We start from the raw sequence: 72,089 nt of genomic DNA on the forward strand, positions 1-72,089 counted from the left end.
GTGTGTGTGCGCGTCAGGACACTGGGAGGTGAGGGGGTGCGTGCGTCAGGACACTGGGAGGTGAGGGTGTGCGTCAGGACACTGGGAGGTGAGGGTGTGCGTGTGCGTCAGGACACTGGGAGGTGAAGGTGTGTGTGCGTCAGGACACTGGGAGGTGAGGGGGTGCGTGCGTCAGGACACTGGGAGGTGAGGGGGTGCGTGCGTCAGGACACTGGGAGGTGAGGGTGTGTGTCAGGACACTGGGAGGTGAGGGGGTGCGTGCGTCAGGACACTGGGAGGTGAGGGTGTGTGTGCGTCAGGATACTGGGAGGTGAGGGGGTGCGTGTGCGTCAGGACACTGGGAGGTGAGGGGGTGCGTGTGCGTCAGGACACTGGGAGGTGAGGGGGTGCGTGTGCGTCAGGACACTGGGAGGTGAGGGTGTGCGTCAGGACACTGGGAGGTGAGGGGGTGCGTGTGCGTCAGGACACTGGGAGGGAGGTGAGGGTGTGCGTGTGCGTCAGGACACTGGGAGGTGAAGGTGTGTGTGCGTCAGGACACTGGGAGGTGAGGGTGTGTGCGCGTCAGGACACTGGGAGGTGAGGGTGTGTGTGCGCGTCAGGACACTGGGAGGTGAGGGTGTGCGTGTGCGTCAGGACACTGGGAGGTGAGGGTGTGTGTGCGCGTCAGGACACTGAGGTGAGGGGGTGCGTGCGTCAGGACACTGGGAGGTGAGGGTGTGCGTGTGTGTCAGGACACTGGGAGGTGAGGGTGTGTGTCAGGACACTGGGAGGTGAGGGTGTGTGTGCGTCAGGACACTGGGAGGTGAGGGTGTGTGTGCGTCAGGACACTGGGAGGTGAGGGTGCGTGTGCGTCAGGACACTGGGAGGTGAGGGTGTGTGTGCGTCAGGACACTGGGAGGTGAGGGTGCGTGTGCGTCAGGACACTGGGAGGTGAGGGGGTGTGCGCGTCAGGACACTGGGAGGTGAGGGTGTGTGCGCGTCAGGACACTGGGAGGTGAGGGTGTGCGTGTGCGTCAGGACACTGGGAGGTGAAGGTGTGTGTGCGTCAGGACACTGGGAGGTGAGGGTGTGTGTGCGTCAGGACACTGGGAGGTGAGGGTGTGTGTGCGTCAGGACACTGGGAGGTGAGGGTGTGTGTCAGGACACTGGGAGGTGAGGGAATGCGTGCGTCAGGACACTGGGAGGTGAGGGGGTGCGTGCGTCAGGACACTGGGAGGTGAGGGTGTGTGTCAGGACACTGGGAGGTGAGGGGGTGCGTGCGTCAGGACACTGGGAGGTGAGGGTGTGTGTGCGTCAGGATACTGGGAGGTGAGGGGGTGCGTGTGCGTCAGGACACTGGGAGGTGAGGGTGTGCGTCAGGACACTGGGAGGTGAGGGGGTGCGTGCGTCAGGACACTGGGAGGTGAGGGGGTGCGTGTGCGTCAGGACACTGGGAGGTGAGGGTGTGCGTCAGGACACTGGGAGGTGAGGGGGTGCGTGTGCGTCAGGACACTGGGAGGGAGGTGAGGGTGTGCGTGTGCGTCAGGACACTGGGAGGTGAAGGTGTGTGTGCGTCAGGACACTGGGAGGTGAGGGTGTGTGCGCGTCAGGACACTGGGAGGTGAGGGTGTGCGTGTGCGTCAGGACACTGGGAGGTGAGGGTGTGTGTGCGCGTCAGGACACTGAGGTGAGGGGGTGCGTGCGTCAGGACACTGGGAGGTGAGGGTGTGCGTGTGTGTCAGGACACTGGGAGGTGAGGGTGTGTGTCAGGACACTGGGAGGTGAGGGTGTGTGTGCGTCAGGACACTGGGAGGTGAGGGTGTGTGTGCGTCAGGACACTGGGAGGTGAGGGTGCGTGTGCGTCAGGACACTGGGAGGTGAGGGTGTGTGTGCGTCAGGACACTGGGAGGTGAGGGTGCGTGTGCGTCAGGACACTGGGAGGTGAGGGGGTGTGCGCGTCAGGACACTGGGAGGTGAGGGTGTGTGCGCGTCAGGACACTGGGAGGTGAGGGTGTGCGTGTGCGTCAGGACACTGGGAGGTGAAGGTGTGTGTGCGTCAGGACACTGGGAGGTGAGGGTGTGTGTGCGTCAGGACACTGGGAGGTGAGGGTGTGTGTGCGTCAGGACACTGGGAGGTGAGGGGGTGCGTGTGCGTCAGGACACTGGGAGGGAGGTGAGGGTGTGCGTGTGCGTCAGGACACTGGGAGGTGAAGGTGTGTGTGCGTCAGGACACTGGGAGGTGAGGGTGTGTGCGCGTCAGGACACTGGGAGGTGAGGGTGTGCGTGTGCGTCAGGACACTGGGAGGTGAGGGTGTGTGTGCGCGTCAGGACACTGAGGTGAGGGGGTGCGTGCGTCAGGACACTGGGAGGTGAGGGTGTGCGTGTGTGTCAGGACACTGGGAGGTGAGGGTGTGTGTCAGGACACTGGGAGGTGAGGGTGTGTGTGCGTCAGGACACTGGGAGGTGAGGGTGTGTGTGCGTCAGGACACTGGGAGGTGAGGGTGTGTGTGCGTCAGGACACTGGGAGGTGAGGGTGCGTGTGCGTCAGGACACTGGGAGGTGAGGGGGTGTGCGCGTCAGGACACTGGGAGGTGAGGGTGTGTGCGCGTCAGGACACTGGGAGGTGAGGGTGTGCGTGTGCGTCAGGACACTGGGAGGTGAAGGTGTGTGTGCGTCAGGACACTGGGAGGTGAGGGTGTGTGTGCGTCAGGACACTGGGAGGTGAGGGTGTGTGTGCGTCAGGACACTGGGAGGTGAGGGTGTGTGTCAGGACACTGGGAGGTGAGGGGGTGCGTGCGTCAGGACACTGGGAGGTGAGGGGGTGCGTGCGTCAGGACACTGGGAGGTGAGGGTGTGTGTCAGGACACTGGGAGGTGAGGGGGTGCGTGCGTCAGGACACTGGGAGGTGAGGGTGTGTGTGCGTCAGGATACTGGGAGGTGAGGGGGTGCGTGTGCGTCAGGACACTGGGAGGTGAGGGTGTGCGTCAGGACACTGGGAGGTGAGGGGGTGCGTGCGTCAGGACACTGGGAGGTGAGGGGGTGCGTGTGCGTCAGGACACTGGGAGGTGAGGGTGTGCGTCAGGACACTGGGAGGTGAGGGGGTGCGTGTGCGTCAGGACACTGGGAGGGAGGTGAGGGTGTGCGTGTGCGTCAGGACACTGGGAGGTGAAGGTGTGTGTGCGTCAGGACACTGGGAGGTGAGGGTGTGTGCGCGTCAGGACACTGGGAGGTGAGGGTGTGTGTGCGCGTCAGGACACTGGGAGGTGAGGGTGTGCGTGTGCGTCAGGACACTGGGAGGTGAGGGTGTGTGTGCGCGTCAGGACACTGAGGTGAGGGGGTGCGTGCGTCAGGACACTGGGAGGTGAGGGTGTGCGTGTGTGTCAGGACACTGGGAGGTGAGGGTGTGTGTCAGGACACTGGGAGGTGAGGGTGTGTGTGCGTCAGGACACTGGGAGGTGAGGGTGTGTGTGCGTCAGGACACTGGGAGGTGAGGGTGCGTGTGCGTCAGGACACTGGGAGGTGAGGGTGTGTGTGCGTCAGGACACTGGGAGGTGAGGGTGCGTGTGCGTCAGGACACTGGGAGGTGAGGGGGTGTGTGTGTGTCAGGACACTGGGAGGTGAGGGTGTGCGTGTGCGTCAGGACACTGGGAGGTGAGGGGGTGTGTGTGTGTGTGTGTCAGGACACTGGGAGGTGAGGGTGTGTGTGTCAGGACACTGGGAGGTGAGGGTGTGTGTGCGTCAGGACACTGGGAGGTGAGGGTGTGTGTCAGGACACTGGGAGGTGAGGGGGTGCGTGTGCGTCAGGACACTGGGAGGTGAGGGTGTGTGTCAGGACACTGGGAGGTGAGGGTGTGTGCGTCAGGACACTGGGAGGTGAGGGTGTGTGCGTCAGGACACTGGGAGGTGAGGGTGTGCGTGTGCGTCAGGACACTGGGAGGTGAGGGTGTGTGTGTGCGTCAGGACACTGGGAGGTGAGGGTGTGTGTGTGCGTCAGGATACTGGGAGGTGAGGGTGTGTGTGTGCGTCAGGACACTGGGAGGTGAGGGTGTGCGTCAGGACACTGGGAGGTGAGGGGGTGCGTGCGTCAGGACACTGGGAGGTGAGGGGGTGTGCGCGTCAGGACACTGGGAGGTGAGGGTGTGTGTGTGCGTCAGGACACTGGGAGGTGAGGGTGTGTGCGCGTCAGGACACTGGGAGGTGAGGGTGTGTGTGTGCGTCAGGACACTGGGAGGTGAGGGTGTGTGTGTGCGTCAGGATACTGGGAGGTGAGGGTGTGTGTGTGCGTCAGGATACTGGGAGGTGAGGGTGTGTGTGTGCGTCAGGATACTGGGAGGTGAGGGTGTGTGTGTGCGTCAGGACACTGGGAGGTGAGGGTGTGTGTCAGGACACTGGGAGGTGAGGGTGTGCGTCAGGACACTGGGAGGTGAGGGTGTGCGTCAGGACACTGGGAGGTGAGGGTGTGCGTCAGGACACTGGGAGGTGAGGGTGTGCGTGTGCGTCAGGACACTGGGAGGTGAGGGTGTGCGTGTGCGTCAGGACACTGGGAGGTGAGGGTGTGCGTGTGCGTCAGGACACTGGGAGGTGAGGGTGTGTGCGCGTCAGGACACTGGGAGGTGAGGGTGTGTGTGTGTCAGGACACTGGGAGGTGTGTGTGTGTCAGGACACTGGGAGGTGTGTGTGTGCGTCAGGACACTGGGAGGTGAAGGTGTGTGTGCGTCAGGACACTGGGAGGTGAGGGTGTGTGTGCGTCAGGACACTGGGAGGTGAGGGTGTGTGTGTGTGTGTGTCAGGACACTGGGAGGTGAGGGTGTGTGTGCGTCAGGACACTGGGAGGTGAGGGTGTGCGCGTGCGTCAGGACACTGGGAGGTGAGGGTGTGCGTCAGGACACTGGGAGGTGAGGGTGTGCGTGTGCGTCAGGACACTGGGAGGTGAGGGTGTGTGCGCGTCAGGACACTGGGAGGTGAGGGTGTGCGTGTGCGTCAGGACACTGGGAGGTGAGGGTGTGCGTGTGCGTCAGGACACTGGGAGGTGAGGGTGTGTGTGTGTCAGGACACTGGGAGGTGTGTGTGTGTGTGCGCGTCAGGACACTGGGAGGTGAAGGTGTGTGTGCGTCAGGACACTGGGAGGTGAGGGTGTGTGCGCGTCAGGACACTGGGAGGTGAGGGTGTGTGTGTGCGTCAGGACACTGGGAGGGAGCGCAGCCTTTATAATGCGGTCCGCTTGTTCCAGAGGACCACAGGTTGCTGCTCAGATGTTTCTTGACTGACTAGTTTGAACGCAGGAGAGCAAAACACAAAGTCTAGAGTTGACGGAGATGGAGGAGTTGATTCTGCAGTCTCAACATAAGGACAAACTCACCATGAGTAAAATAGCCCAGTATGAGGCTCCAGACCTGACTAGACCTACAGCAGACACCCATGGCTGACCAAAGGCAAATGTCATGTGATATATATTATTTTTAAGACGCTGGTGCACACAGTAATATATTGAAGACAACAGATAAAGACTGCTGTCCAGTACCAAGTCTAGGACAGCACTAGTCTGAAGAAGTGGTGCTGGTCCGAACCACAGCACCACGTCTGTGAAAGGTGCTGCCATGTGTGGTGGACAGGGTACAACCCTCTTACAGAACCACCAGGCAAAACATGATCCAACCACACTGAAATGAAACCAGCCATGCTGCTCCACTCAACCTTCACTACAACTCCAATTGGCTGCAGTACAGCGCCCAAACGACCAATTATCTTAATGTCCAATTACTTACCGACTGTCCTGTGTGCGCATGTGGTCACATGACAGTTCTGCACTCTCTGTGCCCCTAATTTGCCTGTGTGATGCAGTTAACACTGAAGCATAATGCATGACAAGATTTCCGGGCCTGCATGCCAATGTTCTCAGGCCCTGATACATTTTTTATGATTTACATATATATAAATTCATGGCTTTTAATTTAGCAAAAAGATTTTTGCTTTTTGCCTGGTTAGCTTCCTAGCGCAGAAAAAAATCTGAAGAGTCATGGCTTACTGTGGTCATTTCAAGACCAAAGTGAGTGAAAATAAAAGCTTGGATTTCTCTGATATGCCTTTACATTCCAGATGTGTGCACATAGTTTTATCTCTGTATAAAATTTTTTGAATTAGAGTATGAACAGGTGAGAAGAGCCCAGATCTTCAAGAAAACTTCATTTTGAGGTTTATTTACTTTGCCAGAACCAACATCTGGTCTTCCAGTGATCAATATCCAATCACATCACTCCTCTAAATCGCCACAGCCATTCACACAGTGGACAGATTGCTATTGGAAGACCGATTGTGTTTGGAAGCTGTGCTGTCACAGGCATCAATAAACAAAATAAATCTATCGACTTCCGCCCTAAGGGTGGAATGTCGTGACAAGCACTCAGACAGCAGCACAGGGTCACACAGGAAAATGCCCCATAAGGGAGTCATTCTAAGGCCACAAACATGGAAACTAGAATTACTGTAGAAACGGCTTATAAAAAGGTCATACACTTTGCTAACTGTTTTTTGCTGTTCCTTAAAGCTACTAAATCAATACCCGTGACTCAACATGAGAAGCCCAGCTGAAACATGGATGCTTAGACATGTACGTATTGAGATTATGTCCGTATTGAGATTATGTCCGTATTGAGAATAGGTACGCAAGCCCGCTCAGATCCAGGGTTCCCAGCCTGCCCATACTCGGCCCAGCAGGTTGGCGTCGGTGGCTTGGTCGATGAGACAGTCCACCTGGTCCTCCACGCTCAGGTCTTTCTCTCCGAGACGGGCTCGTACGTTGTGCTCCTCGCTGCCCCGAGCCACGGCCAACATGCCCTTAAACGCGGGACTCTTCTCGAAACCCAGACGCAACTCCTCACTGACGAGAAACACACATACAACGCAAATACACACCATGGTTTTTACTCTTACTTTAGCCCCCAACACCTTTACAGATTTTTACAGACCATTCCTAAACAGCTGCGTAATCGTGTATTTAGATGTCACTTCAGCTATTTTAATGTCTTCTGTTTCAAACCACAAAATATAATGACTGTACAATAAACCATGAAATACTTTGGAACATGAAACTAATAGATGTTAAGGGCACACCATACTGTGCCCCGTGGCCTCAGCTATATCTAGTGTACTGAGACACTCAATCGGGGTTGAAAGAAAAGGGCTCCAGGCAGGAGAAGCTGTAATCAGATCCATCACTGAGCAATAGCTGGACATACCTTGTTATAACAGAGGGATTGGTTCCCTCTAGCTTCCTCCGAGCAAAATTGACCTTTTGTAGCGGGTACCAGTTGATCTCCTTGGTGGCCACACTCTCGGTCCACGTGCCTCCCTTCTTCAACTGCTTCAGCTCAAAGTTCTGGAGGAAAACGGAGTGCCGATTTACACCCGAGACCTAATTGTTGAAGCCAGTCCTGGGACTTGAGGTAAATCGAAGACTGGATTATTCTAGAGACGTCAATAGACACACACCCTCAGCCGGTAGGGGGGGGGGGGGGGGTTGAACCTCGACCCCCTGCCCCCTACTGTTTGGGGACCAGCTGACTAAAACGGTTTGCCCACCTTCCAGTCGAGCGAGGGTTCCTTCACAAACACATCCATGGTGTTGAGCAGCAGGTCCGGGTCACGTCTGAATGCGCGGAGTGAGTGCACCATGACGCTGCGGATCAGGCCCGACTCAGCCATGGGCCGCATGAGGCCCACGAACTGCTGCGTCAGACGGAAGGGCATCAGCTCTGGCACCGGCAGGAACTGCGAACCCCAGACACCACGGTCAGCACCATCACCGCAACACCGTTGTACTGGTTCGTCATGAAGAATTACAGCAATGACGAAATTTCACCGTTTCATTTGCTAGTTGTTTTTACTGCTTAGTTTTGCAAAGGCAGTGATGAAGAGGCCTGCACAGCTGTGAGGAAGAATATTTTGGCCAGTGGGCGAGGGGGGGGACCCACCTGGGTGGCCGAGCCAAAGGCGTGGCCGAAGTCGATGCCGATCATGCCCCCCGTCTCTGTGTTGATCATGAAGTTGGACAGGTGGCGGTCCCCGATGCCCAGAGCCCAGTGGCTGATGCAGAGAAGTGCGTGTGAGCTGGCGAAGTGGGAGCGCAGAGAGAGGAAGGCTTCGGGCGTGGTGCTAATCCTCACGAACGCCCGTCTGAAAGACACGCGAGGCACCGTCAGCACCTCCGTCGTCATCGCCACCGCACACATGCATGGAAACACGTAATGAATCACAGCTGTCTGAGCGTGTCATGTCAATCTTTAAGATTTGAGTGAACATCAATGCAGTTCAGTTTTGCCCACTTTACATCCCCCAGATGGGCCCTCACGCTAAGCTATAAACAGCATTTTCCGAGTCATAGACACCGTATTCCTCCAGTCTGTTTGCCACTGCTCAGCACCCCAACAGGAGCTGACAAAGTACCAAACAGACAACAGAACAAAGTGGAACAGGACCTTCTGAACTACGGGACAGTTGGAAGCTCTTGTATAATTATGGTCCACTCAGCATGAATGGAACAGAGTAATAAGAGGACACTGGAGGTGGGACAGGAGTATACACACACACACACACACACACACACACACACACACACACACACACACACACACACACACACACACACACACACACACACACTCACACACACACTCACACACACACACACACACCTCAGCAGATCCTCTGGCACAGTCTGCTCAATCCTCTTAAAGTTATTTACAGTGTCTGCTCGGGCTGCCTTCCTGTGGTGGAGACATGAAGAAACACCATCAGCAGACTCAGGCCTGACAGCACAGTTTACCATTGTGTTTACAAGAGGAGGAAATGACAACATACCTGTACACCTCTGCGTACTGTCTTATTCCATCCACCTTCCCAGCAACTTTACCCATCCAATCACTATACATTTGATTAGGCCTAAAACCCCAACAAAACACAGGCGAGTTATGTGTAACAATCTGAATACAGGATTTATATATTATGTGAAACCTGAATTAGTTTCACTAGACTCCAGAAACTCTGCATTCTGAATAGGTTGGCGGTAAGTAAGTAAGGGTTGAGGTGACGTATCTGTATACCTGAAGCACAGGTGTGGCACGTGCCCCTGATCATTAGCATACCGTGTCATGGTCTGAAGCTCTCTCTCAGTCCTTCTGCTGGCCAGAAACTCTTTAAGTGTGCAGGTATTCTCCATCCACTCAATCAGCCCAATCCTACAACAGACCAGACCAGACCTCTCAACACAGCACAATCATCCAATACAACATCCAGGAAGGCCAACCATCCACAAGCAGGGAGAGATTTGTTATTTAAATGATAATCAGCAAACACTGACTGCAGCAGGTGGCGAAAAGGGGGCGGGGTTTGGTGAAAGGGGGCAGGGTTGGGAGGGGCTGGGTTTGGTGAAAGGGGTGGAGTTTGGCAAAAGGGGGCGGGGTTGGGGAGGGGCTGGGTTTGGTGAAAGGGGTGGGGTTTGGGGAAAGGGGGCGGGGTTTGACAAAAGGGGCAGGGTTGGGGGGGCTGTGTTTGGGGAAAGGGGCGGGGTGGGGAATGGAGCTTGCATAGATAAGTGGAAGTGAGGCTTGGTGGGCGCTGACCTGCTGGTTATGGGGACAACCTGGTAGGTGCGGAGTGTCAGGCCACGCTGGGAGCAGGACGCGTCCCGCCTCAGGATGATGTTCATGACACCAAAGAGCTGCTCGATGCGCTGGTCCTGCCGGAGGTCCTCGCCCCCCTTCACCAGGAACGGGTGATCCCGCTCGTCATCGCCCCGCACGACCAGGCGCTTTGGCCGACGGATGGAGGTCATGACCTTCACCTTGAGGCACACAAGCACAGACGGGTCACGGTCAGCGCGGTAAAGACAGACGGGTCACGGTCAGCGGGGTAAAGAGACGGGTCACGGTCAGCGCGGTAAAGACAGACGGGTCACGGTCAGCAGGGTAAAGACAGATGGGTCACGGTCAGCGGGGAAAAGACAGACGGTCACGGTCAGCGGGGTAAAGACAGACGGTCACGGTCAGCGGGGTAAAGACAGACGGTCACGGTCAGCGGGGTAAAGACAGACGGCTCACGGTCAGCGGGGTAAAGACTGACGGTCAGCGGGGTAAAGACAGACGGCTCACGGTCAGCGGGGTAAAGACAGACGGGTCATGGTCAGCGGGGTAAAGAACGCATTAAATGATTCTCAAGGACACTTAGCAGTGCAAAGCTGCTGAAATGAAGCCACAAGCTTTTAGCACAGGAAAACCGGCGCTTTAGATGTAATAAATATGATTCCTTATGCACTGATTGTTCATGAAAAGAGCTACTGACTACATTTCCCTTTCCTGAAATGAACTGTACAACTGTATCGTTAAAGAAATAGACATTTTACTACCTGCAATGCTACTTTAGTAATATACAGTAGTATTAGTGAACGCCGTATGTACGGTGCGTTTCCTTAGGCCTTCCGTTTGTACGTACCCTCTCGTCGAAGCCTGTGATCTTGGCGTGGTACTCTGGGAGAGGTTTACATCTGCCATCATACTGCCCTGAAGGGAAGCAACACATTATCATGTCTTAAGTATCGGTGTGTGGGACTCGTAAATGTGCGCGTTCAAATTTCTGGAGCAGATGCAGTTTCAGTGCTTCAGGGGAGACAAAGCCACATGAGACGGATAAGCAATTAATCAATGTAGTATTGAATCTGGAATAAGAACTGCTGAAACACCAGAGCTGCGACTTCACATAATTAACAACACTGTGAAGACTGAGATTCAGCCGAGCTTTCAAGGCTTTCCAGACTTTTTCTATTGTTCTATCATAATAAGTGTAAACGTTCTATGAAAGTGCTGTTTAAATTACCAACAGTAGGACATCTGATTATTTTCATGAAGCAATAGTGTGTTAGTAATTATGCACGAGACTGCTGATTCTATGAGGACCATGCATACATTCATAGTAATGGCAACTAAAATGGCAGCTGAAGTGATGTGGGGGAGGGGAGGGGAGGATCTTCCTGTAATCCTTCATCTCCAGCAGGCGGGTGTCTCCAGACCTGGCACCTCCAGCTCGTTCTTGAGCGTGTCCGCTCTGAAGGTGCTGAGCCAGGGTGAGTACTCCTTCAGGTTGCCTGGCTCCTTCTGGAAGTCTCTCATTCTGGAAATCAGATCATCTACTTTACGCAGATAGTTGTTGTCCTTCCGCTGCTGAAATATCTTCGAGCCCCCGGGGCCCATCAGCTTCTCCACGTCTTTGGAGAACTCCTGTTACAACCCCAGAGAGAATAAAAGCCTTGCTCTCAATATGTTTTACAACATTGGCAACATTGTTGGACCTGTAAAAATGGGATTGGGGGGGGGTAGTGTGTGAACCTTAATAAATTTTTTCCGGAATGATCCAAATCCTTGGGCCTTCAGATTGCAGAGCGCACCACTCATTTCTTCATACAGCTTCCTCACCGTCGTCTTCTCCACGTTTGGCTTCTCCAGCTCATTCTTGAGGTCTTCCCACCAGTCCTGCCAAACAGGGAAGTAATGAGTCAGACCGTCCAAGTCTTAGATGGCAACAGAGTCAACACTGCACACACACATCAGAATACAGAGTCAACACTGCACACACACATCAGAATACAGAGTCAACACTGCACACACACATCAGAATACAGAGTCAACACTGCACACAACACAACAGAGTCAACACTGCACACACACATCAGAATACAGAGTCAACACTGCACACACACATCAGAATACAGAGTCAACACTGCACACACACATCAGAATACAGAGTCAACACTGCACACAACACAACACAACAGAGTCAACACTGCACACACACATCAGAATACAGAGTCAACACTGCACACAACACAACAGAGTCAACACTGCACACACACATCAGAATACAGAGTCAACACTGCACACAACACAACACAACAGAGTCAACACTGCACACACACATCAGAATACAGAGTCAACACTGCACACAACACAACAGAGTCAACACTGCACACACACATCAGAATACAGAGTCAACACTGCACACAACACAACACAACAGAGTCAACACTGCACACACACATCAGAATACAGAGTCAACACTGCACACAACACAACCAGCCCCGTCTACAGGGGGGGACAACCGGGTCTGTTGTCCCGGGCCCCAGGGCCAGGGGGGCCCATCAAAGAGCCCAGCAATTTATTTTTTATTTAAAGTCTATAATTTTGAAATAATCTTGAAATCTTTCTCAAATTCTGCATTGAAATCTTTCTCAAATTCTGTATTGAATCTGTAATTGAAATTCTGTACTCAAAATAAGCTCAATGGCTAAAATATATATGTTTTTTTTTACCTATCTGCATATTTTCCATTAAGCGCATACACCCCCGCCTCCCACTGAAAAATGGTTTGATCCAGCACCGACCGTAACCGGCTGGTACCCGCCCAACAGCGGGAAACAGTGGTGGATAGTTAAAGTAAACAGAAATTTGTAGCGCAGAAAAGAAAGGAAAAACATTTACCTGACGAATTTTAGTTGCATTGTGTTCCAGGGTTGAAAAGTGCTGGAATTTAGGCTAAAGTACTTGAAAATGCTTGAAATTGTAACTACTTGGTTTTACAACAAATATCTGTCTGACTGAACAGTCCTCTTGTATTACATTAACAAATACGAGTCTCTTGTAATTCCAGGACGAAACATGAGAGAACGTGAAGACGTTAAGATTGGGCGTTTTTTTTAAAATAAACCACCATTAAATAATGTGATTAAAAAAGCGAATTATATCGAATCATTTCGAGTATATGTATAAATATTTAACTTAATTAAGTTTAACGTGCTGGAAAATATTGAAATGGACCTTTAAAATGACGTACAAGTGCTTGAATTCCACTTGTATGGCATTAAAGTTTGCGCTGTGGTGTATGAACCCTGCATACATGACTTTGTTCATTGCGCTGAAGCGCGGCGCACGGGAAGTTACAAAATTCGAGAGGTGCACACCTCGCGAATCGACAGCGCGTGAGGCTCTCGCACGGGCGTTGCCACAGCGATTACGTCATTTTCGCCGCGCGAACTGCAACGCGTCAAGTATAAACCAGTCAGCTGTCAGAAACAGCTTTGATGTGTGGCTATATTATATACTATATGACCTAACACAAGGATTGTCTGCTACAGAGGAAATTCAAATGACGTGCGCGCGGGGGGAGGGGGGGGGGGGGTGTGTCACATGAAACTTTCTTGTCCCGGGCCCCAGCAAGACTGTCAACGGGCCTGAACACAACACAACAGAGTCAACACTGCACACACACATCAGAATACAGATTCAGTGCTGCAGGATTTTCAGGCCATGTTTACATTTTCAGCAAAACAGAAATCTGCATTATTTGACATACTATGCTGAATTGTAAGCTGGTGTGTGAAATAGGCCTCAAGGAAGATATTTCGTGCCCATCATGGCTGGTGTATCAACCAGAACTGACTTCATTAAGTTTAGTCCCATCTAATTCTGTTGACGTGGACCCAATTTGATATTTTTTTCTTAAACATAATTTATGTAACCTTTACCTTTATCAACCTGATCAGTCAACAGTGGCTTATCAGGCGCTCAAAACAGAAAAACTGGTCAACTTAAAATTGAGGAGGGTGTTTCACCTGTGCCACCAAAATAAATGATTTTCTTAGTCACTCCTCTAGAATGGCACCTTATGGTCAGGACGTATTAACTGCATCAGTTCTACACAGATTTGTTTCTTAAAAAGGTCTGAAAAGGAACCATCTTGAAGTACCTTGAAGAGCATTTCAGGGTTAGTGAGCTGCAGAAGAGCACCAACAAACTCTTGAATGACTCCTCCTTTATCCAGCACTGACTTCAGCCTACAAACACACACACACACATGTTCACATTCACCAATTACACACACATCATCCTACCAGAGTGTAATTCCTAAATAAAACACTGCATACTTCTCCACAAACTCCCGGTTCCTGTGGCCGCTGGCGGACTCCTCAAACTTGTAGCTCTCGCTGCTTATCATGATGGAGTAGGCGAGGGCCTGAGGGTAGCTCTCCGCAATCGCCTCTATTACACGCTGAACCGCCACTGCCTCTGGCTTGTCCAATAGGGCCATCATCTGACTGATCCAGCCAATCAGCTTCCAACATGGCACATTCACCACCTATCAAAATGCAACATGGCCACCATTAGGGTCCGCCTTAAAGAAATTACAAACCTCCAATAAACTAGATTATTAAAATATAACAGTAAATTTGGGAGGTATCACAAGAACAATTCCATACTCAATTTTTCTGACTGGCACACACCGAGATATAACCAAACCCCCCCCCACCCCCACCCTGAGACGTCTCTGCCCCCCGAGACACGTCCAGAGACCTGTCCCACCTCTTTGGTCATCACGTCCAGCGTCTCCGCAGGGTAGAGCTCCACCAGCTGCAGCAAGCGGGGGAACTTGAGTCTGGCGTCCTCCGAGTGGAGCTTTAGAGCCCTCAACATCATCACCACCACATGGGTAGGCCAGCTCTGCATCTTGAGAGAACTGCTCACTGAAAACCATCGACAGCGCTACCATCAGCCCCGTCTCGAATCACCTCAGTGACCCTATGCAGAGACTCAACAGGGAACCCGTCCTCCATTGGGTGGCCCAGCTAGTACAAGTCCATGTTTATAGTTCTATATCTAGGCCGAGCTCCCCTTAATATGTGCTATATAGGGGGTGCCATGTTGGTACACAATCCCTCATTTTACCTTCTTCTTTCTGTTCATGCTCCCTTAGTCTACGGTCACAGAAGCTGGCGAGAGTCATGTAGGCCTCCGCGATGCCCTCCGTGTCCACGTGCTTGTGACTGAACGACTGCTCCTCTTCCTCAGCCCTGCGGGTGGCGCTGTGGAGCAGCTCCAGAGCGTGGTGCTGCAACCCCTCCACCACCTACAGCTCCCGCAGGACAGACAGGGTGACTGGTCAGCAGGTATGTGTGGCGGGAGGGAATACGTTCTGGATGGTTTGGGATTAACCGTCAGAATTCATCTGCCTCCTCAGCCTATGGGGTTTTTTTCCTCAATATAAAAACTACGTCGTTTTCAACAGTGGATTTTGGCAGCATAAGATTTTTTCATCTGAACGTGGGTATTCTTTGTTTATAAAGTCATATGTATTTATATAGTGCTTTTTAAAATCACATACAACAGTATGGGTCCAGATCCTTAATGAGCAATAGTGGCAAGGAAAAACATGTTTAAAAGTGGAAAATTTTTAATATAAAATGTATGACAAAAATATATGAAGGAAAACCACCCACACACACACACAGAAAAGGCTAAAGTGTTGCTAGTTATGAAAACATTCAGGCTTCAGTCAGAGTTCTTTGAGGCAGTGTGTGTGATGATCATGGGTTTGTTCAGATCTGGTCATGTTTTGGTGAACTGATTAAAAGAATCTGACAATCATGTTTACAATATTTGATATTATTTCAATTCAACTATGAGGGGAAAAAGAAGAACAGGCTACCTGGTCAGTCGAGGAGGCTTTGGAAAGTTCCAGAAGTCTCCGTGTCTTCTCTTCTCCCAGAGCCTCCAAGGTGGAGGGACTACTGGCCACCGCGCTGGCCAGAAGGTCCATGGTGGAGCCCAGCAGGATCTTCTGGTCCCTCCACACGGTGCCAGAGGCCTCACCCTTTCTCTCCGTCTCCTCTACACAACAAACGTGAATCACACAATAAAGAGACCTACACGACTAGAACACGTGGAGATATGTGATATGTTTCACTATGTTCTTTGGCGATATGACTGAGTGAAGGTTCAGGTCCTACCCAGCAGTGGCAGGGTCTTGAGCAGGGAGCTGATCTGCTCAGCGGGGCCCAGGGTGGAGCTCCTGCGCTGGGTGAAGCGGGTGAAGCTGTGGACCCAGCGCTGTAACAGGCCGCTGTCCATCTTCGCCTCCCTGTGAAGCTCCTTCAGCAGCTTGGTCGACACGCAGAAGTTGTTCTGCAACAACGGCAGCGCAGACAAAACATTTTACACGCTGTGTTTTCAGTCCCAGTTTGAGCCAGTTTCTGTTAAACCTGCTGACTCATCACAACTCTGTCACACCTGTTTCCAGGCACTGTCCGCCATGGTGAGCTTCATGCTAAACTTGCACTCCTTCACCAGGGCGGCTATGTTCTCCATGTCCTGCTCATCACCGTCCACCTCCACACTGGCAGCCGGAGAAGAACTCAGCTTCTCCCAGATCTTATCCAGGAAGAAACAACTGGCAGACAGAGGAGATTTATTATAGCACACACACTCCTGGAAGATTAGAAACACGCTGTACTGACTGATACACCTGTTTAACACGCACTGATTACACAGGCTAGCGTCATTAGTCACTGCCCAATTCATCACTGGTTTCTAGTCACAGAAGCACAGATATTAGTGGAGGAGGTTGACCGTCCTCAAGACACAGTGGCACTAACTTGGTAGCATTGTAGTTTTAGTCTAAAACAAGGGGTTTCCAGCCATTTGTATTACCAGAAGACCTTTAACCCTTCGGTTTTGTTGACCTCACGTTTTTTACTTTAGTGTTCCCGGTCTTCAGAGACCGGTCTGTTTTAACACACAAAAAACCCTTGCAAACACCACCTTGCAAACACCGGCATAACGTGTGTGTGTCTGTGTCTGTAGGTGTGTGTGTAGGTGTGTCTGTGTGTCTGTGTGTGTGTCTGTGTGTGTAGGTGTGTGTGTGTGTGAGTGTCTGTGTGTGTTTAGGGGTGTGTGTGTGTGTGTTTAGGTGTGTGTGTAGGTGTGTGTGTGAATGAGTGAGTGAGTGTGTGTGTGTAGGTGTGTGTGTGAATGAGTGAGTGAGTGAGTGTGTGTGTGTGTGTGTGTGTGTGTGTGCACGCGCGCATGTAAATTCATGCACGAGTGGCATGTCACACTCAGATCAGAGTGTGCCTTGCAAACATAGGCATAACATGTGTCTGTGTCTGTAGGTGTGTGTGTGTGTGTGTGTGTGTGTGTGTGTGTGTGTGTCTGTGTGTGTTTAGGTGTGTGTGTAGGTGTGTGAGTGAGTGAGTGAGTGTGTGCGTGTGTGTGAATTCATGCACGAGTGGCATGTCACACTCAGATCAGAGGGGCCTTGCAAACATAGGCATAACATGTGTGTAGGTGTGTGTGTGTGTGTCTGTGTGTGTTTAGGTGTGTGTGAGTCTGTGTGTGTTTAGGTGTGTGTAGGTGTGTGAGTGAGTGAGTGTGTGCGTGTGTGTGAATTCATGCACGAGTGGCATGTCACACTCAGATCAGAGGGGCCTTGCAAACATAGGCATAACATGTGTGTGTGTGTGTCTGTGTGTGTAGGTGTGTGTGTGTGTGTCTGTGTGTGTTTAGGTGTGTGTGAGTCTGTGTGTGTTTAGGTGTGTGTAGGTGTGTGAGTGAGTGAGTGTGTGTGTGTGTGAATTCATGCACGAGTGGCATGTCACACTCAGATCAGAGGGGCCTTGCAAACATAGGCATAACATGTGTGTGTGTGTGTGTCTGTGTGTGTAGGTGTGTGTGTGTGTGTCTGTGTGTGTTTAGGTGTGTGTGAGTCTGTGTGTGTTTAGGTGTGTGTAGGTGTGTGAGTGAGTGAGTGTGTGCGTGTGTGTGAATTCATGCACGAGTGGCATGTCACACTCCGATCAGAGGGGCCTTGCAAACATAGGCATAACATGTGTGTGTGTGTGTCTGTGTGTGTGTGTGTGTGTCTGTGTGTGTTTAGGTGTGTGTGAGTCTGTGTGTGTTTAGGTGTGTGTAGGTGTGTGAGTGAGTGAGTGTGTGTGTGTGTGAATTCATGCACATGAGTGGCATGTCACACTCAGATCAGAGGGGCCTTGCAAACATAGGCACAACATGTGTGTGTGTGTGTGTAGGTGTGTCTGTATGTGTGTGTGTCTGTGTGTGTTTAGGTGTGTGTGAGTCTGTGTGTGTTTAGGTGTGTGTAGGTGTGTGAGTGAGTGAGTGAGTGTGTGTGTGTGTGTGTGTGTGAATTCATGCACATGAGTGGCATGTCACACTCAGATCAGAGGGGCCTTGCAAACATAGGCACAACATGTGTATGTGTGTGTCTGTGTGTGTAGGTGTGTCTGTATGTGTGTGTGTCTGTGTGTGTAGGTGTGTGTGTGAGCGAGTGAGTGAGTGAGTGTGTGTGTAGGTGTGTGTGTGTGTGTGTGTGTGTGTGTGTGTGTGTGTGTAGGTGTGTGTGTAGGTGTGTTTAGGTGTGTGTGTGTGTGTTTAGGTGTGTGTGTGTGTGTGTGTGTGTGTGTGTGTGTGTGTGTGAGAGAGAGAGAGAGCGCGAGTGTGTGTGTGTGTGGTGTGTGTGTAGGTGTGTGTCTGTGTGTGTAGGTGTGTGTGAGTGAGTGTGTGTGTGTGTGTCTGTGTGTGTGTGTGTGTAGGTGTGTGTCTGTGTGTGTAGCTGTGTATAGGTGTGTGTGTGAGTGTGTATGGGGATGTTTTCTGTCTGATAGATGAATATATTCTGAATACCCATTCATTTCCTGTGATGGTCACGCTTGACCGGCAACAACACAGATGTAAAACGTTGGTTTAAAACACTCAAAATTCAATGAAAAAGATGATCATCACTTTTATATGTTCCAGTGCATAGTGTGGAGGATGGCATAAGGCCTTGCAGCAATCAGATGTAAAACACAATATTTATGAGTGGTTTAAGTTCTAAATCGGTCAGATTTGACCCGAACACGACAGGAGGGTTAAGATGAAAACATGTAACCAAAGCATTAATTTGACATTTTAAGCTGTAAAATCAGCAAGCGGACTCACCGAGACGTGATGATGTCATCCCACACGTTCATGGGGTCGATTGTGGCATCAGGGTAGCGGCTGGTCCATCTCTTCATCACACTCTTCAGAGAACCTACTGACACTGGCGAAGAGAAGAACTGGATTAAAGGTGGGGAGATCCCAACACATGAATCTCATTTAACACATACACACACAAACTACAATGAAAAGTGCCTTTTTTTGCACCAAGCACTTAATAATTAAGCTAAGGATAGTTGGAGTTTGCATGTAGCATATAAAACAACTAATATTGGAGGCAACATGCCACATGGCCTTCCTAAGTGCATTAATGAGGACGTAGCTGGTTTACCCTCTCCAGTGATGTATCGCAGGAAGTCCTGGATCTCTGTGAGAGGCTGCACTGACTGCAACACAGTCAGACGGCTGGCACCCAGCAGCGGGTCGATACTGGAGTAGTTCTGCAGGAGACGGAGGGGGAGAGAGGCCCGTTCTGATGGACTCTGGCTATTTGAAGCGTACATTCATCTTAACATACCAGTAAGCCTCTGTCTGATTAACATCACCTTTTTCAATAACCAGGACACTGATCCAAAAACATCGGCGTGGATATTCTTTACGGCTCAGGCTGGGAAATTATACCAGTTGTACCACGCAGGGCAGAGACTGACCTGCATGAAAACTTGCATGCAGTGGTTGGCGTAGTATGTGGCTCGGTCGTAGTCTTCCTGCAGGATGTAGAGCAGACTGAGCTCCTGGCTGTACTGGCTCTCCATCACCAGCTTACGCTCCTCCACCTTCATGGCAGCGTCCACAAAGCTGAGCAGGGCCTGGTCCCTGGAGCCCAGCTGGAGCTGCTTCAGCATGCTGCGCACCATGTACTGCAGGTACGTGTCCTGTAGGGGGCGCCAGAGTGACACGCGGGTCTCGGGTTAGCCAGCCAACTTCACATCTTCAGTTCGGGCACAGCAACCTGCACTCCGTGGCTACACGTCTCTGAGACGGGCCAAGTTGAATTTTACTGTGATTAGGGTTCACACACGTAGTGTGGGAAACCTATTGTTTTTGCTTGGATTTTTCTTCTTATTATAATTTTTCCCCCTGTAAAACGCATACTGCATCCTAAACCGTAAGGCCCAGAAAGACCAAACTTGGCAGCAAGGTGCAGCAGAGGCACAATGAGAGAAATGTAGACAGGGACCCACATTGGCCAGATGGTGGCGCTATAGTGCACCTTTTTGTGTTTTGGTCCATATCTCCCAAACCGTAGGACCTAGATTTTTTGCTAATTTGCATAATATGCAAAACCTACTTTTTTTTATACTAGTCCTTGGTTTTTCATGTTTTCACCACAGTCTTGATATACTACTACTCCGATGAATCTCATTATCAAGACTGCTTAAAAACATTTTGACATTTCCATACAGTCTGGTTGTCACATGTCAATCAATAGCTCTGAGGCGTGGCCGAATTTACTTCAGCAGCTATATCTCAGCAATGCTTTGACCAATCTTCATGAAACTTGATCAGCTGTTAGGGCATATGAGTTCGAGGTCACAGGTCAAAATCTGGCCACGATTGTCCAATAGAGGGCGCTATAACATGGAAAAAACTGTTTCTCAGAAAGAAAAAAAAATTAGTCACATCAAGCCAAAACTTTACATGCATCATCATGGGGTCAAGAGGTATCAAGGCACACAATGATGACATCACTCAAAAAACATGGCCTCCATGAGCCAATTAATTGGTTTTGGACATTTGACAGACTTAACATTGGCCAATCAATATGAAACCTGACCACTAGGCATATCTCAGGACTCTGTGCCATGCTGTGCAGTTTCAAAACATTAGGCCACTAGGTGGCACTATCTGTGAAAATCATGCACAACACCTCCATATTTTCACTTAGGAACATGCAGCTTGATTTTTTTAATTCCTTGCAGTACACATGACAACTTTGCAATTACAAGTCCTATTAAAAAATGCATACTTTTGTCACATTTATCAATTGTTTGAAAATATCCCTTTCGAACTAGTCCTAGGAATTTGATCCAATTATGGAAAAATTGGTATTAGCATAATCTGTAGACTCTGGAGGTAAAAACTGATTAAAAACTGATTTTTATTTTTCTGATTGGTCCATTTTCCAATTATATCATTGTGGCCATGCCATATATATGACCTATATTACAATAACTCATGTAAGTGATCAACTCCCAGTTTGAAAGGCTTTTATAGACTGAGGTCCTTGTGAGGAATGCCAAGTTTGGTTCAAATCGGCCTGTCGGGGGCGCTACAGTACCCAAAAACCTAAGAAATCATAAAAACTCATGCTGCAATCATGTTATAAAGATTACAGACAAGTAATGGGTCTTGTATGATTCAGATCAATTAGGTCTATAACATTGCATTTACATCTCATAACAAAAAGTGCACTGCCTGACCAGAAATGAACTTTTTTATTCACTAAAATGTCTTTGTCACTATAATATCTGTATGGTAGTACTTGAGCTCCATCTAGTGGCCAAATTCCGGAACTGACTGAAAACTATTTCTCACATGAAACACCACACAAACACACACAAAGCTGATCTCAGCATGTGATTTAGTTCTGTGATCTGAATCATTTTGCCAATACAATTTATTTTGAACCTTTTGAGCCTTTAGTGCCTCAATTGAACCTTTTTTTGCACATTAATATATTTAGCCATTTTTTCCACTGAAACATCTTTTCACTTTTAGGTCTAAAGGACCTTTTGGGCTTCTTTTTGCCTAATGAGACCAAAATGCATATTTGTGTGTGAACCCACCAATCGCTGCTTGCGGCTATATTACTTTATTAATAATTTGATTAATAATTTACTGTAATACTGTATTACTTTTTTTTTAACATCATGTCATCTTCAAGTAAAAGTAAAAGAGCAAAATAATTAAACAAAAGTGAGGATAACACATCTGTGTCAAACTTTTACATCAATAGCAGACATTTTTGATGGACAGAAACAATCCACCTGATAAAATGGGTCATCCCACATCTTGTCCAGGCTGACTGGGGAGCTGCTGTCTATATTGACCGTGGCACAGTACTGCAGGGACTTCCACTCGGTCAGGTGGTTGTAGGCCTCCAGTGCCGCCGTCTCCCAGAAGTCCTTCTCTGTGTTAGTTGGTTCTCCGTCCATCCACTCCTCTGCGTTCAGGGCCTGAGCCAGAGGTGCACAGCGCCGGGATTATGGCAATAAAAACAGTTCAGTTTTCCTACTGAACGCTAGCAGCAGAACTAAAAGACAGACGAGATCTGCTTTGATCAACCTGGTCAGCGACGACCAACTGATTTTAGCTAATGGTTCTTGAATGCTTGATATGACGCCACTCAGAAAGCAACATGGCCTCTTGATGGAGCTTCGGTGCGTGTCGTTACCTCGTTGTAGAGATTCACCGCCTCCTTGTAGTCGCCCTTGGCTTCCGCCTGTAGTGCCGTGCACGTGATGGACTTGGTGCCGACCTTACCGCCGAAGATGCCCCTCACCACATCGTAATCCCCCAGAGACCTGTACAGCCTAAGAGTTTGAGAGAAGACGACTCCATTTTAACCCAGAACACGTGTTACATTAACAACCCGCAACGTCGAATCCCCCGTGATACACCTTCGAGTCAACTGCAAGTGCGGAGAACCCGGGGGGGTTTAGGATGAGCTCACTTTGCTAGATGGATCCAGCGCTCGGTGTCGGGGGGCAGCTCCCTCTGGGTGCGTGCCCGTTTGGAGGGAGGCTCGCTGGTCACGGCACCGAAGTGCAGCAGGCTCTTCTCTAACAGGAGGATACCCACGGGCTGCTGCAGGCTGGCCAGGCAGCTGGCGCTGACGCTGGCGGGCCGCAGGTCCAGGAGGGCGCTGTGCTGGTAACACATGTCCTGCAGAGAGAGCCGTTGGGTCCTGAGTGTGGACGCAATGCTTCATAACGCAGCAGCTCCAATTCCAACCCTCAAAACAGTGACCTGGCTCATCTGATCCAGCGGGAAGACTACATATGTGAACCAAGATGTACTCTATTATTATTACTGTTACACAACATATATTACCATCTTTCAGAAGCACTTTGGTTGCCCAACTGAAGGACCTCTGTCTCCAGTACCTTCATGCTTCAATGCTTCAAATGTAGTAAAATCTTCAAAAACCTTCCATGTTAACTATGAGTGCTATGCTCACAGCCCTACAGTATTAATTGGACCAATAGCTCTGTTATTATGCTGAAACCTTCTGGCCCATACCGGCCACTTACTTGCACACAAGCAATAAATGGTGGGAAGTAGTTGGTGCTCTTGAGCAGGAAGTTGTTCATGTTCTGCAGGAGATCCTTCAAAATGGAATCCCGTTCTTTCGAAGGTTTGGTTTGCTCCATTTTGACCAGCACACCCGCAAACAAGGAGCTGAAGAGCTGTTTGGCCAGAGTGGCGTCCCTCTGGGGTCGGCACAAGTCAGAGGAGGAAGAGCATCAACGTGGATACCCACTAACAAGATCCAAACGGCAAAACGCACAGGGTGGGAGTGTGTGGATCAGCTCGTACGTACACGTGTACACACACACACACACACACACACACACACACACACACACACACACACACACACACACACACACACACACACACACACACACACACACACACACACCTGTGCCAGGGCCTGTAAGGGGGCGATCAGACTGCTGTGTGGGATCTGGATGTCGGGCAGGTCTCCCACCCTGTAGCTGCGGTACAAGGTCACCTGAGCTTCCCGCTGCACGTTCAGTTCTGCCCTCTTCTCCTGCTCCACGCAGAGACAAGAGCCACAGTGTACATTTAGAAAAAAGACACCACAAACCACAACCCAAACACAGCACCTCCCACATATTAGGAAATGTCTCTCCTTTTCATCAGCACGTGAGCTCTACCCTTTCGATCCTTTGTGACTGGATCTCCCTCTTGGCAAATTTAATGTTCTCCTTCTCCTTGTCCTTCAGGAACCGTCGCCTCAGCCTTAAGATGTCGGCACGCTTCTCCCGTTCAGCTGCAGGGAAGACAGACGCACGCGTGCTGCAACAACGTGCTACAATCGTACCGCGTTAGTACTCGGCTGCCCCGAGTTCGGCTCCGTGACGGATCACCGACCTGCACTGCGACTGTCCGTCTCGTCAGCGGGGGCGGCCAGGCGTCCGGAGCCGAAGCCGGTACCCACGGCCCGCCAGCCCGGGGCCCGTTCAGCCCTCCTCCTGTCGAACGCCAGCAGGGAGGAGGAGGAGGAGGTGGAGGAGGAAGGCACAGAGTAGTCGGCCAGCGTGTCCATGCTGCTGCCCGTCAGCCAGTTGTAGGCAGAGCGTCGGCCTAAAGACACACGAGAAGACGGAACAGATCGCCTGCAGCTAAAGAAGCAGCGATGCTGTAGTCTAAACACGTGCGACAGTCACGTTGATCAGGTCTGGCACCCTTGATACGAATTACGGTGAATAAACTACAATTTTGCCTCAACGAAACACAAAATAAATAAATCAGGGAAACCGAGGTGAGCCGTTACAAATGAAGATACATAGAGGAACTATTAAACGATACATGAGGAACAAGGACAGTGTCAATGGCCCCGACCGCCAGCAGCAGACATCGCCGCTTTGTGTCTGGGAGGAGAGAGGTCAAAAGGGCAGACCCGTAAAGAGCTTCACGTCCAGACGTGGAGAGTGAGGACTACCTGTGCCGGGTGCCTGGGTCTGGGAGAACTCCAGAGACGCCTGGGTGGCGCGGATCTGGGCCTTGGTGCCCGCGGGCGGCGTGCCAGCTGCTCCCTGCGTGGCGGCCGCCTGACTCACCTGCGTCTCCGTGAACATGGGCGTGAGCACAGTGGAGCGCAGACGCCACCTAGAGTCGATGGCGTAGTCCTGCAGGACACAGCAAGTGCAGAAATGTACATACGACCAGGCAGTGACTGGAATTCATGCTATTAATCTTTAAACGGTAACGCTTTGTGGCCTTAAATAACAAATACACGACCACAGATGATCTTTTCTAAAGATTCAAAATGCTAATGATTTAGAATTGTTGCTTTTGCAATAGAGGCACTTTGACCAATCGTGGAAACCCCTGTGTCCATCGTCATGGTGACTGGAGCGCTTACCTGAAAGGTGCACTCGGACAGAGGGAACTCGAACATGTTGCGGGTGTAGTCGGGACTCTGGCTGGTCATCTCCAGCAGCAGGTCGGTGGCCAGGCTGAGGAAGCGCTCCTCGATGCGGGCGGTGTAGAGCGAGTCCAGGACGGCGCACAGGCGCTCCAGGGTGCTGGCCGGCAGACGCTGCTCGTGACTCCAGAAGTTCCGCACGTGCAGCCTGAGGGGAAACGCCACAGCGTTTACGGACCGGCGCCGGATTAACGGACCGGCAGGAACGCACGCCTGGAACCGCCGGGGGAAACTCAGGGCTGGGAGTTGGTTGGACTGGCTGTGAACGGTGTGCTGGGAAGGTCTCTGGTGGGTTCTTACTGTAAGCCCGGGTTCTCGTCAGTCAGCCCTTGCAGGAGGGTCTCCTTAGCCACGCTGAGCACCACCGCAGACGTGCTGTGTGCCGTGCTCTCTGCATCACTGCCAAAACACGCAGTTGACAGCTCAACACCAACCTGATTATTCCATTCCTTACATGTTACCCATATACACATGCTGAAGTCAAGTGGACAATTCAAGGTAAACAATGTGGTAGAAATGAATCCTGCCTGACTAAAACTGGGATAAAAGAAAAGCAGAGACCAGAAATAGAGGAAGTCACAACTGGACAGACGGAGGCGGGGCAGACGGAGGCGGGGCAGACGGAGGTGGGGCAGACGGAGGCGGGGCAGACGGAAGCGGGGCAGGCGGAGGCGGGGCAGGCGGAGGCGGGGCAGACGGAGGCGGGGCAGACGGAAGCGGGGCAGGCGGAGGCGGGGCAGGCGGAGGCGGGGCAGGCGGAGGCGGGGCAGACGGAGGCGGGGCAGACGGAGGCGGGGCAGACGGAGGCGGGGCAGACGGAGGCGGGGCAGACGGAGGCGGGGCTGGGGCACCTGTAGTTGTCCTGGATCCACATGAGGATGTCGTACATTCTCTCCCTGCACACGGGGGACGGGTGTGAGACGAAGGTGCTGATGGACCCCAGGAATTCCTGCAGTTCCTCGGGCTTCAGCAAGGCCAGGATCTTGTGCACGATGTCCAGACACACGCGCTGCCTCGTCTCGTCTCTGCAAACGCAGCAGGGCAGAGCGCCGTCAAGTTCTCCCGTGTTTATGCAGTCATGTATATATAATATCTAGGGGTGATCGACTATAGTCGACTATACCCCCTAGTCAACTATGAACGTCATAGTCGAATGTACCATTCTAACTACATGGGGATGCCCAAGGATGCTGCTAAGAATTAGTTGTTACATGAATTGTCTTTGTTTTCATTATATATATGTGTGGGCATTAACATTAGGCATCTTTCTTACTACACATTAATAAATCACACCCTGCAGTTGCACAATCCAAATGAGCGGAGCTGAACACGCTACAGGATTGTCAGCATCTGCCGAAATTATAATAGCTACTACAAAAACTTCAAAAGTGTGGGAGTATTTGAAAAAGATAAAGAAGAATCAAACAAAGTAAAGTGCAAGTTATGTCATCAACGTCTTTCATTTCACACGACAACAACCAACATGGCTTCCATTTAAAACGTAAGGCGAAAAAAAAAAAAAACAGTTCAGCCGTTTGTCGTTTCGGTCGTGTGGTCTCGTCGCGTCTCGGCAAGTAGGCCTATAAACATTTTTTGTTGTTGTTTGCTTTTTAAACCCTGTTACTTGAACCTTTACTTATAATTTTTTGCTGTTGTGTGGCGATTTTTTTTATATTTTCAGGCTGGCATATTTTATTTAAAATGTTCTCTAACATTTCATAAAAAAAATAAATAAGTGAATAAATAAAAGTTGAATAAAGCCAACCTACCATGTTTATTCATTTATCTGAGTGTTTTATGTTTTTACTTTGAAGAGGAAAAAAGTCCTGAATGAGAACGCGATCCCGTTTAAGGTGCTCTAGATAAATAAATAAACCCGATTCGACTATTAGCCGACTAAAGGGAAAATCTGACGAATCAGATTTGACTATGAAAATCCTTAGTTGAAGACACCTCTAATAATATTATACTGCCTGGATTCTTGGGATCTCATTTAAATAAGGGATCACAGGAAGAAACGAGGTGGTCTGAATGAAAGTGGTCATGGTGTGTTTTAAGACACAAGCTGCACACACCTGTGTTCCATAATCTGGGTGAAGCCCTTCGTCTTGAGGTGCAGGAAAATGTCGGGGGTAACATCCGCACGGCTGAGCACACACTCCAGACAGTGGGTCTTCAACACGCCGTGGAGTTTCGGCAGCAGGTACAAAACAGAATTCATGAATCTGGTTTTGGTGAACACGAACACACACACACACACACACACACACACACGTAGTCAGACCTGCGCACACAGCCGATGGCTAGTGACACCTGTTGGGCTCGCCGTACCGATCCATTAGTGGTGGAAAGTGCTTGGACACTTTGCTCAGACAAATGACAAATTTGTCATCCAGTTGTTTCTTCTTCAACTCCATCAGCTTGTCCACAGCTGCACTGAGCAGGGGGCCCTCGTGTTGCTGCATCAAGGAAGTGAAAGACAGATTCATTCATTCATCAGAAATGCACTTCACTGTGCAGATAAACGGCTTAAATAACTGCATGTACAGTACACGTACGCTCTCCCTGTTAGTCATGTAGTTTAGGATTAACCCCACAATCTCTGCTGCGGCGGAGTAGACCTCTCTGTATCTGATGAAGGACAGGTTGTTGGCCAGAGACTGAAAGTACCTACAAGAACATAATTATCAGAGAACTGAACTGAAGGTCTCATTGGGAAACAAAAGAGAATCGAGCCTTCTGAGACCCCACAGAAGAAGGAGGTGCAGTCGCAGCAGAGGTGGAGTGTGTACCTGTCGTGGTCAATGCCACAGGATGGCTCATAAGGGGGGAGGTGGTTGGCCAGCACTATCGCCAGCAGCTGCAAGCCTACAGAGTTGTCCTTGCTGTTGGGGTCGGTTCCAGAAAAGCGCTCGAATATCAGACTGCAGGAAGAATGAGAAAACAGCCGAGGACACGCTCAGTCTCGCAAAGATAACCATCATGAACAGCACAGTCTTTTGAGCTGTGAATGTGCTTTGTAGGCGTATATATTTCCAGAACATTTACTGCAGAATACCTACGCACTAAAAGAGACACACACACAATCAAATTTTATTTATATAGCGCTTTTTACAACAGTCACAAAGCAGCTTTACAAGTGTCCGAGTCCTGGAGTCCTAGCCCCCAGTGAGCAAGCCAAGGGCGACAGTGCTGTGTGTGATATTATATGTTTAATGTGCGTGTGCGTGTGTTTGTGTGTGTGTGTGTGTGTGTGTGTGTGTGTGTGTGTGTGTGTGTGTGTGTGTGTGTGTGCGTGTTTGTGTGTGTATGCGTGTGTGTGTGTGTGTGTGCGTGTGTGTGTGTGTGTGTGTGTGTGTGTGTGTGTGTGTGTGTGTGTGTGTGTGTGTGCGTGTTTGTGTGTGTATGCGTGTGTGTGTGTGCGTGTGTGTGTGTGTGTGTGTGTGTGCGCGTGTGTGTGCGCATGTGTGTGTGCGCATGTGTGTGCACGTTTGTGTGTGCGCGTGTGTGTGTGTGTTTATGTGTGTGTGTGTGTGTGTGTGTGTGTGTGTGTGTGTGTGTGTGTGTGTGTGTGTGTGTGTGTGTGTGTGTGTGAACCTCTGCCCCCCTATTCTGCTGCATGTTTCGTACCCGTATGGGATGTGCAGACAGTCCTTCCAACATTCCACTACGGTGCGTATCATTTCCAGGTTATGTCTGAACACGGGCCTCTTCACATGAAAGCAGTTCTTCATCAGGAACTCAAGCAGACGGTTGGCCAGGACCTCATCTCTGGTGTTACCCTGAGGAGACGCATAAGAATGTGGAACAGGGATTACGTTAGGCTAAAAGGAAAATAAAAAAGGTAGTAAAGGAATATTTATAGACTTCACCTAAAAGCTGCACACTGGACTTTATTAAATGAAGTAATTCAGTCAGTAGAGAAAAACACACGTTAGAGCATGGTGCGGAGATTCTAAACTATTCATTCAAAAGTCGGAATGGTTAGGTCATACTGCGTACACACACACACACACCAGCGAGACACAACACACACACACACACACAAACCAGCGAGACACAACACACACACACACCTTTGGAGTGGCTACGGTGGTCCATGACAATACAGTAACCACTACGTCAACCACCATGAAGTGGATCCCGTCTCCGCCACTGTTCCCAGAGACCACCAGCTGCAGGAGTGGACCCAGCCAGTGTCGGGCATAGGGGCGGAATATCTGCACAGAAATATCCAGCATCAAACCAAGGGCGAACGGTAGCAGTTTAATCAGTAGAACCAACAGCCTCACTAACATCACTGGAACTAATAGGTTCAGCTCTCTAGACCTTATAATGAGTTGATCCATGAAAGAGAAAAAATACGACTGTTTACCTCCTCAGTATTGATGATGAGTTTGGCGATGAAGAGTCGGATGTTCAGAGGAGTGGAAGGATTAGCCAGTTTCCCATGTAGGAACTTCATCCACGGTGGAAGATCACTGGGCATCACACCCTTGAAAATCCCCACCGCCCCCAAAAAGAGAAGACAAAAGAGTCATACGTGGAGAAGCACTGTAGGTGTTGTGAGAAGAGGAGGCGCCCCCCCTCACCTCCTCCACTGTGGGGGTGATGCCCTGGCGTTGCATGTGGGTGAACAGGGCCATCATGGCTGCCATGCACTCGTGCTGGTTCAGCTCGTCCATCTCCAACTCAACCGTCTCGTCTGGAGACAGAACCTCCACACGCTCCTGACGGAGGTGGAGACACAGGAGACACATGGGCACATGACACACGTATACAGGTGTACACACACACACACACACACACACACACACACACACACACACACACACACACACACACATAACCCTTCAGGTTGAACCCACCCTTGTCCTACTGATGCTGCGATGACCTGATGGATTTTGGGAGTTGTACGAGAAGCTTTGGACTCCAGTGGAGAAGTCAAACTGACTCATCTCTTCACTGAGGCTACTGTCGGCCATGTAAGACTGGGAGGAGAGGTACACGGGTGCGTCTGAGGGAGAGAGAAGGATCAACCTTCAGAACAGAACAGATGGCGTCCAACACAGCTCCAGCTTATGCTTCCCAACGTACATGATACCAGCATAACCACTTCCTACATTTATTTCCAAGTAAGTGTTTTTAAATGTATGTTCATGTTCAGTTTGCTAATCTATTCATGTGTACATGGGGGAATACCCCATTTAAATAAAGTCTCACCCCCATTTTCTCCAGTGACTTCCTTTCTGATCATGACGTATTTCTTCTTTCTTTCAATGGGAAACTGTCACAAACGACACCATGGTGACACCATCAAGAACTGCCAATAACTTTAACTCATGTTCTTCACACAAAAAAGCTACTTACATCAGTCTCTATGGGAAAATTATATGTCCTCTGGGTGTCGATGAGGTTTTCAAAAATCAACTGGTTCTGTGAGGAGGGAAATTTTTTTTTCATAAATAAATTATATATATAATAATTATATTTATATATGTGTGTGTGTGTGTGTGAGAGAGACTGAATGAGATTGAGTTACAGATCCTGTGATGGATCAGGAGGCTCCGTCACCTTCTCTGGTTTCTCGGTGAAGAGGAAGCCCTGGTAGAACTTGGTCTGGTTGAAGCTGCAGCTGATGAGAGCGATGGCACAGTTGTAGGCAGCGCAGTGGAACTGTCTCCTCAGCTCCAGCAGAGCGCTCTCGCCAGACATGTTCTCCGTGAAGGCCTCGAAACACGACCTGCCACACACAAAGGCCCTTAAAGGATGACGCACACGCATGCACTTTAAATGGAACACATCAAAACGATGAAAATAACAGTTCCTATGGACTCCCTAAAATATATATATATGTATATAAAATATATTTGAAAAAACATGTAAAAACAATATTATTACTTGAGCAGGTTCTTGGACAGTTCATTTCCCTCTGCTTTGGCTGGGCCACAGAAGGCCTGGTTGATCGCAGAATCTTTCGAATAGACCTCTTCTTTGGGCAGACGGGAATAGAGCAACTCTAGAAGCTTGCAGGAACCAATCTTCATGATGACCTGGGTCTCGAAAGCAGACTCCACAGCCTACAGCAGAGAAGACATGTCAACACGGTTTATTCTTCCGTTGGTTCAGCAACGAGGAGAGGAAGCCGTTCGTACTACCCAGACATTGTCTATCGACTGCAGCTGAATCACTCACTTTAGTGAAGCGGGCTTGTAAGGTGGCCATGATGCCCGCCACGTTGGTGATGAAGAACTGAGCCAGAGCTTTAGGGCTGCAGTGAGTGGCCAGCGGGAGCAGCACTCGGTCCAGCAGGCCAGTCAGCATGTAGTTCATGGGAACATCTCTGTCCTGGAACATCTGATGGACCATGATGAGGAGGAGAACCTGAGTCTCACAGCTGGACCTGTGGGAGAGACGTGGAATAGAGGAACTGAGCTGGTGTAGATGCACGATCAAACACACGACACAGCACAGGTTCCCCGGCCCTACCGTCGAGCGACCCTCTGGAAGCACGTCTGAAAGAGATCCTCCATGATGTGCTTTTTGTCACGACACAGGATTTTGGCCATCAGCTTCAGCACAAGGGGACTCTGGGATAGCTCCAATGCATCTAAAAACTGATCCCACAGACAAAAACCCACTGAAACAACTAGAACTCTCTCAAACTTGTAGAAAAAACACAAAGAATGAGTGGTTAGTATTTTGATAACTGGTCCCATAACATTCCAAGGCAGTATATATATATATATATATGTATATATATATATATATATATATAATATATAAAGGGTTTCAGGGTTCTAGCATCTGCCTCTGTTGTTAATACAATATCAAATTTCATTCCCATATAAACATAACCAGCAATACATTTAAATTTCAAATGCTCAAAATGCGGCTAAATGGCAGAAATGAATAAATCTATGAGTCCACCATATGAGACTGTAGCCGCTCACCTTACGAATACAGTCCATGTAGTTGTTACACTGCAGGGAACCACGAGCAAACTCATCAGACTGCATGGGGAAATGGTCGGCTACCAGAGAGTCTAGAGCCCTCTGCAGTTCCTCGCAGGGGCCGCTGGGTAATGTAGTGAAGAAGGGCAGCATGATCAGTGCCTGGCTCTGTGGGTCACAGAACAGGAAATAATCACTACAACAGTTATGATGTTAAATGATGTTTGAGGGCTATAAACTGCCTTCATCAGTATAATGGCTGACATGAATTATTGGTATTTGGCCCTCTATTAAAACTGTATGTTGAACCTACTGATGTGCGTTTGCATTTGTTGTTCTCACATATACAGTTGTTTATTTACTTAATAACGACTACAGCTACATGTTAATTACCTTTAGATTCAAGGGCAGAGTTTTATCCATGATGAGACTGGTGAAGGTAGCGAAGACAGCTGGGAAGGCCGAGTGGCCGGTGTTTGAGCACACTGACGAGTCAATCTGTGGCCAATGTGAAAATCAATGACTCACAACCAAAGTACTGAATTTTATACTAACAAGCATAAATATCATGAATAACTATGCAGATCTGTGTAATAGGTATGTGGGGAACTGATGGATTGATGGTACCTGCAGAACTTTGGAAAGCAAGGTGAGGGTTGAGGTTTTGCTGTCAGGTGAGGAGTTAGGACTTTGCCACCATGGTTTCAGAAGGTCCCACCCCTTCAGAACTTGCTCAGCCAAACGTGAGCCTTGGGTCTTCCTGATTGAACGCTCACGGAAGCTGTGGTCCAACATGCCATTAAGTAGGATGCTGACCTGAGGGAGACCACACACACACACATTTATACGCTCACTGTAGGTCGCAGCTCTGAAACTGTAAACAGGAGCTAAACTGGAGAATGACCTGCTACCCCAAATACAAAATGGTGGCAACACAGGTCACAATCATTAAAACATCTACTTTTGAATCGGTACCTAAAGAGCTATAACACCATATCCTTTGTGTTCACAGCTCTACGCTACACAGACCCGGGCAAACCTGGAACCTTTGCTCGGGACCTTTGTCCCGGTCCTGTATGGCGAGACTCGGGTTGGTCCGTGCGGAGAGGCTCACCATGCTGGGGTTCTGGGTGGCGGCGGTGAGCAGCAGAGGCACCGCCCGGTCCAGCTTGAGCAGCAGCTCCGTGTCCAGCGTGCGCTGGAACAGACTGTAGAAGTACTCGCCATGGGAGAAGCTGAGGAAGTGAGGGTTGAGGCTGCCCGACAGAGGCACCGACAGGGTGATGGAGTTGAGCAGCAGGCCCACCAACGACTCCGTCTGCGTGGAGGAGGTTATAAGACAACAAACCCGTTCTGGAAGATGTTTGAGGCGTCAATGCGGCAAAGGGCCATGGTGCAGAATCCTGCTGACAAAAAGTTGCATGGTGTCTGTACGTTGGGCACTCACCTGGTCACCCAGCGAGACAGACAGCTGCACCAGGCCATTGGCCAACTTCCTGCTACTGACGTCCATGGAGGGGAGGGACTTACGGTTCTCTCCGGGGGCGATGCCTTTATACACCGCCATGAGAAGCTTGAAACCCAGGGAGCTACTGAAGGAGAAGTCCTGTGTGAAGAACAACACGCATCCTGATTAAACCCGCGCCTCAGTACGGACGCTGAACTCAGACCCACGCCAGCAGAGGGCCCACCTGGCTGTGCAGGGCCGAGGTCAGTAGCCCACAGCGATGGAGCTGTTTACAGGCCGACAGCAGCAGCTCTAGCCGGGCGTGGCTGTCCCGAGTCTCTGGGGCGTACAGGTCCACGGCACACAATTCCTCCACGCTGGGACCCAACACAAGTACAGACGTATAGGTAACACATATACAAACACAATCTGCTGAGAGAAAACTCACACACACTGATGATTCTATCAACTAATAATAAAAACAAAGAGACTAAAATATAGATATACAGCAAAACACTACAAATAAAATCTAAAAATACAATTGTAAATATAGAATAATTGCTTTTAATATTAAACATAATAAATATTGAAAAAAAAATTTTATTTATAATAGATTGCAAGTATTAACAATTACAATTAATTGTGTATGTTAATTAAAAGTATTATTAGTTGTAGAATAAGGTAGTACTGTGGTTCTTCTCAGACCATTGAGCAGTTATCTTCTTCCTAATGCAGCTCTCCACACGGGTTTTGTAGCGTGTTTCTGACAGAGCCTTCAGCAGTGTCACACACATATCCGGCAGCCGAGTCATGACCTCCAGATCCGCCATGTTGAAGCCAACAGAAGAGGGTTCACACACAGTCATGGTGACCAGCGTGAAGAAGGATGCGTTGAAAATGTCCTGTTCCAGCAGCTGGAAAGACAGCGAGGTTTTCAGACAGTTTTCACAGGGACTCACCGACAACGCAATTCCTTCCTGAGGAGGCTAATGAACGCGTACCGTCAAAAAACACCTCGAACTGTCCTACCGTGCAGAGGTCTTCCTGGCGTTTTAGCAGCACCATGGTGGCGAACTCCAGCAAGCGCACGATGATGGTGCACTTGCTGTAGTTGTATAGCTCGGTCTCCCGGGGGCTGAAGAGAGGCTGAACTGAGTCGGCCATCTTGAAACAGGCCCTGGCTGCCTTCAGGTCCTCGTTTGCCAGTTCGTTCAGAAAGAAGCGGACGGCTGGCAGGAAACTGGACTTCTCTCCAGAGGCTGGTAAGGAGAGATGGACGCTTGAAATTGCAGAGGGAGATTTAACAGTTCTGTGTTCTTGAGATAATTTGGGAGTTCTGTGATTGTGTCATATAGACTTATTTCTTGGCCATAAAAAAAAGGCCTTTATATTTTCTGTAGTGAAAGATACAAATACCAATATATACCAATATACACTTCATCTACACTGGTGAAACTACTCAGACTCACCCAGGATCTGCTGGGGCTGGATGAGGCACTGAGTGATGAAGGTGATGTAGCCATCAAGGGCAGCCATCAGGAGATCCATCCACTGCAGGGTGGCCCGCACGCTGAACGGGGCTCCCACGTCTCTCAGGGTGGGCTGGGCCAACAAGCCTCCTCCCTCCAAGCGGGTGATTAGGAAGATCTGGCCCTCTCTCTTCACCTGTTCCTCCAGCCACCGTGTAGGGGAGGCCTGACCTGGTGAGGACACAAACCTCACTTGGAGTCAGTCACACTCCCTCATGCAGTCTCATATTTGACCGACCCTAACGACACCCTTCTTAGATGACCTGTAATCACATCCACACACTGGGCCCAAAGGACTAAGGAAACCCTTCTTATCAGACTCACCAGGACCTTGGCATGAAGAATTATGGCTTCCACCAGGACAGAGGGTCCCTGTTTAAGGCCTTTGTTGTTTAGCTTGGTGCATTTCTATCCATAAAGCATCGCCTTTGGAATTCGCAAACAGACAATATCCAACAATCCCAAAATTGACCAGGATTCTTATATCTTATATTCTTATAATCCAGTTCTGAGATAGATACTGGATTCAAACCACTCCCAGAGGAAACAGCTCTCCAAATACACCAAATTTGGAATTATTGTAATAAAGAAATGGATAACATGGCCAAAGAATACAGGATCATCAGATCATGAAGCCAGCAGTGTTCAGTGTCTGGAACAAAACCAGCTAATCATACACTGTGCATCAGGACTTGTGTTTGAACACGAAGATTAAATCCTGTCTCATTACTACTGAAATGCTATGTAAACTGTTCCATATTGGTGGATATATACTATTAATCATATTTCCACTGTCTCGCAGTAATGGAAACATTAATGGAAACCTAACTCATTCCAAGGGACTGGACCCGCTCACACAACGTAGCTAAACTTAAACGAACCTTCGGCACAGCTGGGTCACCGTCAGTGCTTGATATAACTTTGGAACGTATGCGTGGTTTAATTTTGGACCTCAAAATACCATGTATTTCTGCCGGCACAGGTGGACAGCCATCCCAGCCTGGAAGACTCCTGCCCTGAGAAAGGCCGCCTTCATTTATAATGCAGCGTTGATGGCAACCTCGATATTCGCTGCTCTTATTAATATCCTCACCAGTGGATTAGCTTCTCCGACCAAATTAGCATGATGCACACACATTTTAGCCAGTCCCTTGCTTGCATTTCAGACCTAAACTTATCCATTTTAGCATAAATACAGGACACGCCATTATCCCCAGTTAATAGTTTCATCCATAAGCCATTTTCCTCCATTTAAATTTGCTTTAATCATAGTAACTTTTGGTTTGGTCAACGTTAGTTTAAACGGTCTGTGAACTTCAGTTCATGAACTTCGCAGACTATGAAGCCTCAGGTAATTTCACCTTTTCTCGGTATCAAAACATGTCCAGGGTGGAGTTCAAGGTGGTGCCCCTTATAAGAATCCAATCTACCATATGGTTATGTTTTAATACCAAATTGTAAGACATAGCTCTTCATCCTCCCTCTTCCTCTTTAAATCCCACATATTACTCACTGGGTGCAGTCCCAATGCATTAAAATAGCTTTCACATAGATGAAGTACTATTTCCCTGTTATTGATTACCCAAGGGTGCTCAGAGCCAAGACTAGTTGTGAGACGCTCTGTTATAGTGTAAATGTATCACTACAGGGTATCAGCAGGACAGGAACTTTGTTGTAGCTACCTGGTAAAAGAGGAACAAACTCAAAGAAGAGCTCCATGCACTTGTGCCGGCACTCCGTCTGTGGACGGCCACACTGGGTTAGCAGCCACATCACGACGTCCCAAAGACGGACCGCCTGGTCTGGAGGGAAACCCCTGTGGAGAACACACCATCACGCACGTTAGTGTCTGAAGGGAAACCCCTGTGGAGGACACACCATCACGCACGTTAGTGTCTGGAGGGAAACCCCTGTGGAGGACACACCATCACGCACGTTAGTGTCTGGAGGGAAACCCCTGTGGAGGACACACCATCACGCACGTCAGAGCAAACCTGGACTGGAGTTGGAATTTGTCTGGACTACTGCAACTCCCTACTTGCAGGTCTTCCTCTACGGGTCATCAGACCTCTACAACTAATTCAGAATGCTGCAGCACGACTGGTCTTCAATCTACCCAAGTTCTCACATGTGACTCCTCTGCTACGCTCTCTTCACTGGCTTCCAGTAGCGGCACGCATCAGATATAAAACCTTGATGCTTGCTTACAAAGCCAAAAATGGACTGGCCCCTCCCTACATAATGTCCATGGTCAAAAGCCGATCCGTACAGCGAGCACTCAGAATCTCAAGCTTGGCTTGACTCGAAACTCCACGCTTAAAGTCTCATGGAAGACAAAGCTCCAGACTATTCTCCGTCCTGGCTCCAAGATGCTGGAACGATCTTCCATTAGCTGCTAGGACTGCAGAGTCTATTGCTATCTTCAAGTGTAGACTGAAGACCCACCTGTTTGTTGAGTTCTTACCAGAGCACTAACTCAGCTGATACCACTTGCTGTTGTTCTTAAATTGTCTGTCTATGGTTATTTGCGCTTCTTGGCAAACGTCTAACTTGCAAAACACTAGGTAATGATACTGACTCCTGTAGTTTAGTAGTAGTCTGACTCAATGGTATCTTGAATTCTGGCCTATCCGTACTATTTCCTAGGATGAATTCTGTGATCAGAAGCAAAGCACTTTGTAAGTCGCTCTGGATAAGAGCGTCTGCTAAATGCCCTAAATGTAAATGTAAATGTCATCCATTGTGTTTACAAAGAAGAATCCAGGTGAAACCATGCCAAGCCGTTTTGAGTGAAGAACAGCTCATCGTTCTCACCTGGGCGGGCGTCTCTTGGCATTCTTGTTAAGGGACTCTGCCTTATGTTTGATTATTCTCTTTAGGTGATCCAGGGCACTGCAGCACTGCTGAACTGTTCCTGTGAAGTCCAACACCAGCAGAAACAGATTAGAGGCAGTATACACATCAACTCTCGAACACCTTAGGTGGCTGGTTGTTTTCTTACCTAATGATTTTTCATCCGAATGTGCTAAAGCCAAGCTTTCCACAAACACCACAAGGACTTCAAAGACAAACTGCTCCACAAGAGAGCTCTCCTCTCTGAAAGACAAAGCACAGTCACTCAAACATACCAAATTTAACCCAGATGTCGAATATGGCTAGACAAAGGTGAGCCTTGCTAATGCTAATCTCTGATGTCAATCTCCTTCGTTGCATGATAGACTTGGGTTCAGTTCTCAGCAGGCACACAGATACGATCCACACTCATTGCTCATAACGTGATGTACCCAGCAGCACCTGATCATGGCAGCCAGTGATCTTATGAAAGAAGTGCAGACCTGAAGAGCCTGTAGATGCTGTTGAAGGCCAGGGCCGCTCCCAGTCTCTTGAAGACGTTGGGGTGCAGCGCTAGGCTATAGATGCGCTTAAACAGGGACTTCATGTTGGCCGGGCTCTTCTCCTGCTGCTTTGGGGTGGTCTGTTTTATGGACCATTTCACAAACTCCTGGATGGAGCGTCCGCTGAAGTCCCTCAGGGTGCTGTCCAGAGGGTCCACCACTCCGTCCTAGAGTTAAAGAATATAAACGTTAAAGCTGAGCCATACAGAATTCTCATATGATTTCCCCTTCAGTAAAAGCCTACTGGAAAAACTGAATGGTAGAACTGACCTGCCTACAAAGGACACGTTCTGACTTTGAAAAATATATTCATTAGTTGTGGGTACTAGTGCTGCCCCCCTGTGGTTAATTTTGTTGTGTGCTGGTGTCAGAGATGCACCCGATACAGTTCATACATCACAAGTTGTTGGAGTGTGTTTGGAGGGCACGTGACCCAGAGTGCTTAACACCACATAGGTCAAGACTTAATCTGCAGTGTTTCAGAGAGTTATACTCATGTTTTAGTTGTGGTCTAGCAGAGAATAACAAGGGTCAACAGAGACTGTGACAGTTTGGGCTAAAGTAATTAGCATGAATAATTTCTATGGTCACTTCAAGCACAGGAATGATGGTCATTCATTTTTCCTTTTCTCCTGTTCATAAGCAGAGGGAGATGGGGAAAGACAAAAAAGGGTTTTTTTTGTTTATTTTCTTTTCAAATAGGGAAGCTGATATTATAGGGATGTTATTTGTTTTGTTTTACTGATTAGCCAATAACTCACCCAAAGCCTAACTGTTACCTGCATGGCCTATGTAAACTGCCTTAAAAGATCTTTAAATGATCTCACAAATACAAGTCCCACTTTTCACATCTCAAGAGAGTTTTCTTTAAGTTACTATCTCTAAAATCCTATACTGTAGACCAGAGGTCACCAACAGGCGGACCGCGGTCCGGATCCGGACCCGAACGCAGTCCTGTCCAGACCCAATCTCATTCCTGATTAACTGGATACGGACCCAAATGCCATCCCATCCGGACCCAGAAAAAATTGTTAAAAATATTTCTTAATTTTGACGGGAGAATTAATTTTAAACCGAAGCATTTATTTCAGCGCTATTGAAAAAAACACTCCATCACGAGTGTTACGTTCGCCGCCACACCCCCCCACCCATTCCCCCCCGCTCAACAACTTACGTTCGCCACCTCCCCTCCCATCCCCCGGACCGCAGGTCAGAGCTATCTGACAAATGTGGCCCGCGGAACAATATAGTTGATTACCCCTGCTGTAGACCCTTGGCTGGAGTAAATCAGAAGGAAATTGTAGTATAAAGTCACTGCAGCTAAGAACCTGTAATACCACCTCTGAGTACTGGAAGGAATAAAGAACCTGAATAGTCTTACTGGTTGCAAAAGGCGATAAAATTAAACAACTTTGTTGTAAATATGGCAACAAAAGGCAACAGCAATATTTACCAGAATGGCTTCCAGCACCGCCACCGTGTCTTGACTCTCAAACTTTTTGTTGTTGGTGAACCAGTGAATGAGCTGCATGACCAGAGGCTCGAAGAGCTGCCTCGTCACCTGATAGGAGTGCAGAAAACACACATGTGAGGTTTCCCTGTGCTCGAGTAAGCTCCCCTACTAAACTACAAAACTCAGTCTTGACACTATTGATCACTGAATGGCGTCTGCACGTCTGTGACGCGGTGGCAGGACGCTAGTGATGGAGTCGGCTCCAGAAGAGCACCGACCTGGTCCACATCGCACGCCAGTCGCAGCAGCACAGGGAACACTCGCTTGTGAAGGTTGTACATGGGCGTGGACTTCTCCCCTTCCACCATCTGAGCTCCTCTGCCCACCATGTACACCACCAGACTGTGGAGAAGCTCGCACGCAGCTACCTGCAGGAGAAGCTGGCGTTAGCACTACTCCACGCTTTCGCCAGTGCGCTGGCCTCTGAGTTTTCACGTTCGAACAAGAGGACGGTTCTCTAGCGTAAAGCCGGAGTATGAACCTGAAGCTGACCTTCTTCAGGAGTGAGGTGCTGGTGGGGCAGTCGTACCTTGGTCTGCCTGTCACTGGAGGAGAGCGCAAGCTCGGTGATCCTCGGCAGGAAGGGGTCCAGGTGGATGACGGGCTTCACGTCCTTGAAGGGCACGGCGAAGCTCAGCCTCTTCTCGTTGTCCCAGGCCACAAACTGCTTCATCATTTCCTCTGCAGAAACCGCTGGAACAGAAGACACTTCACACTGCCACTACGCCTCCCAGAAGGATTATGGAACCACATTAAATGTGTGCGTGGATGGTCGCGCTGGGCAAAGAACCGCAATGTCAGTATTGGCCACATGTGAATGTGGTATGGCAGCGTACCGGTGACCAGGCTCCGGTTCAGCTGTCCTCCCAGGCGACCCAAAAGTTGCACCACTCTCCGCCTCACCGCCACGATGGGAGACTCGTCCCCCTGCAACACCATCGGTTACCACAAGGGAGCGCCCCGGAGACCAGGGAAAACACACCTGAGCTATCACATGGGTCTAGCTACAGGACGGACTCAGCAGGTGTGTGTGTGCGTGCGTGGACAGCAGGACGGCCCACGTGACTCACCAGAGACAGGCCTTTGGACTTCTTCAGAAGCCTCATCATTACCCTGCCATAACCCTTCTCAGTGCCCTTAGAGACAAAGGTCACGTTCATACTCTCGCCTTCATCTGCCACCACATTAAAACAGAAGAACCAAAGGTTAAGTTACTTAGTAAAGTCAGTTTAACCAAATAAATGTAAGATCTTAAATGGAAGACACGTAATTCCTAACACATAATCAGATTAGCTGTAAATGTAGATGTACAAAATGTGATTAGATGTGTGTAAATGTGCATAGTTGGTGGTCCTGTGTAAAGACGCTTGTCCTGTGTATGTTGTAGAACGTGAACTCTAAAGGTTGACCCAGTGGGACAGGGCGAACTCACCGGTGATGGCGGCTGTTTTGAGGTAACCGTCCAGGTGGGGCAGGATGTCAGCGTAGTGGGGCTGGATGACGGGGGGCGAGATGTGGGTGGACCAGGACTCCAGGGCGTCCAGGGCGACGGTGGCCAGCGGGGCATGGCTCAGACCCAGCCGCAAAGCAGCCTGACACGCAGCGGGAGCAGGACACGCAGCGGGAGCAGGACACGCAGCGGTAGCAGGACACGCAGCGGGAGCAGGACACGCAGCGGGAGCAGGACACGCAGCGGGAGCAGGACACGCAGCGTGAGCAGGACACGCAGCGGGAGCAGGACACGCAGAGGGAGCAGGACACGCAGAGGGAGCAGGACACGCAGAGGGAGCAGGACACGCAGAGGGAGCAGGACACGCAGCGTGAACAGGACACGCAGCGGGAGCAGGACACGCAGCGGGAGCAGGACACGCAGCGGGAGCAGGACACGCAGAGGGAGCAGGACACGCAGAGGGAGCAGGACACGCAGCGGGAGCAGGACACGCAGAGGGAGCAGGACACGCAGAGGGAGCAGGACACGCAGCGGGAGCAGGACACGCAGCGGGAGCAGGACACGCAGTGTGAACAGGACACGCAGAGGGAATATTCACCATTACCGAAATAAAAACCAGAGCATTTGTAATGAGAGCTGGATTGAAGGTGTCTCGTCAGGACTCACCTGTAGCGCAGGTATGTACGCTCTGACGTCCAGAGCCACCATGTCAGGAGGGAGGGACAGCACAAACGTCAGGCACGCGGCCAGAAGCTCGTCTTTATACTGTTTAATACGCACACACACCTGTGGGAAATACCACCAATTACATTCAACACCACCACTTTAAACACTACATGACCATTTTTGAAAACACCTTTCAAATCAGTAATTTCCCAACTCTAATTCTATTCTCTTCCCAAAAGTTAAGCTCCCATATTGCCAATTTGGATTTTCACCCCAATTGGAGCTAGTCCTCCCCATTTTACCCATCTGTGCAGTGAGAACACACACACACACACACACACACACACACACACACACACACACACACACACACACACACACACACACACACACACACACACACACACACACACACACACACACACACACACACACACACACACACACACTTGTGAACACTAGGGGGCTGTGGATCACACGTGCCCAGAGTGGTGGGCAGCCCTAGCCCAGCACCCAGGGAGCAGTTGTGGTGAAGTGTCTTGCCCAAGGAGGCCGTGTGACCCTCCGGTTCTCTAACCACCAGACCACGACTGCCCCAAAAGGCTTATTCAGATGAGCAGATGAAGGAATCTGAAGTACCTCCTTCCCAAACTTGGAGATGAGTGTGAAGCATGCCCCCCCATCCTGGGAGCCTTGACCGTTGCTTCTGCCCTGTGGAGCAACAGAACACAGCTCAGTTCATCAAGCTAAGATGAACACGTAAAGCCTACTTGAAGTAGCTTAAGCTAGGGTTAATGTATTGACCAATCAACTGGTGTACTACTACCTACGTTACCACGAAATTACAGAGAATGCTTTAGAAACATGAGAGCGTCCACAGGCTTTACCTGAAAGTATCTGATCTTCTTGGCGATGGCCATAGAGAGGGAGAGGAGCTTGTAGAAGCCACTGACTAGCGGGAAGTGTATGGACTGCAGTACGAGCTCATGGCACAGGGGGAACATCCACTGAGCAAAATATTCGGGGTTCTTGGACGGTAGCAGCTCGCTGTAAAACCACACAAAAGACAACCAGAAATCAGTTCAAATGAGGCATCAGAAAGGACATGCAAATTCAGCAGACTCACAGTATATGGGCACATAACGGCTCTAGATACCATCAATATTCTCACACCCTGCCGGTGAGTGTAGGCTACCTCAGGGGTTGGTGTTCTCTGAGGGTTTGGAAACAGTCGTAGAGGAGAGGATAGAAACGGAGAAGAATACCTGCAAAAGTCTACAAGATTGACAAAGGCGGTGAAATCTTTGGGTTTGTTGGGCATCAGGTTAGCAGTGGGGTCGGAAGAAGGTATGAGGGTTGGGCCCAGCTCCCCCTTTCCCTGAGGAGGAGAAAACAGGACATTACACCACCAGCTGTAGCTCACGCACTTCAATTTCTTATGGATACAGGAAAGGTCACCAAAGAGCTCACAGTATATTAGCTTTTACAGCATTTAAGCTGCTAAATCCAGAACAATTTACAGAAGTTTGTTGTGCAATTAAAATTTCAGCATGCTGGGTGTAATGAGGCAGTTGAATAAGTTGATGAACCTCCTCTTCTGTGTTCAGTTTCTGCACGGACAGATCAAGTTTCTCCACTATCTTCATGATGGACTGCACCAGGGCGTCGTAGAGGAGCCTGTTGAGAGCTTTTAGGCTGTAGGGATCCACAGATCCTTCGAGAAACCCAGTGTCCTAGAGAATAATGGAACACTTTTAATCTACACACTGCACAACTTTGTGACCCTTTCATATTTGATATGATTTTTTACAATAACATCGAGCATGTTGACTGTCTAAATGTCGGTGTTCTCACCTTAATGTTCTCACAGTCCAGAAGACCCTTGAAGAGGTCCAGATAATCCCTGCTAGATGGAACTTTCCACTTTCCAGAACGCACCAGTGCAGGTTCCCCAGACTCTTCAGATTGAGAACTGCCCTGAAGTTCACCATCCTCCTGAATACACACACACTAGTGAACATTTGATCTCAGTGCACTCAGTTATAGACATGACCCTAGAACCTTCTCCAAAATGTCCTTTTGCATTTCAGTTACAAAATGTTGCTTCAAGAATGACATTTGCTAGATCAGCTGGGAGTGAACCTAACAGTAACAGAGTGTCAAACTCAAGACAATTCACCTCAGATTGGACAACTGGCTTTGAGCACACCCGAATTAAGCCTTGGTGAACTGGGGACAAACAGAGAGAGAAAAAATGTGACCGTTGGCAACAGGTGTGATGATGACATTAAAGGACAGACACTCACCCACAGAACTGGTGAAACTCCAGAGCACTGGGCCCCTAGCTGCCATGGCAACAAGGACTTTGATGATGGAGCGGCAGGTAGCGTACTGCATCCTCTGACTATACTGGGGGAACGAATCGATCTGGACCACCAGGAGGCGCTCTAGCACTGATGTGTACACTTCAGGAACCTGACACACACACACACACACACAGAAACACACACACACAGAAACACACACACACACACACACACACACACAGAAACACACACACACACACGCACACAGAAACACACGCACACACAGAAACACACACACACACGCACACACACACAGAAACACACACACACACACACACACACACAGAAACACACACACAGAAACACACACACGCACACACACACGCACACACAGAAACACACACACACACACAGAAACACACACACACACACAGAAACACACACACACACACACACACACACACACAGAAACACGCACGCACACACACACACAGAAACACACACACACACACAGAAACACACACACACACACACACACACACACACACACACACTCCAATCAAACAGCAGCTCACCCAGATAACAGCATATCCCAGAAAGCTGTGAATGTTTCATGTTTCATACCCTGTCCAGGTGTATCAGAACACTAGCTATGGAGTCCAGGAAGCTAGGTAGCTGGTAGACGTTGTCATCGTCCCGGTCTGACTCAGTGAGGTACATCTGCTTACAGCGCTGGATGAGTTCGGTGTACATCAGATCCACGTCCTGTGGACACACTGCTCTGCAGGGCTACATCAGAACACCAGCTTACGTTACAGTAGCTCACCCGACCTCTACAGTACTTCAACTGTACAACAGTACTTTAAGAATCTGTAGTCTTTAAAGGATCAAATAGTACTGTTATTTGTTAAATACATAATAGTTAGAAATAGGATTCAACAAATATAACAGAACCCACGGCAGCAAAGAGTCCATATCCTCTGATGGCGATGGAGAGCTCTTTGTTGCTAGAGTCCATTGTTCTGATGATAGAACAAAATTTATGCATGAAGAACTTCATCTTGCCCTGGTGCTGCCCGATGTCTCCAGCCACAAGGACAGACACCTACGGGATGATGAAAAGGCAAGTGTGTAGAGATTCACCATATATCACTTGCTAATCATAGAAGTACTGAGATGTGGAGAGACGAGCCTTTCCTGATAGCCACCCTGGGCCTGCCACCTCCTGCCTACCCAGCTATGATGAAGGATCAACCCACTGCCCTGACCCCTCACACCACCCTGAATTCTCCCCTGCTACAGCTGTATCTCCACGGCCCTGGACTACTGTTACTGACCATCAAGAAGTCTAGGACTCTTAAGAATAATAATTACATAGAGAACATGTATAAATACACACAAAGATGAGAACTATTCACCATTCCCATCGCTTCTTTGTTTATGTATCTCTAATTACCAGGACACATTGAGAGTTGATCAGATATTGCATATTGCAACCACAATACGTAGTAGTATAACAGTAATATGTTTTGTCCATAACGTGAAAGCCTTCAAGCTAACCCAAGAACGGTCAGAAACTATAGATAGTTTGAAGGCAGAGCCCAGGGCGGTCACACCCCACAGGTCAGTCACACCCCACAGGTCAGTCACACCCCACAGGGCAGCTGCACCCCAAAGGGCAGTCACACCCCACAGGGCAGTCACACCCCACAGGGCGGTCACACCCCACAGGGCGGTCACACCCCACAGGGCAGCTGCACCCCCCCCAGACCAGCAGATTATCACCTGTTTGAGGAAAGCCTCTAGAGCCATGTAGCTGGTCTTCCTCATTTCAGCATTGATATGCCCACACAGTTTGGACATGATATCAAACAGGGTGCTGTAGTGGTCCATCAGGCAACTGCTGAACTGGCTCGCATGTTTGGCGAACAGTTTAAGTCCAGCTGCCAGGAGAACAAAAGAGCATTGAGCACAGATGCAAGACGGAGCAATCATCACCCTTCAAACATGTGCATTTGTTCAAAAACACGAGCGTGTTCTCACCAAAGGGAACTGCATAGCGCTTCATCTCGGTCTGGAGAGAGAGATCACGTGTTGGTTTAGTAAGAACTGGCTGGGCGTAAAGTCACTAAACGGAACAGCAAATGTTCAACACTCACTTGTGGACAAATAGCCTTCAGTGCATAATCGAAGATTTCCTTTGAGGTAATGGGGTCTGGTTTTAAACAAAAAGATGCAAAGCTTGATTATTGTAATGTTTGGCATCCTGATGAAGCACATGTGCACGCACACACATACACATACACACACGAACACATGTACCTTCTTCCATAGACTTGGTAAAGTTCACCATCAGTGCTGTGATCCCCCTCAGGCAGCCAGCGACAACCTGAAGTTTGGGCTCCTTGGTGGTAGATGTCATCTGGAGGAGATCAACACAACCAGAGGGGCTAAAGCTTCAAGGGTGGAAACATGGCAGGTTTCACATCACAGGACTCCTTTACCTGTCCTTTCAACTCCCCCAGGTAGGCCTTGTACAGCTTGTCTGAGTTATTCACCATGGCACTGGGCTGAACTTCACCCAACACTCCAAGAAGTTCATAAATGTTCCCCAACACTATGGACGTACAGCCACAACAACGTTGGAAGAAGGTTGTGTGATTAGAGGAGTTTGGTTCTGGGAATGCCAAAATCTCTTACATTATATGTGTTGTCTTGTTAATAGATAACTTGCCTGTATCAGGGATCTTGTTTTTCTGACCCAACTCGCCATAGAATTTGTTGAACATGTCCCCAATTCTGAAGTCTTGTGTGACGCTCGAATCCTTGAGTAGATACAGTACCTAGTAATATTTTTGAAACATTAAAGTTGGAACGTCATGTTATTTTTGGAAAAAACAAACCAAATTTTTTTTAAAGGCAAAAACTAAATTTGCAAACAAAGACCAGTGAAAGGGGGGGGGACCTGCCTTGATTAGCAGCTCTAACGCAGGCCCTTTGCATTTAGCAGCTTTGTCCTTTGTGTAAACAACAAGACAAGTATCCTGAGAAAAGAACAAAAACACACTTAGGCAGCATAAAAACAGCCCTTTTATTTAGTGTACTCAAAACAAGGTGGAGCTCTAAGCACTGGCTATGAAAAGTTAGTATGTATTCTGTAAAGATGCCTCTCCCAGTAAAATTGATGAATAATTATTGATTGATAAAATTGATAAATAATTGATAAATAATAGAGGAACCTTCAGATCGTTTGCATAGATCTCCCATCTTTTAACACTGACGGATATTCTCTGCAGGAATGTAGTCAGGAGATTGAGAATGTCCACCCTTACGTCCCGTAACTGCGAAAAATCAAACATTTATATACAGGCAGATTATTAAAATAAGTACAAAGCACAATGGTTTTAAATGTCTTTCACCATCACTGAAAGGTTTGGTATGATTTTACCTCTTCATGAGACAGAGACTTTCGGAGGAAGCTCAGAAGGCCCTCTTCTTTTGCGAACAACAGGGATGTCTGAAAAACTGTTGAATGATATTTATTAGTTTATAAAGCTGTGTGGTGATACTTTAAAAAAGTCATTCAATGTCTGTCTGCAGTTTGAGTTATGCTCTGGGATTTCAGGAAAGGGCATTTCTGGCTCAAATGTCTGAGCAAATGTGGTGTTGGGGAGTTTCTTCTTATTATTCTAGTTCATTACACATCGCCACAGTAAATAAGATATACATTTATACAACAAATACATTTAGTTAGTTAGCTACCAAATACGTTCTAATGCAAACTGTAACCTAATTGCACAGTAAAAATATTAATCAATGTATTGTGCATTCACACAATGACACAATATAAGAGCCACTGGCAGCTACTCACTCAGTTCATTCTCGCTCTTTGTTATCAAACATTCCTGCCCCAAATCCCCAACAATATCGTGGCATATAAGTGCAGCGTTTCTGGTTTCTGTGTCTCCCAGAAACGCGTGTAGTTTAAGCAAAGAGCCCTTAATTCCACCAACAGTGTGACTATCTGAGGAGGACATGGTGCCACAAAACACAAGCGTGACAGCACACACACACACACACGGCGGACATCGAGCACCCCGACCACGTGATCTACGTTTACTTCCTGGTCTCCTTGTATGAGGAACTACCCGACGCGGCCACCAGAGGGCGCTGCTTTACGAGGAACTACCCGACGCGGCCACCAGAGGGCGCTGTTTACAAGCCAGTCATCCGAGTTTACAGTTTTTGACGACTGCTAACGTGTGTTTGTCCAATCTGTAGTCACATTTTCAAAACTCCAAACATAGTGAACACAACATCAGTTTTTAGTGGCTATACTATTAGTTCAATTCATGTTGTTATGGCACAAAATGCAGTCATTTTACATGTTTTTATAATGCTTAAATTTTCTATACACACAAGGTTATCCAATAACAAAATTCTGGATCGTTTTTGTCTTATTTACAATTGCCTGTACACAGCATACCAAAAATGAAAACCTAAGGTTCAAAACCTTAAATATCGTATAAAATGCCATGTTCTGCAAAAACAAAGGCAGTTGAAAAGTTATTACTGTTGTACACATTTTTTTTTACGTATAGATCAATGAAATAAAATGAAGTACAGTAATGTACCGGGTCAGAGAGGAGCAAATATAACAATTTGTCCTGCAATCTCAAGTGCTGGTTTGGTCCTTCACAAATGCCAGATTGGTCCCTATAACAGAGACCTCCTTCTTTCGTTTTTGAATGAACTCTACCAACAACTGGTTCCAGAAGCAGAAAGGGAACAGGTGGGAGGAAACATGAGGACATTTGTGATGGGACAATGTAGCATTTTGTCATTCTCATGTCATCACAAACTGGTTTATAGACCATCCAAGAGTGATGTCCCTTTTCCTCCCGCCCATCTCACCTTTCCTCAACCCCAATAAGGAACTTTATTCAGTCTGGAGGTGGAAGGTGTATGATCATCGGCCCCATGACCAAATGTCCCTCCTGGATGCAATGGATCCCGGCTGCAGAGACATTTCAGCTGAAGACTGCCAGGGGTGAATAAGGCATACCAAGCTTTTCTTTCCCAGGTGCATGGCAAGGGCCAACATCAGATGTGATGAGGATGAAAGCATGTGACCAACTGCTGAAGACCATTTAGATTACACATAACAAGACTGTTCAGTTTTGTATTCTGTTTTTCCCCCTTGTGTGGCTTCTTTTGTATATGTGTATTTTTACACATATGGGACCGTGGCTAATTATGTTTACAATTACGGTAATTCTTTTTTGGGTTAGGCCACAATTTACAGTAATGTCCCTAATACAGTAAAATATACCCTTTACTGCAAAACTGTTACTGACTCATTTTTTGTCTAATCTACATTCCATATAGTACCTAACAGTAAATATCACTCATTGTGTAGACAGTATGTTGCCAAAAATGCACACATTTGAAAAAAAAAGTCCAAATGAAGCGGATTACAGTAAAAATGAACTGACTAAGAAAACAACTGATGTTACTGTAAAATATCTGTTGTTTGCTGCGAGAGAGTAAAATATTACATGTAATGGTGTTTCTGTACTGCCATCAACTGTTTTTTTTTACAGTGGTTGTGCAGTGATTGACTATGTTCATCTCAAATAGAGAATCTGTGCTAGTGTTTGAAAGAATGATTGAATACTGAACCAGGTTTGCTGTGTTTTAACAAAGTTGGTGTATAAAGAGAAAACTTTGTTTGCGTTGTGAAATGCAGAGTTGTTATTTAGTTAAGAAAATGCGCTTTTGAACACGATATTAACTATTTGGCTATTTGTGTGAGGTCAATGTGTTGCTGTGTTTAGAGTTTTGACAATGTATCACAAGTATTGGGAAATGCACGTTAGCAGTCGTCAAAAACTGTAAAAGGTTTATTTCTGATCAGGCAGTGCACTTTTTGTCATGAGATGTCATTTTAAAGTTAATTATCTCATTGTTCTGAATCATACAAGACCCATTACTTGTCTGTATTCTACATAACAGGATTGGAGCATGAGTTTTTATGATTTCTTATGTTTTGGAGTATTGTAGCGCCCTCGACAGGCCAATTTGAGGCACTTAAGGCCCAAAAGGTTCAAAATAAATTGTATTGGCAAAATGATTCAGATCACAGAACTAAATCACATGCTAAAATCAGCTTTGTGTGTGTTTGTGTGGTACTTCATGTGAGAAATAGTTTTCAGTCAGTTCCGGAATTTGGCCACTAGATGGAGCCCAAGTATTACCATACAGATATTATAGTGCAAAAACAGACATTTTAGTGAATTAAAAGGTTTATTTCTGGTCAGGCAGTGCACGTTTTGTCATGAGATGTCATTTCAAAGTTAATGATCTCATTGTTCTGAATCATACAAGACCCATTACTTGTCTGTATTCTACATAACAGGATTGGAGCATGAGTTTTTATGATTTCTTAGGTTTTGGAGTATTGTAGCGCCCCAAACAGGACAATTTGAGGCACTTAAGGCTCAAAAGGTTCAAAATAAATTGTATTGGCAAAATGATTCAGATCACAGAATTAAATCACATGCTGAGATCAGCTTTGTGTGTGTTTGTGTGGTATTTCATGTGAGAAATAGTTTTCAGTCAGTTCCGGAATTTGGCCACTAGATGGAGCCCAAGTACTACCATACTGATATTATAGTGCAAAAACAGACATTTTAGTGAATTAAAAGGTTTATTTCTGGTCAGGCAGTGCACTTTTTGTCATGAGATGTCATTTCAAAGTTAATTATCTCATTGTTCTGAATCCTACAAGACCCATTACTTGTCTGTATTCTACATAACAGGATTGGAGCATGAGTTTTTATGATTTCTTATGTTTTGGAGTATTGTAGCGCCCCCCGACAGGCCAAGTTGAGGCACTTAAGGCCCAAAAGGTTTAAAATAAATTGTATTGGCAAAATGATTTAGATCACAGAGCTAAATCACATGCTGAGATCAGCTTTGTGTGTGTTTGTGTGGTACTTCATGTGAGAAATAGTTTTCAGTCAGTTCCAGGATTTGGCCACTAGATGGAGCCCAAGTACTACCATACAGATATTATAGTGCAAAAACAGACATTTTAGTGAATTAAAGGGTTTATTTCTGGTCAGGCAGTGCACTTTTTGTCATGAGATGTCATTTCAAGGTTAATTATCTCATTGTTCTGAATCATACAAGACCCATTACTTGTCTGTATTCTACATAACAGGATTGGAGCATGAGTTTTTATGATTTCTTATGTTTTGGAGTATTGTAGCGCCCTCGACAGGCCAATTTGAGGCACTTAAGGCCCAAAAGGTTCAAAATAAATTGTATTGGCAAAATGATTCAGATCACAGAACTAAATCACATGCTGAAATCAGCTTTGTGTGTGTTTGTGTGGTATTTCATGTGAGAAATAGTTTTCAGTCAGTTCCGGAATTTGGCCACTAGATGGAGCCCAAGTACTACCATACAGATATTATAGTGACAAAGACATTTTAGTGAATTAAAAGGTTTATTTCTGGTCAGGCAGTGCACTTTTTGTCATGAGATGTCATTTCAAAGTTAATTATCTCATTGTTCTGAATCATACAAGACCCATTACTTGTCTGTATTCTACATAACAGGATTGGAGCATGAGTTTTTATGATTTCTTATGTTTTGGAGTATTGTAGCGCCCTCGACAGGCCAATTTGAGGCACTTAAGGCCCAAAAGGTTCAAAATAAATTGTATTGGCAAAATGATTTAGATCACAGAACTAAATCACATGCTGAGGTCAGCTTTGTGTGTGTTTGTGTGGTATTTCATGTGAGAAATAGTTTTCAGTCAGTTCCGGAATTTGGCCACTAGATGGAGCCCAAGTACTACCATACTGATATTATAGTGCAAAAACAGACATTTTAGTGAATTAAAAGGTTTATTTCTGGTCAGGCAGTGCACTTTTTGTCATGAGATGTCATTTCAAAGTTAATTATCTCATTGTTCTGAATCATACAAGACCCCTTACTTGTCTGTATTCTACATAACAGTATTGGAGCATGAGTTTTTATGATTTCTTAGGTTTTGGAGTATTGTAGCGCCCTCGACAGGCCAAGTTGAGGCACTTAAGGCCCAAAAGGTTCAAAATAAATTGTATTGGCAAAATGATTTAGATCACAGAACTAAATCACATGCTGAGGTCAGCTTTGTGTGTGTTTGTGTGGTATTTCATGTGAGAAATAGTTTTCAGTCAGTTCCGGAATTTGGCCACTAGATGGAGCCCAAGTACTACCATACTGATATTATAGTGCAAAAACAGACATTTTAGTGAATTAAAAGGTTTATTTCTGGTCAGGCAGTGCACATTTTGTCATGAGATGTCATTTCAAAGTTAATTATCTCATTGTTCTGAATCATACAAGACCCATTACTTGTCTGTATTCTACATAACAGGATTGGAGCATGAGTTTTTATGATTTCTTATGTTTTGGAGTATTGTAGCGCCCCCCGACAGGCCAAGTTGAGGCACTTAAGGCCCAAAAGGTTTAAAATAAATTGTATTGGCAAAATGATTTAGATCACAGAGCTAAATCACATGCTGAGATCAGCTTTGTGTGTGTTTGTGTGGTACTTCATGTGAGAAATAGTTTTCAGTCAGTTCCAGGATTTGGCCACTAGATGGAGCCCAAGTACTACCATACAGATATTATAGTGCAAAAACAGACATTTTAGTGAATTAAAGGGTTTATTTCTGGTCAGGCAGTGCACTTTTTGTCATGAGATGTCATTTCAAGGTTAATTATCTCATTGTTCTGAATCATACAAGACCCATTACTTGTCTGTATTCTACATAACAGGATTGGAGCATGAGTTTTTATGATTTCTTATGTTTTGGAGTATTGTAGCGCCCTCGACAGGCCAATTTGAGGCACTTAAGGCCCAAAAGGTTCAAAATAAATTGTATTGGCAAAATGATTCAGATCACAGAACTAAATCACATGCTGAAATCAGCTTTGTGTGTGTTTGTGTGGTATTTCATGTGAGAAATAGTTTTCAGTCAGTTCCGGAATTTGGCCACTAGATGGAGCCCAAGTACTACCATACAGATATTATAGTGACAAAGACATTTTAGTGAATTAAAAGGTTTATTTCTGGTCAGGCAGTGCACTTTTTGTCATGAGATGTCATTTCAAAGTTAATTATCTCATTGTTCTGAATCATACAAGACCCATTACTTGTCTGTATTCTACATAACAGGATTGGAGCATGAGTTTTTATGATTTCTTATGTTTTGGAGTATTGTAGCGCCCTCGACAGGCCAATTTGAGGCACTTAAGGCCCAAAAGGTTCAAAATAAATTGTATTGGCAAAATGATTTAGATCACAGAACTAAATCACATGCTGAGGTCAGCTTTGTGTGTGTTTGTGTGGTATTTCATGTGAGAAATAGTTTTCAGTCAGTTCCGGAATTTGGCCACTAGATGGAGCCCAAGTACTACCATACTGATATTATAGTGCAAAAACAGACATTTTAGTGAATTAAAAGGTTTATTTCTGGTCAGGCAGTGCACTTTTTGTCATGAGATGTCATTTCAAAGTTAATTATCTCATTGTTCTGAATCATACAAGACCCCTTACTTGTCTGTATTCTACATAACAGTATTGGAGCATGAGTTTTTATGATTTCTTAGGTTTTGGAGTATTGTAGCGCCCTCGACAGGCCAAGTTGAGGCACTTAAGGCCCAAAAGGTTCAAAATAAATTGTATTGGCAAAATGATTTAGATCACAGAACTAAATCACATGCTGAGGTCAGCTTTGTGTGTGTTTGTGTGGTATTTCATGTGAGAAATAGTTTTCAGTCAGTTCCGGAATTTGGCCACTAGATGGAGCCCAAGTACTACCATACTGATATTATAGTGCAAAAACAGACATTTTAGTGAATTAAAAGGTTTATTTCTGGTCAGGCAGTGCACATTTTGTCATGAGATGTCATTTCAAAGTTAATTATCTCATTGTTCTGAATCATACAAGACCCATTACTTGTCTGTATTCTACATAACAGGATTGGAGCATGAGTTTTTATGATTTCTTATGTTTTGGAGTATTGTAGCGCCCTCGACAGGCCAAGTTGAGGCACTTAAGACCCAAAAGGTTTAAAATAAATTGTATTGGCAAAATGATTTAGATCACAGAGCTAAATCACATGCTGAGATCAGCTTTGTGTGTGTTTGTGTGGTATTTCATGTGAGAAATAGTTTTCAGTCAGTTCCGGAATTTGGCCACTAGATGGAGCCCAAGTACTACCATACTGATATTATAGTGCAAAAACAGACGTTTTAGTGAATTAAAAGGTTTATTTCTGGTCAGGCAGTGCACATTTTGTCATGAGATGTCATTTCAAAGTTAATTATCTCATTGTTCTGAATCATACAAGACCCATTACTTGTCTGTATTCTACATAACAGGATTGGAGCATGAGTTTTTATGATTTCTTATGTTTTGGAGTATTGTAGCGCCCTCGACAGGCCAAGTTGAGGCACTTAAGGCCCAAAAGGTTTAAAATAAATTGTATTGGCAAAATGATTTAGATCACAGAGCTAAATCACATGCTGAGATCAGCTTTGTGTGTGTTTGTGTGGTATTTCATGTGAGAAATAGTTTTCAGTCAGTTCTGGAATTTGGCCACTAGATGGAGCCCAAGTACTACCATACTGATATTATAGTGCAAAAACAGACATTTTAGTGAATTAAAAGGTTTATTTCTGGTCAGGCAGTGCACATTTTGTCATGAGATGTCATTTCAAAGTTAATTATCTCATTGTTCTGAATCATACAAGACCCATTACTTGTCTGTATTCTACATAACAGGATTGGAGCATGAGTTTTTATGATTTCTTATGTTTTGGAGTATTGTAGCGCCCTCGACAGGCCAAGTTGAGGCACTTAAGGCCCAAAAGGTTTAAAATAAATTGTATTGGCAAAATGATTTAGATCACAGAGCTAAATCACATGCTGAGATCAGCTTTGTGTGTGTTTGTGTGGTATTTCATGTGAGAAATAGTTTTCAGTCAGTTCTGGAATTTGGCCACTAGATGGAGCCCAAGTACTACCATACAGATATTATAGTGACAAAGACATTTTAGTGAATTAAAAGGTTTATTTCTGGTCAGGCAGTGCACTTTTTGTCATGAGATGTCATTTCAAAGTTAATTATCTCATTGTTCTGAATCATACAAGACCCATTACTTGTCTGTATTCTACATAACAGGATTGGAGCATGAGTTTTTATGATTTCTTATGTTTTGGAGTATTGTAGCGCCCTCGACAGGCCAATTTGAGGCACTTAAGGCCCAAAAGGTTCAAAATAAATTGTATTGGCAAAATGATTTAGATCACAGAACTAAATCACATGCTGAGGTCAGCTTTGTGTGTGTTTGTGTGGTATTTCATGTGAGAAATAGTTTTCAGTCAGTTCCGGAATTTGGCCACTAGATGGAGCCCAAGTACTACCATACTGATATTATAGTGCAAAAACAGACATTTTAGTGAATTAAAAGGTTTATTTCTGGTCAGGCAGTGCACTTTTTGTCATGAGATGTCATTTCAAAGTTAATTATCTCATTGTTCTGAATCATACAAGACCCCTTACTTGTCTGTATTCTACATAACAGTATTGGAGCATGAGTTTTTATGATTTCTTAGGTTTTGGAGTATTGTAGCGCCCTCGACAGGCCAAGTTGAGGCACTTAAGGCCCAAAAGGTTCAAAATAAATTGTATTGGCAAAATGATTTAGATCACAGAACTAAATCACATGCTGAGGTCAGCTTTGTGTGTGTTTGTGTGGTATTTCATGTGAGAAATAGTTTTCAGTCAGTTCCGGAATTTGGCCACTAGATGGAGCCCAAGTACTACCATACTGATATTATAGTGCAAAAACAGACATTTTAGTGAATTAAAAGGTTTATTTCTGGTCAGGCAGTGCACATTTTGTCATGAGATGTCATTTCAAAGTTAATTATCTCATTGTTCTGAATCATACAAGACCCATTACTTGTCTGTATTCTACATAACAGGATTGGAGCATGAGTTTTTATGATTTCTTATGTTTTGGAGTATTGTAGCGCCCCCCGACAGGCCAAGTTGAGGCACTTAAGGCCCAAAAGGTTTAAAATAAATTGTATTGGCAAAATGATTTAGATCACAGAGCTAAATCACATGCTGAGATCAGCTTTGTGTGTGTTTGTGTGGTACTTCATGTGAGAAATAGTTTTCAGTCAGTTCCAGGATTTGGCCACTAGATGGAGCCCAAGTACTACCATACAGATATTATAGTGCAAAAACAGACATTTTAGTGAATTAAAGGGTTTATTTCTGGTCAGGCAGTGCACTTTTTGTCATGAGATGTCATTTCAAGGTTAATTATCTCATTGTTCTGAATCATACAAGACCCATTACTTGTCTGTATTCTACATAACAGGATTGGAGCATGAGTTTTTATGATTTCTTATGTTTTGGAGTATTGTAGCGCCCTCGACAGGCCAATTTGAGGCACTTAAGGCCCAAAAGGTTCAAAATAAATTGTATTGGCAAAATGATTCAGATCACAGAACTAAATCACATGCTGAAATCAGCTTTGTGTGTGTTTGTGTGGTATTTCATGTGAGAAATAGTTTTCAGTCAGTTCCGGAATTTGGCCACTAGATGGAGCCCAAGTACTACCATACAGATATTATAGTGACAAAGACATTTTAGTGAATTAAAAGGTTTATTTCTGGTCAGGCAGTGCACTTTTTGTCATGAGATGTCATTTCAAAGTTAATTATCTCATTGTTCTGAATCATACAAGACCCATTACTTGTCTGTATTCTACATAACAGGATTGGAGCATGAGTTTTTATGATTTCTTATGTTTTGGAGTATTGTAGCGCCCTCGACAGGCCAATTTGAGGCACTTAAGGCCCAAAAGGTTCAAAATAAATTGTATTGGCAAAATGATTTAGATCACAGAACTAAATCACATGCTGAGGTCAGCTTTGTGTGTGTTTGTGTGGTATTTCATGTGAGAAATAGTTTTCAGTCAGTTCCGGAATTTGGCCACTAGATGGAGCCCAAGTACTACCATACTGATATTATAGTGCAAAAACAGACATTTTAGTGAATTAAAAGGTTTATTTCTGGTCAGGCAGTGCACTTTTTGTCATGAGATGTCATTTCAAAGTTAATTATCTCATTGTTCTGAATCATACAAGACCCCTTACTTGTCTGTATTCTACATAACAGTATTGGAGCATGAGTTTTTATGATTTCTTAGGTTTTGGAGTATTGTAGCGCCCTCGACAGGCCAAGTTGAGGCACTTAAGGCCCAAAAGGTTCAAAATAAATTGTATTGGCAAAATGATTTAGATCACAGAACTAAATCACATGCTGAGGTCAGCTTTGTGTGTGTTTGTGTGGTATTTCATGTGAGAAATAGTTTTCAGTCAGTTCCGGAATTTGGCCACTAGATGGAGCCCAAGTACTACCATACTGATATTATAGTGCAAAAACAGACATTTTAGTGAATTAAAAGGTTTATTTCTGGTCAGGCAGTGCACATTTTGTCATGAGATGTCATTTCAAAGTTAATTATCTCATTGTTCTGAATCATACAAGACCCATTACTTGTCTGTATTCTACATAACAGGATTGGAGCATGAGTTTTTATGATTTCTTATGTTTTGGAGTATTGTAGCGCCCTCGACAGGCCAAGTTGAGGCACTTAAGGCCCAAAAGGTTTAAAATAAATTGTATTGGCAAAATGATTTAGATCACAGAGCTAAATCACATGCTGAGATCAGCTTTGTGTGTGTTTGTGTGGTATTTCATGTGAGAAATAGTTTTCAGTCAGTTCTGGAATTTGGCCACTAGATGGAGCCCAAGTACTACCATACTGATATTATAGTGCAAAAACAGACATTTTAGTGAATTAAAAGGTTTATTTCTGGTCAGGCAGTGCACATTTTGTCATGAGATGTCATTTCAAAGTTAATTATCTCATTGTTCTGAATCATACAAGACCCATTACTTGTCTGTATTCTACATAACAGGATTGGAGCATGAGTTTTTATGATTTCTTATGTTTTGGAGTATTGTAGCGCCCTCGACAGGCCAAGTTGAGGCACTTAAGACCCAAAAGGTTTAAAATAAATTGTATTGGCAAAATGATTTAGATCACAGAGCTAAATCACATGCTGAGATCAGCTTTGTGTGTGTTTGTGTGGTATTTCATGTGAGAAATAGTTTTCAGTCAGTTCCGGAATTTGGCCACTAGATGGAGCCCAAGTACTACCATACTGATATTATAGTGCAAAAACAGACGTTTTAGTGAATTAAAAGGTTTATTTCTGGTCAGGCAGTGCACATTTTGTCATGAGATGTCATTTCAAAGTTAATTATCTCATTGTTCTGAATCATACAAGACCCATTACTTGTCTGTATTCTACATAACAGGATTGGAGCATGAGTTTTTATGATTTCTTATGTTTTGGAGTATTGTAGCGCCCTCGACAGGCCAAGTTGAGGCACTTAAGGCCCAAAAGGTTTAAAATAAATTGTATTGGCAAAATGATTTAGATCACAGAGCTAAATCACATGCTGAGATCAGCTTTGTGTGTGTTTGTGTGGTATTTCATGTGAGAAATAGTTTTCAGTCAGTTCTGGAATTTGGCCACTAGATGGAGCCCAAGTACTACCATACTGATATTATAGTGCAAAAACAGACATTTTAGTGAATTAAAAGGTTTATTTCTGGTCAGGCAGTGCACATTTTGTCATGAGATGTCATTTCAAAGTTAATTATCTCATTGTTCTGAATCATACAAGACCCATTACTTGTCTGTATTCTACATAACAGGATTGGAGCATGAGTTTTTATGATTTCTTATGTTTTGGAGTATTGTAGCGCCCTCGACAGGCCAAGTTGAGGCACTTAAGGCCCAAAAGGTTTAAAATAAATTGTATTGGCAAAATGATTTAGATCACAGAGCTAAATCACATGCTGAGATCAGCTTTGTGTGTGTTTGTGTGGTATTTCATGTGAGAAATAGTTTTCAGTCAGTTCTGGAATTTGGCCACTAGATGGAGCCCAAGTACTACCATACAGATATTATAGTGACAAAGACATTTTAGTGAATTAAAAGGTTTATTTCTGGTCAGGCAGTGCACTTTTTGTCATGAGATGTCATTTCAAAGTTAATTATCTCATTGTTCTGAATCATACAAGACCCATTACTTGTCTGTATTCTACATAACAGGATTGGAGCATGAGTTTTTATGATTTCTTATGTTTTGGAGTATTGTAGCGCCCTCGACAGGCCAAGTTGAGGCACTTAAGGCCCAAAAGGTTTAAAATAAATTGTATTGGCAAAATGATTTAGATCACAGAGCTAAATCACATGCTGAGATCAGCTTTGTGTGTGTTTGTGTGGTATTTCATGTGAGAAATAGTTTTCAGTCAGTTCTGGAATTTGGCCACTAGATGGAGCCCAAGTACTACCATACTGATATTATAGTGCAAAAACAGACATTTTAGTGAATTAAAAGGTTTATTTCTGGTCAGGCAGTGCACATTTTGTCATGAGATGTCATTTCAAAGTTAATTATCTCATTGTTCTGAATCATACAAGACCCATTACTTGTCTGTATTCTACATAACAGGATTGGAGCATGAGTTTTTATGATTTCTTATGTTTTGGAGTATTGTAGCGCCCTCGACAGGCCAAGTTGAGGCACTTAAGACCCAAAAGGTTTAAAATAAATTGTATTGGCAAAATGATTTAGATCACAGAGCTAAATCACATGCTGAGATCAGCTTTGTGTGTGTTTGTGTGGTATTTCATGTGAGAAATAGTTTTCAGTCAGTTCCGGAATTTGGCCACTAGATGGAGCCCAAGTACTACCATACTGATATTATAGTGCAAAAACAGACGTTTTAGTGAATTAAAAGGTTTATTTCTGGTCAGGCAGTGCACATTTTGTCATGAGATGTCATTTCAAAGTTAATTATCTCATTGTTCTGAATCATACAAGACCCATTACTTGTCTGTATTCTACATAACAGGATTGGAGCATGAGTTTTTATGATTTCTTATGTTTTGGAGTATTGTAGCGCCCTCGACAGGCCAAGTTGAGGCACTTAAGGCCCAAAAGGTTTAAAATAAATTGTATTGGCAAAATGATTTAGATCACAGAGCTAAATCACATGCTGAGATCAGCTTTGTGTGTGTTTGTGTGGTATTTCATGTGAGAAATAGTTTTCAGTCAGTTCTGGAATTTGGCCACTAGATGGAGCCCAAGTACTACCATACTGATATTATAGTGCAAAAACAGACATTTTAGTGAATTAAAAGGTTTATTTCTGGTCAGGCAGTGCACATTTTGTCATGAGATGTCATTTCAAAGTTAATTATCTCATTGTTCTGAATCATACAAGACCCATTACTTGTCTGTATTCTACATAACAGGATTGGAGCATGAGTTTTTATGATTTCTTATGTTTTGGAGTATTGTAGCGCCCTCGACAGGCCAAGTTGAGGCACTTAAGGCCCAAAAGGTTTAAAATAAATTGTATTGGCAAAATGATTTAGATCACAGAGCTAAATCACATGCTGAGATCAGCTTTGTGTGTGTTTGTGTGGTATTTCATGTGAGAAATAGTTTTCAGTCAGTTCTGGAATTTGGCCACTAGATGGAGCCCAAGTACTACCATACAGATATTATAGTGACAAAGACATTTTAGTGAATTAAAAGGTTTATTTCTGGTCAGGCAGTGCACTTTTTGTCATGAGATGTCATTTCAAAGTTAATTATCTCATTGTTCTGAATCATACAAGACCCATTACTTGTCTGTATTCTACATAACAGGATTGGAGCATGAGTTTTTATGATTTCTTATGTTTTGGAGTATTGTAGCGCCCTCGACAGGCCAATTTGAGGCACTTAAGGCCCAAAAGGTTCAAAATAAATTGTATTGGCAAAATGATTTAGATCACAGAACTAAATCACATGCTGAGGTCAGCTTTGTGTGTGTTTGTGTGGTATTTCATGTGAGAAATAGTTTTCAGTCAGTTCCGGAATTTGGCCACTAGATGGAGCCCAAGTACTACCATACTGATATTATAGTGCAAAAACAGACATTTTAGTGAATTAAAAGGTTTATTTCTGGTCAGGCAGTGCACTTTTTGTCATGAGATGTCATTTCAAAGTTAATTATCTCATTGTTCTGAATCATACAAGACCCCTTACTTGTCTGTATTCTACATAACAGTATTGGAGCATGAGTTTTTATGATTTCTTAGGTTTTGGAGTATTGTAGCGCCCTCGACAGGCCAAGTTGAGGCACTTAAGGCCCAAAAGGTTCAAAATAAATTGTATTGGCAAAATGATTTAGATCACAGAACTAAATCACATGCTGAGGTCAGCTTTGTGTGTGTTTGTGTGGTATTTCATGTGAGAAATAGTTTTCAGTCAGTTCCGGAATTTGGCCACTAGATGGAGCCCAAGTACTACCATACTGATATTATAGTGCAAAAACAGACATTTTAGTGAATTAAAAGGTTTATTTCTGGTCAGGCAGTGCACATTTTGTCATGAGATGTCATTTCAAAGTTAATTATCTCATTGTTCTGAATCATACAAGACCCATTACTTGTCTGTATTCTACATAACAGGATTGGAGCATGAGTTTTTATGATTTCTTATGTTTTGGAGTATTGTAGCGCCCCCCGACAGGCCAAGTTGAGGCACTTAAGGCCCAAAAGGTTTAAAATAAATTGTATTGGCAAAATGATTTAGATCACAGAGCTAAATCACATGCTGAGATCAGCTTTGTGTGTGTTTGTGTGGTACTTCATGTGAGAAATAGTTTTCAGTCAGTTCCAGGATTTGGCCACTAGATGGAGCCCAAGTACTACCATACAGATATTATAGTGCAAAAACAGACATTTTAGTGAATTAAAGGGTTTATTTCTGGTCAGGCAGTGCACTTTTTGTCATGAGATGTCATTTCAAGGTTAATTATCTCATTGTTCTGAATCATACAAGACCCATTACTTGTCTGTATTCTACATAACAGGATTGGAGCATGAGTTTTTATGATTTCTTATGTTTTGGAGTATTGTAGCGCCCTCGACAGGCCAATTTGAGGCACTTAAGGCCCAAAAGGTTCAAAATAAATTGTATTGGCAAAATGATTCAGATCACAGAACTAAATCACATGCTGAAATCAGCTTTGTGTGTGTTTGTGTGGTATTTCATGTGAGAAATAGTTTTCAGTCAGTTCCGGAATTTGGCCACTAGATGGAGCCCAAGTACTACCATACAGATATTATAGTGACAAAGACATTTTAGTGAATTAAAAGGTTTATTTCTGGTCAGGCAGTGCACTTTTTGTCATGAGATGTCATTTCAAAGTTAATTATCTCATTGTTCTGAATCATACAAGACCCATTACTTGTCTGTATTCTACATAACAGGATTGGAGCATGAGTTTTTATGATTTCTTATGTTTTGGAGTATTGTAGCGCCCTCGACAGGCCAATTTGAGGCACTTAAGGCCCAAAAGGTTCAAAATAAATTGTATTGGCAAAATGATTTAGATCACAGAACTAAATCACATGCTGAGGTCAGCTTTGTGTGTGTTTGTGTGGTATTTCATGTGAGAAATAGTTTTCAGTCAGTTCCGGAATTTGGCCACTAGATGGAGCCCAAGTACTACCATACTGATATTATAGTGCAAAAACAGACATTTTAGTGAATTAAAAGGTTTATTTCTGGTCAGGCAGTGCACTTTTTGTCATGAGATGTCATTTCAAAGTTAATTATCTCATTGTTCTGAATCATACAAGACCCATTACTTGTCTGTATTCTACATAACAGGATTGGAGCATGAGTTTTTATGATTTCTTATGTTTTGGAGTATTGTAGCGCCCTCGACAGGCCAATTTGAGGCACTTAAGGCCCAAAAGGTTCAAAATAAATTGTATTGGCAAAATGATTCAGATCACAGAACTAAATCACATGCTGAAATCAGCTTTGTGTGTGTTTGTGTGGTATTTCATGTGAGAAATAGTTTTCAGTCAGTTCCGGAATTTGGCCACTAGATGGAGCCCAAGTACTACCATACAGATATTATAGTGACAAAGACATTTTAGTGAATTAAAAGGTTTATTTCTGGTCAGGCAGTGCACTTTTTGTCATGAGATGTCATTTCAAAGTTAATTATCTCATTGTTCTGAATCATACAAGACCCATTACTTGTCTGTATTCTACATAACAGGATTGGAGCATGAGTTTTTATGATTTCTTATGTTTTGGAGTATTGTAGCGCCCTCGACAGGCCAATTTGAGGCACTTAAGGCCCAAAAGGTTCAAAATAAATTGTATTGGCAAAATGATTTAGATCACAGAACTAAATCACATGCTGAGATCAGCTTTGTGTGTGTTTGTGTGGTATTTCATGTGAGAAATAGTTTTCAGTCAGTTCCGGAATTTGGCCACTAGATGGAGCCCAAGTACTACCATACTGATATTATAGTGCAAAAACAGACATTTTAGTGAATTAAAAGGTTTATTTCTGGTCAGGCAGTGCACATTTTGTCATGAGATGTCATTTCAAAGTTAATTATCTCATTGTTCTGAATCATACAAGACCCATTACTTGTCTGTATTCTACATAACAGGATTGGAGCATGAGTTTTTATGATTTCTTATGTTTTGGAGTATTGTAGCGCCCCCCGACAGGCCAAGTTGAGGCACTTAAGGCCCAAAAGGTTTAAAATAAATTGTATTGGCAAAATGATTTAGATCACAGAGCTAAATCACATGCTGAGATCAGCTTTGTGTGTGTTTGTGTGGTACTTCATGTGAGAAATAGTTTTCAGTCAGTTCCAGGATTTGGCCACTAGATGGAGCCCAAGTACTACCATACAGATATTATAGTGCAAAAACAGACATTTTAGTGAATTAAAGGGTTTATTTCTGGTCAGGCAGTGCACTTTTTGTCATGAGATGTCATTTCAAGGTTAATTATCTCATTGTTCTGAATCATACAAGACCCATTACTTGTCTGTATTCTACATAACAGGATTGGAGCATGAGTTTTTATGATTTCTTATGTTTTGGAGTATTGTAGCGCCCTCGACAGGCCAATTTGAGGCACTTAAGGCCCAAAAGGTTCAAAATAAATTGTATTGGCAAAATGATTCAGATCACAGAACTAAATCACATGCTGAAATCAGCTTTGTGTGTGTTTGTGTGGTATTTCATGTGAGAAATAGTTTTCAGTCAGTTCCGGAATTTGGCCACTAGATGGAGCCCAAGTACTACCATACAGATATTATAGTGACAAAGACATTTTAGTGAATTAAAAGGTTTATTTCTGGTCAGGCAGTGCACTTTTTGTCATGAGATGTCATTTCAAAGTTAATTATCTCATTGTTCTGAATCATACAAGACCCATTACTTGTCTGTATTCTACATAACAGGATTGGAGCATGAGTTTTTATGATTTCTTATGTTTTGGAGTATTGTAGCGCCCTCGACAGGCCAATTTGAGGCACTTAAGGCCCAAAAGGTTCAAAATAAATTGTATTGGCAAAATGATTTAGATCACAGAACTAAATCACATGCTGAGGTCAGCTTTGTGTGTGTTTGTGTGGTATTTCATGTGAGAAATAGTTTTCAGTCAGTTCCGGAATTTGGCCACTAGATGGAGCCCAAGTACTACCATACTGATATTATAGTGCAAAAACAGACATTTTAGTGAATTAAAAGGTTTATTTCTGGTCAGGCAGTGCACTTTTTGTCATGAGATGTCATTTCAAAGTTAATTATCTCATTGTTCTGAATCATACAAGACCCATTACTTGTCTGTATTCTACATAACAGGATTGGAGCATGAGTTTTTATGATTTCTTATGTTTTGGAGTATTGTAGCGCCCTCGACAGGCCAATTTGAGGCACTTAAGGCCCAAAAGGTTCAAAATAAATTGTATTGGCAAAATGATTCAGATCACAGAACTAAATCACATGCTGAAATCAGCTTTGTGTGTGTTTGTGTGGTATTTCATGTGAGAAATAGTTTTCAGTCAGTTCCGGAATTTGGCCACTAGATGGAGCCCAAGTACTACCATACAGATATTATAGTGACAAAGACATTTTAGTGAATTAAAAGGTTTATTTCTGGTCAGGCAGTGCACTTTTTGTCATGAGATGTCATTTCAAAGTTAATTATCTCATTGTTCTGAATCATACAAGACCCATTACTTGTCTGTATTCTACATAACAGGATTGGAGCATGAGTTTTTATGATTTCTTATGTTTTGGAGTATTGTAGCGCCCTCGACAGGCCAATTTGAGGCACTTAAGGCCCAAAAGGTTCAAAATAAATTGTATTGGCAAAATGATTTAGATCACAGAACTAAATCACATGCTGAGATCAGCTTTGTGTGTGTTTGTGTGGTATTTCATGTGAGAAATAGTTTTCAGTCAGTTCTGGAATTTGGCCACTAGATGGAGCCCAAGTACTACCATACTGATATTATAGTGCAAAAACAGACATTTTAGTGAATTAAAAGGTTTATTTCTGGTCAGGCAGTGCACATTTTGTCATGAGATGTCATTTCAAAGTTAATTATCTCATTGTTCTGAATCATACAAGACCCATTACTTGTCTGTATTCTACATAACAGGATTGGAGCATGAGTTTTTATGATTTCTTATGTTTTGGAGTATTGTAGCGCCCTCGACAGGCCAAGTTGAGGCACTTAAGACCCAAAAGGTTTAAAATAAATTGTATTGGCAAAATGATTTAGATCACAGAGCTAAATCACATGCTGAGATCAGCTTTGTGTGTGTTTGTGTGGTATTTCATGTGAGAAATAGTTTTCAGTCAGTTCCGGAATTTGGCCACTAGATGGAGCCCAAGTACTACCATACAGATATTATAGTGACAAAGACATTTTAGTGAATTAAAAGGTTTATTTCTGGTCAGGCAGTGCACTTTTTGTCATGAGATGTCATTTCAAAGTTAATTATCTCATTGTTCTGAATCATACAAGACCCATTACTTGTCTGTATTCTACATAACAGGATTGGAGCATGAGTTTTTATGATTTCTTATGTTTTGGAGTATTGTAGCGCCCTCGACAGGCCAATTTGAGGCACTTAAGGCCCAAAAGGTTCAAAATAAATTGTATTGGCAAAATGATTTAGATCACAGAACTAAATCACATGCTGAGGTCAGCTTTGTGTGTGTTTGTGTGGTATTTCATGTGAGAAATAGTTTTCAGTCAGTTCCGGAATTTGGCCACTAGATGGAGCCCAAGTACTACCATACTGATATTATAGTGCAAAAACAGACATTTTAGTGAATTAAAAGGTTTATTTCTGGTCAGGCAGTGCACTTTTTGTCATGAGATGTCATTTCAAAGTTAATTATCTCATTGTTCTGAATCATACAAGACCCCTTACTTGTCTGTATTCTACATAACAGTATTGGAGCATGAGTTTTTATGATTTCTTAGGTTTTGGAGTATTGTAGCGCCCTCGACAGGCCAAGTTGAGGCACTTAAGGCCCAAAAGGTTCAAAATAAATTGTATTGGCAAAATGATTTAGATCACAGAACTAAATCACATGCTGAGGTCAGCTTTGTGTGTGTTTGTGTGGTATTTCATGTGAGAAATAGTTTTCAGTCAGTTCCGGAATTTGGCCACTAGATGGAGCCCAAGTACTACCATACTGATATTATAGTGCAAAAACAGACATTTTAGTGAATTAAAAGGTTTATTTCTGGTCAGGCAGTGCACATTTTGTCATGAGATGTCATTTCAAAGTTAATTATCTCATTGTTCTGAATCATACAAGACCCATTACTTGTCTGTATTCTACATAACAGGATTGGAGCATGAGTTTTTATGATTTCTTATGTTTTGGAGTATTGTAGCGCCCCCCGACAGGCCAAGTTGAGGCACTTAAGGCCCAAAAGGTTTAAAATAAATTGTATTGGCAAAATGATTTAGATCACAGAGCTAAATCACATGCTGAGATCAGCTTTGTGTGTGTTTGTGTGGTACTTCATGTGAGAAATAGTTTTCAGTCAGTTCCAGGATTTGGCCACTAGATGGAGCCCAAGTACTACCATACAGATATTATAGTGCAAAAACAGACATTTTAGTGAATTAAAGGGTTTATTTCTGGTCAGGCAGTGCACTTTTTGTCATGAGATGTCATTTCAAGGTTAATTATCTCATTGTTCTGAATCATACAAGACCCATTACTTGTCTGTATTCTACATAACAGGATTGGAGCATGAGTTTTTATGATTTCTTATGTTTTGGAGTATTGTAGCGCCCTCGACAGGCCAATTTGAGGCACTTAAGGCCCAAAAGGTTCAAAATAAATTGTATTGGCAAAATGATTCAGATCACAGAACTAAATCACATGCTGAAATCAGCTTTGTGTGTGTTTGTGTGGTATTTCATGTGAGAAATAGTTTTCAGTCAGTTCCGGAATTTGGCCACTAGATGGAGCCCAAGTACTACCATACAGATATTATAGTGACAAAGACATTTTAGTGAATTAAAAGGTTTATTTCTGGTCAGGCAGTGCACTTTTTGTCATGAGATGTCATTTCAAAGTTAATTATCTCATTGTTCTGAATCATACAAGACCCATTACTTGTCTGTATTCTACATAACAGGATTGGAGCATGAGTTTTTATGATTTCTTATGTTTTGGAGTATTGTAGCGCCCTCGACAGGCCAATTTGAGGCACTTAAGGCCCAAAAGGTTCAAAATAAATTGTATTGGCAAAATGATTTAGATCACAGAACTAAATCACATGCTGAGGTCAGCTTTGTGTGTGTTTGTGTGGTATTTCATGTGAGAAATAGTTTTCAGTCAGTTCCGGAATTTGGCCACTAGATGGAGCCCAAGTACTACCATACTGATATTATAGTGCAAAAACAGACATTTTAGTGAATTAAAAGGTTTATTTCTGGTCAGGCAGTGCACTTTTTGTCATGAGATGTCATTTCAAAGTTAATTATCTCATTGTTCTGAATCATACAAGACCCATTACTTGTCTGTATTCTACATAACAGGATTGGAGCATGAGTTTTTATGATTTCTTATGTTTTGGAGTATTGTAGCGCCCTCGACAGGCCAATTTGAGGCACTTAAGGCCCAAAAGGTTCAAAATAAATTGTATTGGCAAAATGATTCAGATCACAGAACTAAATCACATGCTGAAATCAGCTTTGTGTGTGTTTGTGTGGTATTTCATGTGAGAAATAGTTTTCAGTCAGTTCCGGAATTTGGCCACTAGATGGAGCCCAAGTACTACCATACAGATATTATAGTGACAAAGACATTTTAGTGAATTAAAAGGTTTATTTCTGGTCAGGCAGTGCACTTTTTGTCATGAGATGTCATTTCAAAGTTAATTATCTCATTGTTCTGAATCATACAAGACCCATTACTTGTCTGTATTCTACATAACAGGATTGGAGCATGAGTTTTTATGATTTCTTATGTTTTGGAGTATTGTAGCGCCCTCGACAGGCCAATTTGAGGCACTTAAGGCCCAAAAGGTTCAAAATAAATTGTATTGGCAAAATGATTTAGATCACAGAACTAAATCACATGCTGAGATCAGCTTTGTGTGTGTTTGTGTGGTATTTCATGTGAGAAATAGTTTTCAGTCAGTTCTGGAATTTGGCCACTAGATGGAGCCCAAGTACTACCATACTGATATTATAGTGCAAAAACAGACATTTTAGTGAATTAAAAGGTTTATTTCTGGTCAGGCAGTGCACATTTTGTCATGAGATGTCATTTCAAAGTTAATTATCTCATTGTTCTGAATCATACAAGACCCATTACTTGTCTGTATTCTACATAACAGGATTGGAGCATGAGTTTTTATGATTTCTTATGTTTTGGAGTATTGTAGCGCCCTCGACAGGCCAAGTTGAGGCACTTAAGACCCAAAAGGTTTAAAATAAATTGTATTGGCAAAATGATTTAGATCACAGAGCTAAATCACATGCTGAGATCAGCTTTGTGTGTGTTTGTGTGGTATTTCATGTGAGAAATAGTTTTCAGTCAGTTCCGGAATTTGGCCACTAGATGGAGCCCAAGTACTACCATACAGATATTATAGTGACAAAGACATTTTAGTGAATTAAAAGGTTTATTTCTGGTCAGGCAGTGCACTTTTTGTCATGAGATGTCATTTCAAAGTTAATTATCTCATTGTTCTGAATCATACAAGACCCATTACTTGTCTGTATTCTACATAACAGGATTGGAGCATGAGTTTTTATGATTTCTTATGTTTTGGAGTATTGTAGCGCCCTCGACAGGCCAATTTGAGGCACTTAAGGCCCAAAAGGTTCAAAATAAATTGTATTGGCAAAATGATTTAGATCACAGAACTAAATCACATGCTGAGGTCAGCTTTGTGTGTGTTTGTGTGGTATTTCATGTGAGAAATAGTTTTCAGTCAGTTCCGGAATTTGGCCACTAGATGGAGCCCAAGTACTACCATACTGATATTATAGTGCAAAAACAGACATTTTAGTGAATTAAAAGGTTTATTTCTGGTCAGGCAGTGCACTTTTTGTCATGAGATGTCATTTCAAAGTTAATTATCTCATTGTTCTGAATCATACAAGACCCCTTACTTGTCTGTATTCTACATAACAGTATTGGAGCATGAGTTTTTATGATTTCTTAGGTTTTGGAGTATTGTAGCGCCCTCGACAGGCCAAGTTGAGGCACTTAAGGCCCAAAAGGTTCAAAATAAATTGTATTGGCAAAATGATTTAGATCACAGAACTAAATCACATGCTGAGGTCAGCTTTGTGTGTGTTTGTGTGGTATTTCATGTGAGAAATAGTTTTCAGTCAGTTCCGGAATTTGGCCACTAGATGGAGCCCAAGTACTACCATACTGATATTATAGTGCAAAAACAGACATTTTAGTGAATTAAAAGGTTTATTTCTGGTCAGGCAGTGCACATTTTGTCATGAGATGTCATTTCAAAGTTAATTATCTCATTGTTCTGAATCATACAAGACCTATTACTTGTCTGTATTCTACATAACAGGATTGGAGCATGAGTTTTTATGATTTCTTATGTTTTGGAGTATTGTAGCGCCCTCAACAGGCCAAGTTGAGGCACTTAAGGCCCAAAAGGTTTAAAATAAATTGTATTGGCAAAATGATTTAGATCACAGAGCTAAATCACATGCTGAGATCAGCTTTGTGTGTGTTTGTGTGGTATTTCATGTGAGAAATAGTTTTCAGTCAGTTCTGGAATTTGGCCACTAGATGGAGCCCAAGTACTACCATACTGATATTATAGTGCAAAAACAGACATTTTAGTGAATTAAAAGGTTTATTTCTGGTCAGGCAGTGCACATTTTGTCATGAGATGTCATTTCAAAGTTAATTATCTCATTGTTCTGAATCATACAAGACCCATTACTTGTCTGTATTCTACATAACAGGATTGGAGCATGAGTTTTTATGATTTCTTATGTTTTGGAGTATTGTAGCGCCCTCGACAGGCCAAGTTGAGGCACTTAAGACCCAAAAGGTTTAAAATAAATTGTATTGGCAAAATGATTTAGATCACAGAGCTAAATCACATGCTGAGATCAGCTTTGTGTGTGTTTGTGTGGTATTTCATGTGAGAAATAGTTTTCAGTCAGTTCCGGAATTTGGCCACTAGATGGAGCCCAAGTACTACCATACTGATATTATAGTGCAAAAACAGACGTTTTAGTGAATTAAAAGGTTTATTTCTGGTCAGGCAGTGCACATTTTGTCATGAGATGTCATTTCAAAGTTAATTATCTCATTGTTCTGAATCATACAAGACCCATTACTTGTCTGTATTCTACATAACAGGATTGGAGCATGAGTTTTTATGATTTCTTATGTTTTGGAGTATTGTAGCGCCCTCGACAGGCCAAGTTGAGGCACTTAAGGCCCAAAAGGTTTAAAATAAATTGTATTGGCAAAATGATTTAGATCACAGAGCTAAATCACATGCTGAGATCAGCTTTGTGTGTGTTTGTGTGGTATTTCATGTGAGAAATAGTTTTCAGTCAGTTCTGGAATTTGGCCACTAGATGGAGCCCAAGTACTACCATACTGATATTATAGTGCAAAAACAGACATTTTAGTGAATTAAAAGGTTTATTTCTGGTCAGGCAGTGCACATTTTGTCATGAGATGTCATTTCAAAGTTAATTATCTCATTGTTCTGAATCATACAAGACCCATTACTTGTCTGTATTCTACATAACAGGATTGGAGCATGAGTTTTTATGATTTCTTATGTTTTGGAGTATTGTAGCGCCCTCGACAGGCCAAGTTGAGGCACTTAAGGCCCAAAAGGTTTAAAATAAATTGTATTGGCAAAATGATTTAGATCACAGAGCTAAATCACATGCTGAGATCAGCTTTGTGTGTGTTTGTGTGGTATTTCATGTGAGAAATAGTTTTCAGTCAGTTCTGGAATTTGGCCACTAGATGGAGCCCAAGTACTACCATACAGATATTATAGTGACAAAGACATTTTAGTGAATTAAAAGGTTTATTTCTGGTCAGGCAGTGCACTTTTTGTCATGAGATGTCATTTCAAAGTTAATTATCTCATTGTTCTGAATCATACAAGACCCATTACTTGTCTGTATTCTACATAACAGGATTGGAGCATGAGTTTTTATGATTTCTTATGTTTTGGAGTATTGTAGCGCCCTCGACAGGCCAATTTGAGGCACTTAAGGCCCAAAAGGTTCAAAATAAATTGTATTGGCAAAATGATT

General features: G+C 45.0%; 1 protein-coding gene across 1 annotated transcript; it reads right to left on the reverse strand.

Moving 5' to 3' along the window:
* Positions 1-6,160: 6,160 nt before the first annotated feature.
* Positions 6,161-48,331, reverse strand: prkdc (protein kinase, DNA-activated, catalytic subunit). The gene is made up of 86 exons (XM_076984733.1): positions 48,103-48,331; positions 47,680-47,756; positions 47,471-47,572; positions 47,201-47,275; positions 46,966-47,074; positions 46,736-46,848; positions 46,554-46,653; positions 46,391-46,446; positions 46,275-46,305; positions 46,017-46,174; positions 45,190-45,336; positions 44,856-45,020; positions 44,232-44,400; positions 44,105-44,154; positions 43,780-43,920; positions 43,515-43,658; positions 43,191-43,303; positions 42,813-42,972; positions 42,565-42,636; positions 41,926-42,045; positions 41,242-41,401; positions 40,880-40,983; positions 40,646-40,736; positions 40,339-40,502; positions 40,028-40,177; positions 39,750-39,857; positions 38,237-38,463; positions 37,903-37,997; positions 37,716-37,815; positions 36,584-36,717; positions 34,842-35,072; positions 34,402-34,631; positions 34,078-34,286; positions 33,617-33,749; positions 33,373-33,531; positions 33,040-33,243; positions 32,553-32,741; positions 32,319-32,423; positions 31,926-32,093; positions 31,462-31,589; positions 31,168-31,375; positions 30,874-31,052; positions 30,547-30,715; positions 30,343-30,408; positions 30,196-30,259; positions 29,841-29,989; positions 29,565-29,702; positions 29,348-29,467; positions 29,049-29,192; positions 28,603-28,754; positions 27,765-27,896; positions 27,531-27,642; positions 27,304-27,431; positions 27,048-27,197; positions 25,824-25,997; positions 25,273-25,371; positions 24,910-25,120; positions 24,487-24,673; positions 23,916-24,128; positions 23,699-23,814; positions 23,440-23,571; positions 23,048-23,227; positions 22,468-22,679; positions 22,189-22,327; positions 21,782-21,970; positions 19,442-19,666; positions 19,123-19,231; positions 18,792-18,894; positions 16,086-16,245; positions 15,806-15,980; positions 15,505-15,686; positions 14,745-14,925; positions 14,382-14,542; positions 13,946-14,157; positions 13,768-13,855; positions 11,355-11,498; positions 11,039-11,246; positions 10,465-10,532; positions 9,597-9,817; positions 9,120-9,212; positions 8,836-8,916; positions 8,670-8,741; positions 7,950-8,151; positions 7,558-7,746; positions 7,215-7,354; positions 6,161-6,856 (listed from the first exon to the last, which is right to left on the reverse strand). The coding sequence occupies exons 1-86, from the start codon at positions 48,266-48,268 to the stop codon at positions 6,652-6,654; spliced, it is 12,339 nt and encodes a 4,112-aa protein (XP_076840848.1). The 5' UTR covers positions 48,269-48,331; the 3' UTR covers positions 6,161-6,651.
* Positions 48,332-72,089: the final 23,758 nt, after the last annotated feature.

Source organism: Brachyhypopomus gauderio, unplaced genomic scaffold (assembly GCF_052324685.1).
Source record: "Brachyhypopomus gauderio isolate BG-103 unplaced genomic scaffold, BGAUD_0.2 sc34, whole genome shotgun sequence".
Lineage (NCBI taxonomy): Eukaryota > Metazoa > Chordata > Actinopteri > Gymnotiformes > Hypopomidae > Brachyhypopomus > Brachyhypopomus gauderio.

Excerpts from the sequence above, each read along its gene's own strand:
- prkdc (XM_076984733.1), bottom strand. The coding sequence starts at position 48,268 with ATGTCCTCCTCAGATAGTCACACTGTTGGTGGAATTAAGGGCTCTTTG. Across the intron at positions 36,718-37,715 it reads GCCAAGAGACGCCCGCCCAG|GGGTTTCCCTCCAGACCAGG; the intron begins GTGAGAACGATG and ends TGTTCTCCACAG. Across the intron at positions 16,246-18,791 it reads GATGACATCATCACGTCTCG|TTGTTTCTTCCTGGATAAGA; the intron begins GTGAGTCCGCTT and ends TCTGTCTGCCAG.